Consider the following 72,089-nt stretch of genomic DNA (forward strand, 5'->3'; position numbering starts at 1 on the left):
ATGCCGTCCACCCATGGGAACCCTGTAACCAGGATCACCCCACCATCTTTTGCACGTATCCGCACACTTCTTTTTTGCATCGGTATCTCAATCAAGTTACCAGAACCGGAACATTGCCGTGGCACCATTTTCGTTATCGTCACCGTGGCACCCCTTTTGTTTCCGCCACGATGACAAATGCTTCATAATAAGTTCATATCAACATTTTCAAAAAATGCATAAAACTTGTTTATGTCATTCGCATCATGATAACAACATTTAAATGCTTAAAATTGTTGTTTGTTTCAAATTTGCTAAATATGCATATGGGGATTTACCGGAATTGTTGTTTGTTATTTTCGGCCTCATTTAAACTTGCTGAAATAGTTAGTTTATTTATGCCTCACCTCTTGCCATGTTAAAAAACATTTAATTTTGTTCAGTAGTTTAAACGGGAGAGAACTAAATAATTAAACGTGGTGTTTCTTCAATATGCAACTCGTTGCATATTGAACTTCACTTAGTTTGTACTATTGTTTGATGCTCTTTGCCATGCCATGCATCATACTTGATTGTGCATCATGCCATGATTATGCTTGGTTGTTTACCATGTTACTTGCTTCTTTTCGGTTTGCTTCTCTCGTTACCTTCGGTTTTCATTTCGGAGTTGTGAGGATTTGTTCGACTACGTCCGTTTGTTTTCTTTATGGACTCGTTCTTATTCCTTGCGGGATCTCAGGCAAGATGACCATACCCTCGAAATCACTTCTATCTTTGCTTACTAGTTGTTCGTTCTATCGCTATGTCGCACTACCTACCACTTGTTATATCATGCCTCCCATATTGCCATGTCAAGCCTCTAACCCACCTTCCTAGAAAACCGTTGTTTGGCTAAGTTACAGCTTTGCTCAACCCCTCTTATAGCATTGTTAGTTGCAGGTGAAGTTGAAGATTGTTCCATGTTGGAACCTGGATTTGTTGGGATATCACAATATCTCTTATTTAATTAATGCATCTATATACTTGGTAAAGGGTGGAAGGCTCGGCCTTATGCCTGGTGTTTTGTTCCACTCTTGCCGCCCTAGTTTCCGTCATATAGGTGTTATGTTCCTTGATTTTGCGTTTCTAACGCGGTTGGGGTTATGGGGCCCCCTTGATAGTTTGCTTTGAATAAAACTCCTCCAGCAAGGCCCAACCTTGGTTTTACATTTACCTAACAACCTATAACTTTCCCTTGGGTTTTCACGAGCCCGAGAGTCATCTTTATTTTAACCTCACCGGGCCAGTGCTCCTCTGAGTGTTGGTCCAACCTAGAGCCACTTGCAGCGCCACCTCGGGGAAACTCGAGGGCTGGTTTTAGCTGTACGTAGTGTTCATCCGGTGTGCCCTGAGAACGAGATATGTGCAGCTCCTATCGGGATTTGTCAGCACATCCGGGCGGTCTTGCTGGTCTTGTTTTACCATTGTCGAAATGTCTTGTAACCGGGATTCCGAGTCTGATCGGGTTGTTCCGGGAGAAGGAATATCATTCGTTGATCGTGAGAGCTTGTGATGGGCTAGGTTGGGACACCCCTGATGGTATAAACTTTCGAAAGCCATGCCCGTGGTTATGAGGCAGATGGGAATTTGTTAATATCCGGTTGTAGAGAACCTGACACTTAACTTAATTAAAATGAATCAACCGCGTGTGTAGCCGTGATGGTCTCTTTTCGGCGGAGTCCGGGAAGTGAACACGGTCTTGTGTTATGCTTGAACGTAAGTAGTTTCAGGATCACTTCTAGCTTCTCGGCCGTTGCGTTGCTTCTCTTCTCGCTCTTATTTGCTTAGGTTTGCCACCATATATGCTTAGTGCTTGCTGCAACTCCACCTCATTACCTTACCCTACCCATAAGCTTAAATAGTCTTGATCTCGCGGGTGTGAGATTGCTGAGTCCTCGTGACTCACGGGTACTTCCAAACAGTTGCAGGTGCCGATGATACAAGTGCAGGTGATGCTGCCGAACTCAAGTGGGAGTTCGACGAGGACTTGGGTCATTACTATGTTTCGTTTCCTGATGATCAGTAGTGGAGCCAGTTGGGACGATCGGGGATCTAGCATTTGGGGTTGTCTTCCTTTATTTTGGTTCTGTAGTTGGACCTTTGATTGTACTCTGTATGATGTATGTTTAACTTGTTATCTGTGTGAAGTGGCGATTGTAAGCCAACTCTTTATCCCTTTCTTATTCAGTACATGGGATTGTGTAAGATTACCCCTCTTACGGCAAAACCACCGTGCGGTTATGCCTCTAAGTCGTGCCTCGACACATGGGAGATATAGCCGCATCATGGGCGTTACAAGTACGTAGACACACTCTCCCCCTCGTTGCTATGCATCTCCATGGATAGATCATTGCGTGTGCATAGAATTTTTTTGTTTTCCATGCATCATTTCCCAACAGTTGGCGCTTGTTGGTTTTGTAAACTAGATTCAAGAATTGGATACCACTAGATCAGATTAGCTCTAGGGAAAGAGTGGAGGACTGCCTTCCAAACTCATAATGGCTATTTTGAGTTGCTTATCATGGCACTCGAATTAACTGGAGCACTATTAATTTTCAAGGGGCAATGAACAACGATTTGTCTTCAGTTCTAAGGAAGTCTGCTCTGGTTTGCTTAGATGATATTTTGGTTTATATTAAAATGTTAGAGGAACATTTATTGTGTGTGGAACAGGTTCTCCAATTGCTACTATCTCAAAAGTGGAAGGTTGCTTGCTCTCGTAAGAGTGGCTAGGATCCGCCAAGTGTAAGGGTTATGTAACCTAGCAGTAAGTATTTCCCTCGGCTAGAGAAACAAATTAATCGAACCAGTATGAGTCACCTAGCAGAACAAAGTGAGCGCTATCTACACACAATACACAAAACACTCTTGTCCCTGACACAACAAGAGGGTTGTCAAGCCCCTTGTCTGGCTAGGTACAAGATTAAACACAAGTGATAAAGATACTTGTAGCAAACTAAAATGAAAGGCAACATGGCAACGGAGAATATATTTGTTTACAGTAAAGGAGAATAGACCCGGGGGCATAGGTTCACTAGTGGCATCTCTCTCAAGCATAAAAGTGTGGTGTGGTGAACAAATTACAGTTGTGCATCGATTAAATTGCAATATTTATATTTATGACTATGATCAGTCACGGTATAATCGCATAGAGGAATTACGTCTGTGATAAGCAGACCGTTAATCCACTGTATCAACTACTAATGCCCCACCCAAAGATTGCTATCTAGCATGCATCCCAAAGTATTACCTCTGTCCCTAATTACTTGTCTTACATTTGTTTAGATATGAACGTATCTAGACACGTTTTAGTGTTAAATAAATTGGTATTTAGACGAACCTAAGACACGTAATTTGAAACAGAGGGGGTATTAAATTTACAAGAAACAGAGTGAGGGAGTCCTGGATTAGGGGGTCTCCGGACAGCCGGACTATATCCTTTGACCGGACTGTTAGACTAGGAAGATACAAGACTGAAGACTTAGTCCCGTGTCCGGATAGGACCCTACTTGGCATGGAAGGTGTCACATCCCTAGTTCTGACAATGCCTAGTGCATGCATTAGAGTGTTACATCATGTTTAAATTTCATTTAAACCTGAGATGGGGATTGACTAAGCCCTAGCACCAAATGAATTCAACTAGGGTCAAAATAAAACCTTTTTCATTGAACTCAAAATGTCCTCTAAAAATGTTCAACATTTCTGGTTTGAGGTGGAAGCATCTACCAAAAATGGTTTATATTTTTGCAGGACATATTTGGTCACTGAATTAAATCATATAGTACTTTCATTTGGGCATTTAAATGCTATTAAATATTTCAAATGCTCAAATAATCATAAACTAAATTGTTTACTGTTGGATATATTCTAAACAGTAGCCATGATTAGTTTCATGATTTTTGAAAGTGTCTGAGTATTTTTAATAAAGCCCTAAATTTACAGAATAATAGAAAGCTGAGATAATTAGAAAAAGAGAGATAGAGAAAGAAGTATCTGGCGCTCACCTCGCAGCCCACCCGGCCCAACTCTAGTGGCCCAGCCCACCATCGTAGCTTCTCCTGTCGTCTTCGTCCTCGGACAGAAGGACGAGCGTGTGGCCGCGGCGCGCGCGCACGCGCCCGAGCCACCTCCTGCTTGCCGCCCCGCCCCGGATCGGCTAAGGATGCCACGACACCCCCCTGGAACCCCCTCGTCCGCTCCCTTGCCTCCCTGCTCTCTCCCTCTCACTCCCCTGCTCTTTTCCCCTCATAGCCAAAGCCGCCATGGCCACTCCGCTGAGAAACACCGCGGCCAGCCACTCCCTCGCTCCCTCTCCGTGTTCCCGAGATCCGTATCGCCTCCAGCGTCATCCTCGCCAAACCAAGCATCACCGGAAGCCCTGCAATGCCGGCGCCATCATCTTCTTCTTCCTCGGGCACCGAAGGCCGTCATCGTCGATTCGTCGCCGTCGTCGCTTCCCCGAGCTCGTTGACCATCTCAACGCGACCACTGTGAGCTCATGATCCGTTTCCCCCTATTACCGCACTCGATAGCGCTCTATAGTCGCGTATGTCGCCGAGCCCGAAAGCTCACCGCCGCCGGCGATGTCGCCGCCGCCGCGCTAGTCGCTGGAGCTCGTGTCTGAGCACTCCATCGTGCTCAGCACGCTCCCAGTAGCACATATCACCCCACCACCGTCCTCCCCGTGCACCCTAACGCAATCCCATGCACAACCGAACTCCGGCCACCGCCTTTGAGCTCGTGGCCGTCCACTCCGGCCACCCCCGGCCCGGCTACTGCCACCAGCCGACGCGCTGCAACACCAGCTACCCGTAGAGATCAACCGCGGCTCAAACCGCTGTCTGTACGCGAAACCCGAGCAACTCCGGCGTGTTGCCGCCCCGGGTTTGGTCGCCGCCGGCTGAACTCCGGTGACGCCGACGTGGCGCACTTACTTAGTCACTAATGACCCTGCTAACAGCCCTATCTCTCACTGACATATGGGCCCCACGCCCTTAACTAACCACGGTTAACCCCTGTTTAGCTTAAGTTAACCACAGTGGCCCCACGCGTCGGAGTTGACCTAGCTGATGTGGCCGTTGACCGGTCCCACCTGTCAGTGAGTGAAACAGCCCTGTGTCACTGACGTGTGGCCCCCACACGTCAGGTTGACCAGCAGCAGCGTCTGTTGACCTGCTGACGTCACGGTGACGCACTGCTGACGCAGTAAATGTTTTCTGGAATTTAAATAATTCTTAAATGATTTATTAATTCTAGAAAATTGTATAAACTTCTAAAAATCATAGAAATTCAACCGTAACTCCAAATTAAATAATTTATATATGAAAAATTGTCAGAAAAATTCAAGGAATCCATCTGTACCATTTTCATGCATGTTAGAACAACTTATAGCTGCTGTTTAGCACAAATCAATTAAATGGCATTTGAATAATCACATATGGGGTTTAAATTTGAATCTTATATTCAAACCAACTTCATTTAATCTGTTGCTAGTTGCATTAGCTCAAAACACATTCATATTGACATGTCATGAGCATGCATCATATTGTGCATTGCATTGATTGTGTTCCTTTCTGTGTTGCCGGTATTTGTCCCCTCTCGATAGACGTGATACCAATGATGTGATCGTTGACACTGATGAAGACTCAATGTTATCTTCAGAAGTGCCAGGCAAGCAAAACCCCCTTGTTCATTCCGATACAATCCCACTCTCTCGCTCCTGCTCTCTTTTACTGCATTAGGACAACAACGATTCATCTGTTACTTGCTGCGGTAGCTGAACCCCTTTATCCTTTGCATGACCTGTCATTGCCACAGTAAATAGATGAAACCCTTTAGCATGAGTAGGAGTTGTTTGAGCCCTGTTGTGCCTACTCATTCATGCTTGTTTGTCATGCCTGCTACTGCTTAGAGTTGAGTCAGGACTGATTCATCGGGGATGAATCAGAGGTGTGTGAACATGTCCTACTGTGTGTGAGCTAAGTGTGTGAACACGATTTGGTAAAGGTAGCGGTGAGAGGCCATGTAGGAGTACATGGTGGGTTGTCTCATTGCAGCCGTCCTCAGGAACTGAGTTCTGTGCTTGTGATCCATGATTCAGCTACTACCACACATTGGGCCCGAAACCAATGGACCCTCTCGGCTTCTTGATCACCCTTGTCCTCTGTCCAGGAGTTGCAAGTAGTTTCTGGTGTTTGTAGTATGCTGGAGGCCGTGCGCAGCGCTGACCGTAGGGGTGGGCTGTGATGCGGTAGGCACGTGGCCGGGTAAACCGGGTGCCCGTTTGGTGTCACGGAACCCTGTTCACATCGTTTGGGGCTGTGAGCGAAACTCCGGCCGGATCTCCTCATGGATGGAACCCGAATAGGCGATAAACCTGGACTAGAGACTTGAGTGTTTAGGCAGGCCGTGGCCGACACCCACGTTGGGCTTCCGCTTGAAGGTTGCCGAGTACATGTCGTGTAAACGGCGGTAAGTGGTGAGAGCGTGTGTGAAGAAGTACACCCCTGCAGGGTTAATATGATCTATTCGAATAGCCGTGTCCACGGAAAAGGACTTCTGGGTTGCTTATATCAGTTCATAGACAAGTGAAAGTGGATACTCTAAAATACGCAAGATAAGCGTGAGTGCTATGGATGGCGTTCTCGTAGGGAGACGGGAGCGGATCCATAGTGGTGTATTGATATGGTGAATATGTGGACTCGTGTGCGCCACCTCAAAAGAGTTGCTTGCAGTCGTAGTTCAGGATAGCCACCGAGTCAAAGCTGGCTTGCCGCAGTTAAACTCCACCACCCCCTTGTTGATAATGATGCATATGTAGTTAGTTCTGATGTAAGTCTTGTTGGGTACATTTGTACTCACGTTTGCCTATTTTATGTTTTGCAGAGAGACTTCGGTCTCACTAGTAGTTCCGCGTGGACTTCGACGTTTAGCTTGTTACCTCAGCTACGATCTTGTGCCCCCGGCAGGATCTGGTAGATAGTCAGGCTTCTCAGCCTTTTTCATTTATAGATGTCTGTACTCAGACATGATAGCTTCCGCTTGTGCTTTGACTTGTATGCTCTGATTGTTGGGTCATGAGACCCATGTTTGTAATATCTCGCTCCTCGGAGCCTAATGAATAAATTACTTGAGTCGTAGAGTCATGTTGTGATGCCATGTTGTATTTGCACATATCGAGCATATTGTGTGTATGTTATTGAAATGCTTGGTATGTGTGGGATCTGACCATCTAGTTGTTTATCTTTAGTAGCCTCTCTTACGGGGAAATGTCTCCTAGTGTTTCCACTGAGCCATGGTAGCTTGCTACTGCTCCGGAACACTTAGGCTGGCCGGCATGTGTCCTTCTTCGTTCCTGTGTCTGTCCCTTCGGGGAAATGTCACGCGATGAATACCGGAGTCCTGTTAGCCCGCTACAGCCCGGTTCACCGGAGTCCTGCTAGCCCAGTGCTACAGCCTGGATTCACTCGCTGATGACCGACACGTTCGATGCTGGGTCATGGATGCCTGTCCCTGTAAGTCTGTGTCACTTTGGGTTTACGACTAGCCATGTCAGCCCGGGCTCCTTATCATATGGATGCTAGCGACACTGTCATATACGTGTGCCAAAAGGCGCAAACGGTCCCGGGCAAAGGTAAGGCGACACCCGTGGGAATACCGTGCGTGAGGCCGCAAAGTGATATGAGGTGTTACCGGCTAGATCAATGTGACATCGAGTCGGGGTCTTGACAATGTTGGTATCAGAGCTTGACTGCCTGTAGGATTACCAAGCCAAACTGGTCGAAGTTGAGTCTAGAAATTCTTTAGTTATATGTAGGGGAATTGATTGTGGGATGGAACGTAAGGCTCTTTTACTCCTTATACCTCATGCCCTTCTGATCTGAGTCATCTTATCTTTCCTGCGGGGATTAAGAACTAGGCTATCTCTTCTTTCTATTAGGATCACGTGTTACTAATCAGTAGACTTATAAGATTGTTGGATTTAAGTCTCAGTTCAGTTCCTACTACTTCCGTATGTTAATTGTTGATCTCGGAACCTTGATATTGTGCTTCTGAGTGGTTATGCCACCATTTTTGTGATTGTCTCAAATCTTTTTGAGCAATTATAGCCGTTATGCTGTCCGAGTCATCCCAGGTTTCTAAATAGTCCGATGCATTTGCAAATCCCTTCCTTCTGTTTCCGATGTTCCCATGGGCCAGATTAACCACACTAATCAGTGTGTTGAGGTAATTATTGCCTCGACATATATGTTGGAATTATTATTATGACCCTAAGTGCTTAGGGGATCATCTAGTGGTCTAGCCATGATTTGTGTCCTAGTGTGAAGATTCTGGCCTTTATTCTCGGAAGCATCCCGTGATGCTACTTAGTAGTAGGTATTCTACTCCTGGGTTCTGAACCTGAGATTCACTCTACCTACTTCATGTTGATAGTAATTGCTAGTGCCTTTAGGATATTAGTAACCTTTGCGATAGTCCTTGAAGTCCGTGGTATCTTCTTCTTCCAAATACCATGAACTACTTATGGCAGATGTTTATTGGATCAAAGAAAAAAATCACAATTAGAGTACTCTTGAGGAGTTCTCCATTCATAAATCGTGACTCTGCCAGTTCTACCTTTCTGCATGGGTTATCCGGAAGAAATATGTTGAACTTGGTTCGACATACTAATCTATGCATCCACAACTCAGAAAGTTATATGTTCCTTTGAGTTGTTCTCTTTAGTTGCATTCTGACCCTCGTCTATCAATTGATAGTCAAGAGTATGCGTGCGTTCGTTCATCGATGCCTATGACTCTTGTGGTCTGTCAAGCCATTCTATTCCGGAATGACTAGGAGAAACAAACTCCAGTACCTCTTCCATATCTAGGATTGGGTCAAAGTAGTTGTATTCCGCAGATCAAATGCCAATCCAGCTTTTGGTTCTGCTCTACCTTGGAGTATTACATATTTTATATCGAGATTGTTATAGGAATTGCACACCATCCTATGAACTCTTGGTACAGTGATACTTCTTGCCATCATTGTTCATTCCTCGGTTCCTGTGTTATTGTAACCGGAATGCCGACAAATGAATCATGGCGTGTGAAATCAATACTGCTAGCAACTCTGTTGCTTGGTAGTTAAAGGATAATAATTTCATTCTTAGTATGTTGGTTTTCGAATCATCCTTCTAAGACCGATCGTGCTACCTAGTCCTTATTTCGGTGCACCCTTCGATTGATGAGTTAGGATCTTGTCAAGTCCTCACTCATTTGATCATATCGTCTTGCCCTCAAAAGCAAGATTGTTCTCGAGCTTAGTAACATACCGGTGGTTCGTGACTTTCCAAATATCTTCTTGGAGGTGTTACCGGGTTGTCACCTGACTGTTATGTTGAGCTCGTGATCAAGTTGGGTTATCCTGTAAACCACCCTTCTCCAAGAATCCGTGTTGGATACCCCTGAGCTAGTTGGTTAAGCTAGACAACAACCTGGAGAATTGGAAGATAAAAGCTTGCCTGACTTAGTTCGTCCCAAAGGGATATTCTTGTGTAGTGTGTGTTGAAGAAAGATGATATCTTCATCGATTGGTCCCTGTGATCAGTTGCTGGACCTATTGTCTTATCAATCCTTTGATTTGAGTGTGGGCTATCGTCAAATCAAATCAGTACCAACGATGCTCGTAATGTTGTCTTATTCATGGTTGATCCCTCGAGCATACACCATTACATCTTTGGTCTGACCAATGCTATCACCGTGTTCACTTAACTATGGAATTCCTTTTAAAAGGAAACCTGGATGAGTTGTTGTTGAGCCCATTGACAACATCCTTATCTCCTCCATGATTTTGTTGAACATTAAGCTAGTGTTGGAAACTTTTGAAAGCATTTGTTCATGCTAGCTCATGAAGCATATGGTTGGATGAAGGTAGTGACTTCCTTTAATTCATGTGCATCTGTTGCAAGTTGCCGCCGTGGATTCGAGAAAGTCAATGTTGCTTTCTTTGGAATCATTCCAAATCAGTCATGCACACGTGCGAAGAATGCTGTGGTTTGAAGACTTGCAACCTTCAATCTATATGTATCCCTAGCACACCAAGCCACTGATTGATTTGTTCAAGGAGAAGAAGTTCCTTCATAAGAGCTAATCCGGACTTATGTAAGGACTTCGATACCCTCGTTGATGGTTCCCCCTCCTGAACTCGGTAGTGTTTTATTATAAGACTACCACGTGGTCATGCTTGTCTGGGACAACGTGTTCACATGTTTGTAGCAGAACCAGCTCATGTTTTGGAGCTTGCTATCGTAGTTCATCTCCCGAGAATCCCGCAACGTCATCTCGTCGATTTGTGTTGCAAACTTTCATTTTTCTTCCTAAGACTCGATGAGCCTGGAATATCCTAACACCAACCAGAGCTGAATCTCAGGCAGATATGATGGTTGGAACATTTCCCCAAGAACTATAATATGGGTCTCCCGATAACCGGTAAGGTGGATGTCGCGGCCAACACACCCATCCGGTAGACCTATTATTATAGTATCTTGTTTGAGGAAGTTGGCCACCCCCCCCATAGGGATTTCGTAGGATTTACTCCCTAGTTGCCCCTATGGATTTTTGTGTTCCCGAAGTACGACCTTTTACTTGATGTTTTAGATATCAAACCATATCTATGAATGGGTTATACTAGCACATCAAGGAGAACATTAGAAGCGGAGTGCTAAATGTCTCTCGGTCGATCATCCAGATTTTATTTGCTTGGCCTCGCTAAGGTGAAATCTGAGAAAGTGTTATCCTCCTTCGCATCTGCATCGTCCATCGCTATTTATCATGGTAGTATGTTGTGTTGTCAGCACCCTTGACGCGGTTGTTGATAAAACCTTGATGATTATGGAAATGCTCAAGTTCTTGAGAGCACGCACAAGCACTACGTGTTATCATCATCTCTAACTGGGATTCCTCTCAGTTTCCTCGGCAAATGCTATGACCTTTTCAAACAGTGAATTCACTCTCTTTTGTTGGGTTCTTCCCCAGTTACCAGAATCATTCCCAGCATTTGCATTTTGTTCCTAGCTTGCACCGCCAATGTGCCATTCTACCATGGGTCTCTTCCATTTCCGGTGATAAGCAAATTCATCCATTACGTTGTCTTCAACAAGGTAATCCACATCATCCAAGTCCGAGTATGCCATTCTACCGACCCCCGCCAATCGATTGCTGTGATTTGCCTTAGGCTGATATAGAGAGTCTCAATGATCTCTATATCAAAGGTAATTCTTTTTGCCACTTAAGGGGATATATCTTCGAGTCACCTTCCCTAAGGTGCATCATTATGGTGTCATGTCAACTTAACTCCTCGCTACGTTGACAATCGTTTACCACCTTTTTAAGCGTGAAATTGTGGTCTACCTAGTGAACCTTCGTCATCTGCTTCACTCCATTCCTATGGATGTGTGCTTCGCCTCTCAGCTCGAGCGATGTTGCTATGTCTCATTCCGCGAGTTAATCCTGAGTTGTTCGACCTTCGAGAAGAACCATTCTTTTAGGATCTTTCCTTTCCTCTCATTGTCATGTTAGTTGGAGTTCTCAGAGCAAGACTTCAAGACAATAGTGGTGAATGAATCAACGTTCAACTGAAGTGCACCCTGGATCGTGAAGATTATACTAGTTGCGTTTACCTTTCACCTTACCCTACGCTTGAATCTCGAGACGAGATTCTTGTTTAGTGGGGGTGAGTTGTCACATCCCTAGTTCTGACAATGCCTAGTGCATGCATTAGAGTGTTACATCATGTTTAAATTTCATTTAAACCTGAGATGGGGATTGACTAAGCCCTAGCACCAAATGAATTCAACTAGGGTCAAAATAAAACCTTTTTCATTGAACTCAAAATGTCCTCTAAAAATGTTCAACATTTCTGGTTTGAGGTGGAAGCATCTACCAAAAATGGTTTATATTTTTGCAGGACATATTTGGTCACTGAATTAAATCATATAGTATTTTCATTTGGGCATTTAAATGCTATTAAATATTTCAAATGCTCAAATAATCATAGACTAAAATGTTTACTGTTGGATATATTCTAAACAGTAGCCATGATTAGTTTCATGATTTTTGAAAGTGTCTGAGTATTTTTAATAAAGCCCTAAATTTACAGAATAATAGAAAACTGAGATAATTAGAAAAAGAGAGATAGAGAAAGAAGTATCTGGCGCTCACCTCGCAGCCCACCCGGCCCAACTCTAGTGGCCCAGCCCACCATCGTAGCTTCTCCTGTCGTCTTCGTCCTCGGACAGAAGGACGAGCGTGTGGCCGCGGCGCGCGCGCACGCGCCCGAGCCACCTCCTGCTTGCCGCCCCGCCCCGGATCGGCTAAGGATGCCACGACACCCCCCTGGAACCCCCTCGTCCGCTCCCTTGCCTCCCTGCTCTCTCCCTCTCACTCCCCTGCTCTTTTCCCCTCATGGCCGAAGCCGCCATGGCCACTCCGCTGAGAAACACCGCGGCCAGCCACTCCCTCGCTCCCTCTCCGTGTTCCCGAGATCCGTATCGCCTCCAGCGTCATCCTCGCCAAACCAAGCATCACCGGAAGCCCTGCAATGCCGGCGCCATCATCTTCTTCTTCCTCGGGCACCGAAGGCCGTCATCGTCGATTCGTCGCCGTCGTCGCTTCCCCGAGCTCGTTGACCATCTCGACGCGACCACTATGAGCTCATGATCCGTTTCCCCCTGTTACCGCACTCGATAGCGCTCTATAGTCGCGTATGTCGCCGAGCCCGAAAGCTCACCGCCGCCGGCGATGTCGCCGCCGCCGCGCTAGTCGCTGGAGCTCGTGTCCGAGCACTCCATCGTGCTCAGCACGCTCCCAGTAGCACATATCACCCCACCACCGTCCTCCCCGTGCACCCTAACGCAATCCCGTGCACAACCGAACTCCGGCCACCGCCTTTGAGCTCGTGGCCGTCCACTCCGGCCACCCCCGGCCCGGCTACTGCCACCAGCCGACGCGCTGCAACACCAGCTACCCATAGAGATCAACCGCGGCTCAAACCGCTGTCTGTACGCGAAACCCGAGCAACTCCGGCGTGTTGCCGCCCCGGGTTTGGTCGCCGCCGGCTGAACTCCGGTGACGCCGACGTGGCGCACTTACTTAGTCACTAATGACCCTGCTAACAGCCCTATCTCTCACTGACATATGGTCCCCACGCCCTTAACTAACCACGATTAACCCCTGTTTAGCTTAAGTTAACCACAGTGGCCCCACGCGTCGGAGTTGACCTAGCTGATGTGGCCGTTGACCGGTCCCACCTGTCAGTGAGTGAAACAGCCCTGTGTCACTGACGTGTGGCCCCCACACGTCAGGTTGACCAGCAGCAGCGTCTATTGACCTGCTGACGTCACGGTGACGCACTGCTGACGCAGTAAATGTTTTCTAGAATTTAAATAATTCTTAAATGATTTATTAATTCCAGAAAATTGTATAAACTTCTAAAAATCATAGAAATTCAACCGTAACTCCAAATTAAATAATTTATATATGAAAAATTATCAGAAAAATTCAAGGAATCCATCTGTACCATTTTCATGCATGTTAGAACAACTTATAGCTGCTGTTTAGCACAAATCAATTAAATGGCATTTGAATAATCACATATGGGGTTTAAATTTGAATCTTATATTCAAACCAACTTCATTTAATCTGTTGCTAGTTGCATTAGCTCAAAACACATTCATATTGCCATGTCATGAGCATGCATCATATTGTGCATTGCATTGATTGTGTTCCTTTCTGTGTTGCCGGTATTTGTCCCCTCTCGATAGACGTGATACCGATGATGTGATCGTTGACACTGATGAAGACTCAATGTTATCTTCAGAAGTGCCAGGCAAGCAAAACCCCCTTGTTCATTCCGATACAATCCCACTCTCTCGCTCCTGCTCTCTTTTACTGCATTAGGACAACAACGATTCATCTGTTACTTGCTGCGGTAGCTGAACCCCTTTATCCTTTGCATGACCTGTCATTGCCACAGTAAATAGATGAAACCCTTTAGCATGAGTAGGATTTGTTTGAGCCCTGTTGTGCCTACTCATTCATGCTTGTTTTTCATGCCTGCTACTGCTTAGAGTTGAGTCAGGACTGATTCATCGGGGATGAATCAGAGGTGTGTGAACATGTCCTACTGTGTGTGAGCTAAGTGTGTGAACACGATTTGGTAAAGGTAGCGGTGAGAGGCCATGTAGGAGTACATGGTGGGTTGTCTCATTGCAGCCGTCCTCAGGAACTGAGTTCTGTGTTTGTGATCCATGATTCAGCTACTACCACGCATTGGGCCCGAAACCAATGGACCCTCTCGGCTTCTTGATCACCCTTGTCCTCTGTCCAGGAGTTGCAAGTAGTTTTTGGTGTTTGTAGTATGCTGGAGGCCGTGCGCAGTGCTGACCGTAGGGGTGGGCTGTGATGCGGTAGGCACGTGGCCGGGTAAACCGGGCGCCCGTTTGGTGTCACGGAACCCTGTTCACATCGTTTGGGGCTGTGAGCGAAACTCCGGCAGGATCTCCTCATGGATGGAACCCGAATCGGCGATAAACCTGGACTAGAGACTTGAGTGTTTAGGCAGGCCGTGGCCGACACCCACGTTGGGCTTCCGCTTGAAGGTTGCCGAGTACATGTCGTGTAAACGGCGGTAAGTGGTGAGAGCGTGTGTGAAGAAGTACACCCCTGCAGGGTTAATATGATCTATTCGAATAGCCGTGTCCGCGGAAAAGGACTTCTGGGTTGCTTATATCAGTTCATAGACAAGTGAAAGTGGATACTCTAAAATACGCAAGATAAGCGTGAGTGCTATGGATGGCGTTCTCGTAGGGAGACGGGAGCGGATCCATAGTGGTGTATTGATATGGTGAGTATGTGGACTCGTGTGCGCCACCTCAAAAGAGTTATTCGCAGTCGTAGTTCAGGATAGCCACCGAGTCAAAGCTGGCTTGCTGCAGTTAAACCCCACCATCCCCTTTGTTGATAATGATGCATATGTAGATAGTTCTGATGTAAGTCTTGCTGGGTACATTTGTACTCACGTTTGCCTATTTATGTTTTTGCAGAGAGACTTCGGTCTCGCTAGTAGTTCCGCGTGGATTTCGACGTTTAGCTTGTTACCTCAGCTACGATCTTGTGCCCTCGGCAGGATCTGGTAGATAGTCAGGCTTCTCAGCCTTTTTCATTTATAGATGTCTGTACTCAGACATGATAGCTTCCGCTTGTGCTTTGATTTGTATGCTCTGATTGTTGGGTCATGAGACCCCTGTTTGTAATATCTCGCTCCTCGGAGCCTAATGAATAAATACTTGAGTCGTAGAGTCATGTTGTGATGCCATGTTGTATTTGCACATATCGAGCATATTGTGTGTATGTTATTGAAATGCTTGATATGTGTGGGATCTGGCTATCTAGTTGTTTATCCTTAGTAGCCTCTCTTACCGGGAAATGTCTCCTAGTGTTTCCACTGAGCCATGGTAGCTTGCTACTGCTCCGGAACACTTAGGCTGGCCGGCATGTGTCCTTCTTCGTTCCTGTGTCTGTCCCTTCGGGGAAATGTCACGCGATGAATACCGGAGTCCTGTTAGCCCGCTACAGCCCGGTTCACTGGAGTCCTGCTAGCCCAGTGCTACAGCCTGGATTCACTCGCTAATGACCGACACGTTCGATGCTGGGTCATGGATGCCTGTCCGTGTAAGTCTGTGTCACTTTGGGTTTACGACTAGCCATGTCAGCCCGGGCTCCTTATCATATGGATGCTAGCGACACTGTCATATACGTGTGCCAAAAGGCGCAAACGGTCCCGGGCAAAGGTAAGGCGACACCCGTGGGAATACCGTGCGTGAGGCCGCAAAGTGATATGAGGTGTTACCGGCTAGATCAATGTGACATCGAGTCGGGGTCCTGACAGAAGGCAAGCTAGGCAATACGGATATGGATATCTCCTCCTTTGTAACCGACCTTGTGTAACCCTAGCCCCCTCCGGTGTCTATATAAACCGGAGGGTTTTAGTCCGTAGGACAACATACAATCATACCATAGGCTAGCTTCTAGGGTTGAGCCTCTCCGATCTTGTGGTATATCAACTCTTGTAATACCCATATCATCAAGAATAAATCGAGCAGGACGTATGGTTTTACCTCCATCAAGAGGGCCCGAACCTGGGTAAAACATCGTGTCCCTTGCCTCCTGTTACCATCCGCCTTAGACACACTGTTCGGGGCCCCCTACCCGAGATCCGCCGGTTTTGACACCGACATTGGTGCTTTCATTGAGAGTTCCTCTGTGTCGTCGCTGTTAGGCTTGATGGCTCCTACTATCATCGATAGCGATGCAGTCCATGGTGAGACTTTTGTCCCCGGACAGATCTTTGAGTTCGGCGGCTTTGCACTACGGGCCAACTCGCTTGGACATCTGGAGCAGATCGAAAGTTACGCCCCTGGCCACCAGGTCAGGTTTGGAAGCTTAAACTACATGGCCGATAATCCGATATCCGCGGAGACTTGATCTTCGACGGATTCGAGCCCCTGCCTTGTGCGCCACGCGGTCACGATGAGTACGATTTAGCTCTACCATCAGACAATGTTCAAGAAATCACACCGGTAGCCGCTCTGACCCTTAATTCGGAGCCAGTTGCACCATCCATGGAAGGGTGGATAGACCCCGCCACGGAGGCCATATCCTCAGCGGCGATCGATCCGAATATCGACCTTACCCTTCACGAGAGCCGTGTTGCCAAACTGCCGGATCCTTCTCCGACCACGGACTCCGAACCGCCTGCGCCCGTTCCTGTCGAATCCGATTGGGCGCTGATCATGGAGTTTACCTCCGTGGATATTTTTCAGCACTCGCCCTTCGGCGACATACTGAACTCATTAAGGCCTCTCTCCTTGTCAGGAGGGTCCTGGCCGAACTATGTTCGGCAGGATTGGGATGCGGATGACGAAGAAATTCGTCGCCCACCCACCACCCACTTAGTAGCCACTGTCGATGACTTAACCGACATGCTCGACTTCGACTCCGAAGACATCGACGGTATGGACGACAATGCGGGAGGCGAAGAGGATCCACTGCCCACAGGGCACTGGACAGCCACCTCATCATATGACATATACATGGTGGACACACCCAAAGAAGGCAATAGCGACGAGACAGCGGAGGATGACCCCTCCAAGAAGCAACCCAAGCGCTGGCGTCAGCGGCGCCGCTCTAAGTCCCGCCAAGTCAAAAGCGGTGATACTGGCACCAGAGATAATAGCACTCCGGACAGCGCCGAAGACAACAACAATCCCCTCCAGCAAGATTTAGAGCAGGAGGTTGGAGAAGCCAGCCCTCCTGAGAGAGCGGTAGATGGAGAGGCGGAGGATGATAACTACATGTCTGCCTCCGAAGACGAGGCAAGCCTCGACGATGACGAATTCTTCGTGCCAGAGGATCCCGTCGAACAAGAGCGCTTCAAGGGCCGTCTCATAGCCACGGCAAATGGCCTTAAGAAAAAGCAACAGCAGCTTCAAGCTGATCAAGATTTGCTAGCTGAAAGATGGATTGAAGTCCTGGCGGCCGAGGAATATAAACTCGAGCACCCCTCCAAGAGTTACCCAAAGTGCAGGTTGCTACCCCGACTGGAGGCGGAAGCACCGAAACCTACATCCCCGGCGTACGACGCGGCTGATCGGCCACCTCGTGGCCGCGATAGAGAGGCATTACAGCCAAAAGCTCAGCCCGCACCCTGACGCCATTCAAATAAAAAGGCATGGGGAAATACGCCAGACCTGCGAGACGCATTGGAGGACAAAGCAAAACACACAAGATTGATCTACGGATCATGAGGGCGCGCTACTACGTGAGACGATAATCGTCACGCCGGATACAGTAAAAGTAAGTCCGGCCGGGCCGAACACAGCGGACAAAACTCGTTTGAGCCGCGTCACGATATAGCCCAGTACAGAGGCGCCGCACACCCCTTATGCTTCACATACGAAGTAATGGATCATCAAATCCAAGAGGGTTTCAAACTCGTAAATATAGAATTATATGACGACACAACAGATCATGCGGTATGGATCGAGGATTTCCTCCTACACATCCACATGGCCCGCGGTGATGACCTACACGCCATCAAATACCTCCCATTCAAACTCAAAGGACCAGCTCGGCATTGGCTCAACAGCTTGCCAGCAGAGTCCATTGGTTGTTGGGAAGATCTGGAAGCCGCATTCCTCGACAACTTTCAGGGCACTTATGTGCGACCAGCAGATGCCGATGACTTGAACCACATAATTCAGCAGCCAGAGGAATCGGCCAGGCAATCCTGGACACGGTTCCTAACAAAGAAAAATCAAATCGTCGACTGTTCGGATGCAGAGGCCCTAGCAGCTTTTAAGCACAACATCCGCGACGAATGGCTCGCCCGGCACCTTGGCCAGGAAAAGCCGAAATCTATGGCAGCCCTCACGACACTCATGACCCGCTTTTGTGCGGGAGAGGACAGCTTGTTGGCTCACATCAATAACATATCAAAGAACCATGGTACTTCGGATACCAAGGACGGCAATCGCAGGTCACATCGCAACAAACATAAGCACCGCATTAACAATGACAATACCGAGCATACGGCAGTGAATGCCGGATTCAAAGGCTCTAAACCCGGTCAGCGAAAAAAACCATTCAAAAGAAGCACTCCGGGCCCGTCCAGTTTGGACCGTATACTCGATCGCTCGTGCCAAATACATGGCACCCCCGACAAGCCAGCCAACCACACCAACAGGGATTGTTGGATGTTCAAGCAGGCCGGCAAGTTAAATGCCGAAAACAAAGATAAGGGGTCACATAGAGTTGACGAGGAGGAGCCCCGGCAGCCGAACACCGGAGGACAGAATAGGTTCCCCCCACAAGTGCGGACGGTGAACATGATATACGCAACCCACATCCCCAAGAGGGAGCGGAAGCGTGCACTCAGGGACGTATATCCGTTGGAGCCAGTCGCCCCAAAGTTCAACCCATGGTCCACTTGTTCGATCACCTTCGACCGCAGGGACAACCCCACTAGTATCCGTCATGGCGGATTTGCCGCATTGGTCCTAGACCCAATCATTGACGGATTTCACCTCACTCGAGTCCTTATGGATGGCGGCAGCAGCCCGAACCTGCTTCATCAGGACACAATGTGCAAAACGGGTATAGACCCCTCAATGATCAAACCCACAAAAATGACCTTTAAAGGCGTCATACCAGGTGTAGAGGCCCATTGCACAAGCTCAGTCACACTGGAAGTAGTCTTCGGATCTCCGGATATCTTCCGAAGCGAAGAGTTAATCTTCGACATAGTGTCGTTCCGCAGTGGCTACCATGCACTGCTCGGTCGAACCGCATTTGCGAGATTCAATGCGGTACCGCATTATGCATATCTCAAGCTCAAGATTCCAGGACCTCGGGGGGTCATCACAGTCAATGGAAACACAGAGCGCTCTCTCCGCACGGAGGAGCACACTGCGGCCCTCGCAGCAGAAGCGCAAAGCAGCCTCTTAAGGCAATCCACTAGTTCGGCGATTAAAGACCCGGACACCTTCAAGCGCGCCTGGAGTAATCGGCAACAGGACCGCCTGGCACGTTCCGAGCTCACATAGCAATGCGGCCCCCACCCCGGTCCCAGCCAAATGACGAAGTTCGTGCCACGCGTACATAATTACGCATTAAAATACCATGGGCACAGGAGGGAAGTGGGCATGACTACGACACGCTCCAAGATGCGGCTTAAACCGCACTAGGGGCTTCCGCTTTGTTATTTTTCTCTTTCAGGACGTTAATCTCTGGAAACCCTGTCCGACAGCATGATTGCCAAACACATGATGCAGCAACCAAGGAGGCAGAAAGCTACGTCACACCACGGAACCCCCAGGTGGATTATGATAACGAGTGAAATACTTGCTTTAATACCATTCCTCAGCTTGCCCTTGGAAGGGACATGTCAAATAGTCCTACTTTTTGCTTATCGCACTTCTTGTATCATTCTGCTCTAATGCACCTTTTTGAATAAACAATGCATAACATTAAGACTATTATTGCATTCTTGCTTTATATATATATATATGTTCATCCATGACATCTAGCACCCATACACTCTGGTACGGCCAATACGCTAGGGGCTTAAGCATACCCCATAATACGGCGTGAGAAGTCTGAACACTTTCGACAGTGCGGCACCGCGAACTTATAACCTTATATGCATCAGCTCCGAATCATGTCTTGGGTCAATAGTTGGGTTTGCCCGGCTCCCATGTTTTGGTACCTTACATTCCGCTATATCGGCTAAGGCAGCACTGGGAGAACTACTGCGATTTTGCCCCGGTTCTGCTGGGCTAAGCACCTTAGTAGAGAAAGCTAAAACTGACTGTCATGATAAGGTGAGAGATTGGTCGCTGTTCGAGAGGTCTCAAGTCCCTAAAGACTTATGCCGCTTAGAGCGAGGAGTCGGCCCTGTCCGGCTTAAGGCGTGTATAGCGCCCCGAATTCGGCCTTCCGAATACTAGGGGCTTCACCGAAATTTAAAATTATGGAATTCTATGGCTAAGTGAGAGTGATAACACATTATAGTCCGATTGCCTTGTTCGTTGTGCTGAGCACCTCCCTCGAAGGACCCAAAAATGGGAACAAGAGTGCTCAGGTTTTATCCCGAACACCCCAGCACTCGTGGCGTGGGGGCAGAAGCCGACGACTAGCCATCTCTCAGATTCGTTAAACACCCGAACACAAGGCAATATTTTAAATTCAAATCAACATTGCATAGCGCATATGAACAAGTTTTCATAATACAGGATTACACGAGCAAGTTTATTCAAATATTACATCTTTCACACACTCGTCCGCTACAAGACGGGCACCCTTCAGGACACCCCCATAGTACATCTCGGGGTGGCGATGCTCCTTGCCTTGCGGCGGCCCTTCCTTCACCAGCTTCACGGCGTCCATCTTGGCCCAGTGCACCTTCGCACGGGCGAAAGCCCGACGTGCACCTTCGATGCAGACGGACCGCTTAATGACTTCCAGCCGTGGGCAGGCATCCACAAGCCGCCTCACCAGGCCGAAGTAGCTGTTGGGAAGGGCATCGCCAGGCCACATCCGGACTATAAAGCCCTTCATGGACTGTTCGGCCGCCTTGTGCAGCTCGACCAGTTGCTTTAGCTGGTCGCTCAGAGGCATCGGGTGTTCGGTCCCAGTATACTGAGACCAGAATAGCTTCTCCGTTGAGCTTCCCTCATCGGCCTGGTAAAACTGTGCGGCATCCGACACGCTGCGGGGCAAATCTGCGAATGCTCCTGGAGAGCTCCGGACTCGGGTAGGTAACAAGTAATTTACTTTCACATGCTTGCTTTGCATATTGAATGACTTACCCGTCGCTATCTTCTTCATCGCATCAATCTCCTGGAGGGCCTTTTGGGCTTCAGCCTTGGCACTCTTTGCACTCTCAAGGACCGCAGCAAGCTCGGACTCTCACGTCTTCAAGTCAAGCTCCAACGCCTCGTGCTTCGTCACGAGAGCATGGAGCTCTTGCTGCACCTCGCCCACCCGTGCCTCTTGTTTTTCCCGCTCGGTGCACTCCTGGGCCGCTTTGTTTTCGGCCTCGGATAGCGCTTGCTTTAGGGTTGCCACCTTGGTCGTGGCCCTTGGCAAATTAAAGAAGATCATGTCATTTTGCAATCGCATCCTTTTTGTATATATACATATCTATAGACTAGGTATTACTTACCTTTGTTCTCCTCGAGCTGCCTCTTGGCAAGGCTGAGCCTTTTCTTGAACCCTTCGAGGTCTTGCTTCAGTACGGCGACCTCCGCAGTCAGTGCGGCAGAGATCAGCCGCGAAGCCTGCATACGCATATAGACATACTTATATTAGACTCCTGCAGATATTAGTTGATCCTCTATTCAGCTTTTCTTTTTTGAACACCAAACAGAGCATCAGGGGCTACTGTCTATGCGGTAATATTTTTCCTATATTTCAAATACTTACCTCAAAGTCTGTTAGAACGCTGGCACAGGCTTCAGTCAGTCCGCTCTTGGCAGACTGAACCTTCTGGATCACCGCACTCATAATAGTGCGGTGCTCTTCGTCGATGGAAGCGTTGCGAAGCGCTCCTAGCAGATTGTCCGGTGCCTTTGGATGGACAGAGGTCACCGGTACAGGCGTCTTGCCCCTTTTGGAAGGAGGCCGCCTGCCTGAGCCTGGAACCACTGGAGGTTCCGGCGCGGTGTTCGGCTGAGGGCCGAACTCGGAGCCCTCGGGAGCCTTACTCCCTCTGCTCCCGGAGTCCGGAAGGTCGCCTCGAGGTGCCTCCGGGATTGTCTCCCCTCGACCCGATGCCTCTTGAGGCAATACCTCGGCATTTTTCATAGGGTAAGGGGAGGTGGCGGTCAGAAGTGGATCGCTATCCATATCCGACGAGTCCAAGGAGCCGCCCGACGAAGATACGTCGATACGGGCTTGGGGCGGTCTGCATAATCATATTCGGTGTTAGGAGAAGCAGTGCGACAAAGGTATGCTATGAGTTACTCTGGTATCCGAATACTTACGACTTCGCCAGGGGCTTGGCCCTGAGCAGCCACTCGTCTTCGCCTTCGGCGGTGGTGGTGGAGTAGTCCGGAAGGAGGGTCCTCCCCTTCTTGGACCCTTTGGCCCCACCGGTCGGGGAGTCCTTCCTTTTCTTGTCTCCCCCGACTGAAGGGGGAGCATCTTCATCTTCCTCCTCGCCTTCGGGGGAGGAGTGCGTCGCGGAGTCATCGGACAATGAGTCCGATATCACCTGGCGCCGGGAACTCTTTCGGCTTCCCTTGGCCTTCTTCTTGGTGTTCTCCGGCACCTTGTAAGGAGCCGGAGTCAGCATCTCCGTCAGGAGAGCATCCGCAGTGTCTTCGGGCAGAGGGGCCGGACAGTCGATATTCTTCGATGCCCCCACCCAGTCCTGTCAAAGGCATGGGAGCTCAGACCCCGCGCGTGGTTAAGCTATGGGAAGTAAAAATCCTACCAGATGTACAAAACTTACCGGATTCGCAGGGCGCTTCACGCTTAGCCCGCAGTCCTCGGTGAGAGAGGGTGGGACCTCGGCACCCTTGAACAGCACCCTCCAGACGTCCTTGTGCATCGTGTTGAAGAGCTCGCTCAGAGTCTGGTGCTGGGCCGGGTCGAACTCCCACAAGTTGAAATCCCGTTGTTGACACGGGAGGATCCGGCGGAAGAGCATGACCTGGACTATGTTGACAAGCTTGAGCTTCTTGCTTGCCATATTCCGGATACATTTCTGGAGTCCATCCAACTCAACCGATGAACCCCAGGATAGGCCCTTCTCTTTCCAGGAGGTGAGCCGCGTGGGGATTCCGGATCGAAACTCGGGGGCCGCCACCCAGTTGGTGTCGCGCGGCTCGGGGACGTAGAACCACGCCGATTGCCACCCCTTTATGGTCTCCACGAAGGAGCCTTCAAGCCATATAACATTGGGCATCTTGCCCACCATGGCTCCGCCGCATTCTACTTGTTGGCCTCCCACCACCTTCGGCTTGATATTGAAGGTCTTCAGCCATAGGCCGAAGTGGGGCCGGATGCGGAGAAAAGCCTCACACACGACGATGAACGCCGAAATGTTGAGGATGAAGTTCGGGGCTATATCATGAAAGTCCAGCCCGTAGTAGAACATAAGACCACGGACGAATGGATGGAGGGGAAACCCCAGTCCGCAGAGGAAGTGGTGGAGGAAGACTACCCTCTCGTGAGGTTTCGGGGTAGGGACGATCTGCCCCGCAGCGGGCAGCCGATGCGTGATATTCGCGGATAAGTATCTGGCTCCGTGCAGCTTTTTGATGTGTCCCTCCGTGACGGAGGAAGCCATCCACTTGCCTCCCGCTCCGGACATGTTTGGAGAAGGTTGAGGAGAAGGATGTGGACTTGGGCGTTGGAGCTCGAGTGCGCGAGAATGGATGAGCAAGGAGGAAGAAGGCGTGGGTAGAAAAAGGATAAACCTTGTCCCTTTATAAGGGCGGTCGAAACAATGCGCCCCCACTAGCCTGGTCAAACTCGCTTATCCCCCAAGTGTCGTGATTGATGGCGCAGTTGGGTTACCCACGCCCGTATTGATGAGAATCCCGTAATAAGGGGGACATGATCTCTGCTTTGACAAGACGTGTCAAGAAACTGCCTCGCATTATGTGCGGGGCTAGTTAAAGAAAAACGGTTCGAATGATCACCGCGCCATGGCATGATGTCATGTTGCCAAAACGTGTCAGCAGATTAGATTTGTGGAAATATTATTCTCTCTACGGTGGTATGTGGAACTTATTTTGCAGGGTCGGACACTATCCTTTTATTCGAACTCTTCTGTGATGTATCCGGAGGAGGAACCCGCCTTGCAATGCCGAAGACAACACTGCGCACCGGACTCATCGTCATTGAAGCCTGGTTCAGGGGCTACTGAGGGAGTCCTGGATTAGGGGGTCTCCGGACAGCCGGACTATATCCTTTGACCGGACTGTTGGACTATGAAGATACAAGACTGAAGACTTCGTCCCGTGTCCGGATAGGACCCTACTTGGCGTGGAAGGCAAGCTAGGCAGTACGGATATGGATATATCCTCCTTTGTAACCGACCTTGTGTAACCCTAGCCCCCTCCGGTGTCTATATAAACCGGAGGGTTTTAGTCCGTAGGACAACATACAGTCATACCATAGGCTAGCTTCTAGGGTTTAGCCTCTCCGATCTCGTGGTAGATCAACTCTTGTAATACCCATATCATCAAGAATAAATCGAGCAGGACGTAGGGTTTTACCTCCATCAAGAGGGCCCGAACCGGGGTAAAACATCATGTCCCCTGCCTCCTGTTACCATCCGCCTTAGATGCAATGATCTATTGGTATTTAGACAAATATAAGACACATAATTTGAAATGGAGGGGGTATTAAATTTACAAGAAACAGAGCATTGCAATAAGCATGATATGGAAAACAAAACATCAAATAATATGATGAGACACCATCGTTTTATCATTTGTCACAACAATACAATACGTGTTCGGACCCCTTTTATTGTCACTAGGTTAGAGCACCGCATATTGAACCCACTGCGAAACACCACTCCCTCTGAAGAAAAACACATCAAACTTGGCCAGAGTAGACAAATAGATCGGAGAGCATGCAAAGTTTTTTTAATTATACAGCAAGAGATTCAATTGTATTCAAGGCATAAACTAATCGTAAAGTGACAATTCATCATATCCCAACAAACACACCGCCGGTTACACTGAATCGATCATGATCACGTGAGGCAGCTCACAGGAACATGGTATTGAAGATCCAAAATGAAGAGAACCATCTAGCTACTACTATGGACCTAAGGTCCGAAGGGGACTACTCACACATGGTCACAGAGGCAACAAGGTTGATGAAGAAGCCTTCGGCAATGGATTCCCCCTCCGGTAGTGTTGGGAAACGATGCATGGAAAACAAAAAAAAATCTACACACCCTGAATGATCTATCCATGGAGATGCATAGCAATGAAGGGGAGAGTGTGTCCACGTACCCTCGTAGACCATAAGGGGAAGCATTTCACAACGCGGTTGATGTAGTCGTACTTTCTTCGTCATCCAACCGATCTAGTACCGAACGTACATCACCTCCGTGTTCAGCACACGTTCAGGTCGGTGACGTCCCTCGCCTTCTTGATCCAGCAACACGCCAGCATGGTGGCGTGGTGACGGTGATGGTGAACTGATCTCTGCAGGGCTTCGCCTAAGCACTACGAAAATATGGCCGGTGGTTGATGTCTACTACACAACCTTCTTCTTGTAGACATTGTTGGGCCTCCAAGTGCAGAGGTTTGTAGGATAGTAGCAAATTTCCCTCAAGTAGATGACCTAAAGTTTATCAATCCGTAGGAGGCGTAGGATGAAGATGGTCTCTCTCAAGCAACCCTGCAACCAAATAACAAAGAGTCTCTTGTGTCCCCAACACACCCAATACAATGGTAAATTGTATAGGTGCACTAGTTCAGCGAAGAGTTGTTGATACAAGTCGTATATGGATAGTAGATAAAGGTTTTTGTAATCTGAAAATATAAAAACAGCAAGGTAACTAATGATAAAAGTGAGCGTAAATGGTATTACAATACGTTGAAACAAGGCCTAGGGTTCATACTTTCACTAGTGCAAGTTCTCTCAACAATAATAGCATAATTGGATCACATAACTATCCCTCAACATGCAACAAAGAGTCACTCCAAAGTCACTAATAGCGGAGAACAAACGAAGAGATTATGGTAGGGTACGAAACCACCTCAAAGTTATTCTTTCCAATCAATCTGTTGGGCTATTCCTATAAGTGTCACAGACAGCCCTAGAGTTCGTACTAGAATAACACCTTAAGACACAACTCAACCAAAACCCTAATGTCACCTAGATACTCCAATGTCACCTCAAGTATCCGTGGGTATGATTATACGATATGCATCACACAATCTCAGATTCATCTATTTAACCAACACATAGAACCTCAAAGAGTGCCCCAAAGTTTCTACCGGAAAATCACGACGAAAACGTGTGCCAACCCCTATGCATAGGTTCATGGGCGAAACTCGCAAGTTGATCACCAAAACATACATCAAGTGAATCACGTGATATCCCATTGTCACCACAGATACGCACGGCAAGACATACATCAAGTGTTCTCAAATGTTTAAAGACTCAATTCGATAAGATAACTTCAAAGGGGAAACTCAATCCATTACAAGAGAGTAGAGGGGGAGGAGAAACATAAGATCCAACTATAATAGCAAATCTCGCGATACATCAAGATCGTGCCAAATCAAGAACACGCGAGAGATATCAAACACATAGCTACTGGTACATACCCTCAGCCCCGAGGGAGAACTACTCCCTCCTCATCATGGAGAGCACCAGAATGATGAAGATAGCCACCGGAGAGGGATTCCCCCTCCGGCAGGGTGCTGGAACGGGTCTAGATTGGCTTTCGGTGGCTACAGAGGCTTTTGGTGGCGGAACGCCCGATCTATTTTGTTCCCCGATGTTTTTAGGGTATATGGGTATATATGGGAGGAAGAAGTACGCCAGGGGAGCCACGAGGGGCCCACGAGGGTGGAGGGCGCGCCCAGGGGGGTGGGCGCGCCCCTGCCTCGTGCCTTCCTCGTTGCTTCCCTTATGTACACCCCAAGTCTTCTGGATTGCTTCCGTTCCAAAAATAAGTTCCATGAAGTTTCAGGTCAATTGGACTCCGTTTGATTTTCCTTTTCTGCGATACTCTAAAACAAGGAAAAAACAGAAACTGGCACTAGGCTCTGGGTTAATATGTTAGTCCCAAAAATAATATAAAATAGCATATAGAACATCCAAAGTTGATAATATAATAGCATGGAACAATCAAAAATTACAGATACGTTGGAGACGTATCATCATCCCCAAGCCTAATTCCTGCTCGTCCTCGAGTAGGTAAATGATAAAAACAAATTTTTTGATGTCGAATGCTACCTAACATATTTACCCATGTAATCTTCTTTATTGTGGCAAGAATATTCAGATCCATAAGATTCAAGACAAAAGTTTAATATTGGCATAAAGATAGTAATACTTCAAGCATACTAACTAAGCAATCATGTCTTCTCAAAATAATATGGCCAAAGAAAGTTATCCCTACAAAATCATATAGTCTGGCTATGCTCTATCTTCACCACACAACGTATTTAAATCATGCACAACCCCGATGACAAGCCAAGAAATTGTTTCATACTTTTAGTGTTCTAAACTTTTTCAATCTTCACGCAATACATGAGCGTGAGCCATGGACATAGCACTATAGATGGAATAGAATGGTGGTTGTGGAGAAGACAAAAAGGAAAAGATAGTCTCACATCAACTAGGCATATCAACAGGCTATGAAGATGCCCATCAATAGATATCAATATGAGTGAGTAGGGATTGCCATGCAACGGATGCACTAGAGCTATAAGTGTATGAAAGCTCAACAAAATAAACTAGTGGGTGTGCATCCAACTCGCTTGCTCACGAAGACCTAGGGCATTTTGAGGAAGCCCATCATTGGAATATACAAGCCAAGTTCTATAATGAAACATTCCCACTAGTATATGAAAGTGATAACATAGGAGACTCTCTATCATGAAGATCATGGTGCTACTTTGAAGCACAAGTGTGGTAAAAGGATAGTAGCATTGCCCCTTCTCTCTTTTCCTCTCATTTTTTATTTGGCCTTTCTTTTCTTTTTTTATTTGGCCTTTTTTGGGGACAATGCTCTATTAATGATGATCATCACACTTCTATTTATTTACAACTCAAAGATTACAACTTGATACTAGAACAAAGTATGACTCTATATGAATGCCTCCGGCAGTTTACCGGGATGTGCAATGAATCAAGAGTGACATGTATGGAAGAATTATGAACGGTGGCTTTGCTACAAATACGATGTCAACTACATGATCATGCAAAGCAATATGACAATGATGGAGCGTGTCATAATAAACGAAACGGCGGAAATTTGCATGGCAATATATCTCGGAATGGCTATGGAAATGCCATAATAGGTAGGTATGGTGGCTGTTTTGAGGAAGGTATATGGTGGGTGTATGATACCGGCAAAAGGTGCGCGGTATTAGAGAGGCTAGCAATGGTGGAAGGGTGAGAGTGCGTATAATCCATGGACTCAAGATTAGTCATAAAGAACCTATTTACTTATTGCAAAAATCTATTAGTTATCGAAACAAAGTACTACACGCATGCTCCTAGGGGGATAGATTGGTAGGAAAAGACCATCACTCGTCCCCGACCGCCACTCATAAGGAAGACAATCAATAAATAAATCATGCTCCGACTTCATCACATAACGGTTCACCATACGTGCATGCTACGGGAATCACAAACTTTAACACAAGTATCTCTCAAATTCACAACTACTCACTAGCATGACTCTAATATTACTATCCTCATATCTCAAAACAATCATCAAGTATCAAACTTCTCATAGTATTCAATGCACTCTATATGAAAGTTTTTATTATACCCCTCTTGGATGCCCATCATATTAGGACTAAATTCATAACCAAAGCAAATTACCATGCTGTTTAGGACTCTCAAAATAATATAAGTGAAGCATGAGAGATCAATTATTTCTATAAAATAAAACGACCACCGTGCTCTAAAAAGATATAAGTGAAGCACTAGAGCAAATGACAAACTACTCCAAAAGATATAAGTGAAGATCAATGAGTAGTCGAATAATTATGCAACAATGTGAAGACTCTCTAACATTTAAGAATTTCAGATCTTGGTATTTTATTCAAACAGCGCTGTAACTAAATAAAATAAAATGACGCTCCAAGCAAAACACATATCATGTGGTGAATAAAAATATAGCTCCAAGTAAAGTTACCGATGAACGAAGATGAAAGAGGGGATGCCTTCCGGGGCATCCCCAAGCTTAGGATTTTGGTTGTGCTTGAATATTACCTTGGGGTGCCTTGGGCATCCCCAAGCTTAGGCTCTTTACACTCCTTGTTCCATAGTCCATCGAATCTTTACCCAAAACTTGAAAACTTCACAACACAAAACTTAACAGAAAACTCGTAAGCTCCGTTAGCGAAAGAAAACAAAACACCAATTCAAGGTACTGTAATGCACTCATTCTTTATTTATATTGGTGTTAAAACTATTGTATTCCAACTTCTCTATGTTTTATAAACTATTTTACTAGCCATAGATTCATCAAATAAGCAAACAACACACGAAAAACAGAATCTGTCAAAAACAGAACAGTCTGTAGTAATCTGTAACTAACGCAAACTTCTGGAACTCATAAAATTCTAAAATAAATTGCTGTACGTGAGGAATTTATCTATTAATCATCTTCAAAAATAATTAACTAAATAGCACTCTCTAAATAAAATTGGCAGCAATTCTCGTGAGCGCTAAAGTTTCTGTTTTTTACAGCATGATCAACAAGACTTTCCCCAAGTCTTCCCAAAGGTTCTACTTGGCACAAACACTAATTAAAAGCATAAAACCACATCTAAACAGAGGCTATATGAATTATTTATTACTAAACAGGAGCAAAAAGCAAGGAACCAAAATAAAGTTGGGTTGCCTCCCAACAAGCGCTATCGTTTAGCACCCCTAGCTAGGCATGATGATTTCAATGATGCTCACATAAAAGATAAGAATTGTAACATAAAGAGGGCATCATGAAGAATATGACTAGCACATTTAAGCCTAACCCACTTCCTATGAATAGGGATTTTGTGAGCAAACAACTCGTGGGAATAAGAATCAACTTGCATATGAAGGTAAAACAAGCTTAGCTTTAAAACTTGAAGCACATAGAGAGGAAACTTGATATTATTGCAATTCCTACAAGCATATGTTCCTCCCTCATAATAATTTTCAGTGGCATCACGAATGAATTCAACAATATAACCATCACATAAAGCATTCTTTTCATGATCTACAACCATAGAAATTTTATTACTCTCCACATAAGCAAAATTCTTCTCATTCGGAATAGTGGGAGTATCATAAGAAACTCGAATACTATAAATTGTTTCCACATTAAAAGAGTAATGTTCAGAAAAGGAGTAACCATAATCATGACAAGTTTTATAAATATAATCACTACTTTTTATAGCATAGTATCATCACAATAATCATCATAAGTAGGAGGCATGCTATCATCATTATAAATTTGCATATCAAAACTTGGGAGACTAAAAATATCATCTTCATTAAACGTAGCATCCCCAAGCTTGGGACAAACATTAATTGCAGCAAATATATTCTCAAAAACATCATCTTCATGAAACATAGCATCCCCAAGCTTGGGCTTTTTCATATCATAAGCATAATCACTCTCATCATTAATAGTATGGATAGCACCAATAGTATAGCAATTATCATATTCTTCCAAGCAAGTGCCAAAAAGTTTTTCAAGATCATAAGAAGTATCATTATCTTCCACAATTATATTTTCATGAGGCACAATAGTAATAGGAGCAGCATTATTTGGGGGAGATATCTTTTTACCTCTCTTCCTTTTTCTTTTCTTCTTATTCACCACATCATGTGTGGGTTCAATCCTCTTTTTGGAGCTCCTTATTAATGAGATTGGTTGAATAGGAGGCTCCTCCTCGTTACTTGATTCATCATAAGAAAAAATAGGAGGATATTGGGAAGTCTCTTCCCTTTCGTTAGTATTCTCTTCATCTTCTATTTGTTTTCTTTTCTTTATGTAATTGGCAATATAAGGATTTTCAATGCAATTCACCGCACAATACATATAAATTTCTTCTAGATCAAAACCAAGAAGTTTATAACGGGCAAATTCTGGAAGATGCCTAGTTATATGTTTCATTTGTTCGCAACCCATAAGCAAGCTGAGTTCATTATAATGTGCAAGGGAAATCAACTCATCACAATTTTTGGACACGATTAGATCATGAAACAATTTGCATCAGATAGCTAAATGACCACTTTCATTGCAAAGTCCACAAGTACGGCCAAGAAAATTTAAATCTTCAGCACAAACATCTAGCCTTTCTTGCAACATTTTAGTTTCTAAGTACTTATACCTCTTGCAATATCTATCTTCCCTATTTGGTGTGTACTTGCAAACCCAATGCACTCCACAAAAATTGACATGTTTATAGGAGAAATTTTCATCATAACTAGTGCAATCATCATTACTACCATGGATATTCAAGGAGTTCATACCAACAACATTGCAATCATGCGCATCATTCAAAGAAGTGCCAAACATTTTAATGCATTCTTTTCTTTTCCATCATACTCACAAAAGATATTAAAAAGATGAAGCATATGAGGCAAACTCAATTCCATATTTTTTGTAGTTTTCTTTTATAAACTAAACTAGTGCTAAAATAAGAAACAAAAAGATCCGATTGCAAGATCTAAAGATATACCTTCAAGCGCTAACCTCCCCGGCAACGGCGCCAGAAACGAGCTTGATGTCTACTACACAACCTTCTTCTTGTAGACGTTGCTGGGCCACCAAGTGGAGAGGTTTGTAGGACAGTAGCAAATTTCCCTCAAGTAGATGACCTAAGGTTTATCAATCCGTAGGAGCGTAGGATGAAGATGGTCTCTCTCAAGCAACCCTGCAACCAAATAACAAAGAGTCTCTTGTGTCCCCAACACACCCAATACAATGGTAAATTGTATAGGTGCACTAGTTCGGCGAAGAGATGATGATACAAGTCGTATATGGATAGTAGATAAAGGTTTTTGTAATCTGAAAATATAAAAACCGCAAGGTAACTAATGATAAAAGTGAGCGTAAACGGTATTGCAATGCGTTGAAACAGGGCCTAGGGTTCATACTTTCACTAGTGCAAGTTCTCTCAACAATAATAGCATAATTGGATCACATAACTATCCCTCAACATGCAACAAAGAGTCACTCCAAAGTCACTAATAGAGGAGAACAAATGAAGAGATTATGGTAGGGTACGAAACCACCTCAAAGTTATTCTTTCCAATCAATCCGTTGGGCTATTCCTATAAGTGTCACAAACAGCCCTAGAGTTCGTACTAGAATAACACCTTAAGACACAAATCAACCAAAACCCTAATTTCACCTAGATACTCCAATGTCACCTCAAGTATCCGTGGGTATGATTATACGATATGCATCACACAATCTCAGATTCATCTATTTAACCAACACATAGAACCTCAAAGAGTGCCCCAAAGTTTCGACCGGAGAATCACGACGAAAACATGTGCCAACCCCTATGCATAGGTTCATGGGCGGAACTCGCAAGTCGATCACCAAACATACATCAAGTGAATCACGTGATATCCCATTGTCACCACAGATACGCACGGCAAGACATACATCAAGTGCTCTCAAATCTTTAAAGACTCAATCCGATAAGATAATTTCAAAGGGGAAACTCAATCCATTACAAGAGATTAGCAGGGGAGGAGAAACATAAGATCCAACTATAATAGCAAAGCTCGTGATACATCAAGATCACGCCAAATCAAGAACACGAGAGAGAGAGAGAGAGATCAAACACATAGCTACTGGTACATACCTTCAGCCCCGAGGGAGAACTACTCCCTCCTCATCATGGAGAGCACCGGGATGATGAAGATAGCCACCGGAGAGGGATTCCCCCTCCGGTAGGGTGCCGGAACGGGTCTAGATTGGCTTTCGGTGGCTACGGAGGCTTCTGGCAGCGGAACTCCCGATCTATTGTGTTCCCCGATGTTTTTAGGGTATATGGGTATATATGGGAGGAAGAAGTACGTCAGGGGAGCCACGAGGGGCCCACGAGGGTGGAGGGCACGCCCTCCTGCCTCGTGCCTTCCTTGTTGCTTCCCTTACGTACATCCCAAGTCCTCTGGATTGCTTCCGTTCCAAAAATAAGTTCTGTGAAGTTTCAGGTCAATTGGACTCCATTTGATTTTCCTTTTCTGCGATACTCTAAAACAAGGAAAAAACAGAAAGTGGCACTGGGCTCTGGGTTAATAGGTTAGTCCCAAAAATAATATAAAATAGCAAATAAATGCATATAAAACATCCAAAGTTGATAATATAATAGCATGGAACAATAAAAAATTATAGATACGTTGGAGACGTATCAGGGGTGTAAACGATGGAGGAGGGCGCCGCACACGGCTAACAATTGATCTCGGGTGTGCTAGGCACCCCCTCCCACATATATATAGGTGGGAGGGAGGGAGGAGCAGCCATAGGAGGCACCAAAGTAGGAGGAATCCTACTTGGAGTCCCTCCCAAGGCACGCTCCCCTGCCATATATAACCGAGGGGGAAGGAAAGAGGGTGGGAGAGGGAAGGAAGTGGGAATCCTAATCCACACTTACCTTTCGCTTCCCCCCTTTCCTTCTCCTCCTAGGCCGGCCCATATGGGTGTGAGGGAGTCCTGGATTAGGGGGTCCTCGGATAGCCGGACTATATACTTTGGCCGGACTATTGGACTATGAAGATACAAGATTGAAGACGTCGTCCAGTGTCTGGGTGGGACTCTCCTTTGTGTGGAAGGCAAGCTTGGCAATTCGGATATGTATATCTCCTCCCTTGTAACCGACTCTGTGTAACCCTAGACCCCTCCGGTGTCTATATAAACCGGAGGGTTTAGTCCGTAGGACAACAACAATCATAATCATAGGCTAGCTTCTAGGGTTTAGCCTCTACGATCTCGTGGTAGATCAACTCTTGTAATACTCATATCATCAAGATCAATCAAGCAGGAAGCAGGGTATCACCTCCATCGAGAGGGCCCGAACCTGGGTAAACATTGTGTTCCCCGCCTCCTGTTACCATCAGCCTTAGACGCACAGTTCGGGACCCCCTACCCGAGATACGCCGGTTTTGACACCGACATTGGTGCTTTCATTGGGAGTTCCACTGTGCCGTCACGATAAGGCTTGATGGCTCGTCTTGTTTTCAAGGACAACATTACCTCTGGGGGAGCCCTGGCTATAGGCCAAACTCTCCGACTAGGCGGCTTCGTCATGACTGCCCGTTTGGCCGTCACGCCGACGATGACTTCTCGGGTCATAAAAAACAGCCTCCACGTCGGTTCGGCATTCACCGAGCAGATGGATCCAATGGAGCTCTCTTCCTTGAACGAGCTCTTGGATCACATCGCCGCCTTGGGAGTCGCTATGGACTATGATCGGATCGGGCTTAAACCCGACTAAAGGGAGATTAACTCTCCGCCGGTCACCCATCAGATAGCGGTGGTGGAGGAGCAATGCAGCGATTCTTCCTCTATTTTGAGGACAAACTATGTCCGGATTCCTGATCTCTCTGAGCTGGATACCCGTCTACGGGAGGACATGGCCCAAGCTTCGAACCTAGAATCGTACAACGGGCCAGAACTATTGGGCAACGTCCCGGAGCCCGAACTGCCAAGCTCGGAAACTCCTTTGCCCCTGGTTCTCAGATCGGGTCAGGGTTTGGACCTAAATCTACCCACCCACCCTCACATAAGTGATCTTTCCCACATTAGACAAGAGCCCCAAGAGACAGTACATCACTATTGGGCCAGATTCCTCCTTGTAATGAGCAATGTCATGGACTATCGTGAGGAAGACGCAATTTCATTCTTTCGCAAAAATTGCACGGACAAGGGAATCCTCAACGTCATAAGTCGCCGTGACATAGCACACTTCGCTGACTTGGCGGCCATAGTACAGAAGTACTATGCGCTGGAAAGCACCTGGAAAACCCAAACAAAATTCTGGGATCCTCCGGCTCTCACTAAAACCTCCGTCTGAACTAAAAGGGTGTACTCTCATAAGTCACCCGATCCAATTACAAAGAAACCAAAGCCCACTACAAGGCATGGAACCATATTGGAGGGATGGCTCAATGGGCCATGCAAAATTCACAGCAAAACGGATACCATGCCAACACATAGCCTTAGAGCATGTTGGATACTCCGGCAGGTGGCCAAGAGCGGCGAGGATCTCCTCATCAACAATACCACAGAGCGCCATCCCGTGGAAAATAACAATACAGTACTGACAGTCTTCGAGACTTTCGCCTCAAATAATAGGTGCAAGCGAGCACTCCGCAGCCTCGCCGAAGTCTGCCACATTGCAACAATAAATCCATGGAATGATACGGCTATAACCTTCAATGCCAGCGACGAACCTCAATTCCGAACAGCCCGAGCACCAGCCGCTTTGGTCCTTAGTCCAATTGTGGACGGCTTCCGGCTTACTAAAGTGCTCATGGACGGTGGCAGCGGATTATACCTCATCTACGAGGAGACTCTTAGCAAAATGGAAATAGACAAGAGCCGCATTGAGCAAAGTAGCACGACCTTCAGAGGAATCATCCCTAGTCGGGAGGCACGATGTGCGGGAAAAATCACACTAGATGTGGTATTCGGCACGCCGGAGAATTATTGGTCCGAAGAAATCACATTCCAAGTGGCCCCGTTTAGTAGCGGATACCATGCCCTTTTAGGGCGGAAGGCATTCACGATCTTCCAAGCTATACCCCATTACAGGTACATGAAGCTCAAGATGCCCTGGCCCAATGGAATTATCACTCTAGCTAGTGATCCGGACATAGCACTCCGTGCCAAAAATAAAACTGCCGCACAGGCCCTCGAGGCGTTATCCGAAGCCCTCGCGGCCGAAGAACTAACTACGCTGCGCTCCATAGTGGACAGGGACGACGTGATACTCGACAAAAAACCCAAGTCCACCACTTTTAAACTAGCAGAAGAAATAGTCAAATTCCATGTCCACCCAACGAACCCAACAAAAACAGCATCCATCGGGGCACAGCTGAACCCCACAATAGACGCCGCACTGCGGGAGTTCTTGCGCGAGAATTGGGACATCTTCGCCTGGAATCCTTCAGACATGCCAGGAATCCCACATAGGCTGGCCGAGCATAGCCTAAACATTCTAAAGGGATACAAGCCGGTCAAGCAGACTCTTCGGCGTGTCTCAAAGCCTAAGCGACAAGCCATGGGAGAAGAGCTAGCCAAGTTACTCGAGGCCGGATTCATTAGATAAATATAACATCCAAACTGGCTAGCAAACCTGGTGATGGTACCAAAGAAGGACAAATCCTGGCGCCTATGTGTCAATTTCAAGGACCTTAACAAGGCTTGCCCCAAGGATCCCTTCCCCCTCCCCCGCATCGATCAAATTATCGACGCTACCGCAGGACACGACTCACTGTGTTTCCTCGACGCATACTGTTGATACCATCAAATCAAGATGGCGGAGTACGATCAAACCACAATGGCATTCATCACTCCATACGGCCCCTTATGTTTTAACACCGTGCCTTTCGGTCTCAAAAATGCCGGTGCAACCTATCAACGCATGCTTGGAAACACAAATCGGCAAAAGGGTGGAGGCATACGTAGACGATGTGGTCATTAAAACCAGACATGTCGAATCTTTAATAGACGACTTGAGGCTTACGTTCGACAATCTCCGAACATATGACATCAAGCTCAATCCGGAAAAATGTGTTTTCGGCGTGCCCGCTGGAAAGATCTTGGGCTTCATCATTTCCAATAGAGGAATTGAAGCAAATCCGGCTAAAATCCGAGCTCTGTCATAGTTGGCTATCCCAACAGACCTCAAGCAAATCCAGAAATTAACCGGATGTGTGGCTGCCTTAACCCGCTTTATCTCCTGATTGGGAGAAAAGGCATTACCTCTTTATCGCCTTCTTCGACGCACCGAACACTTCGAGTGGACGGATGCGGCCACGGCCGGATTGGAAGAAATAAAAGCCCTCTTGGCCGCGCCAAATATCGGCGAACCAATGCTGTTATATATAGCGGCAACACACCATGTTGTCAGTGCAGTACTCGTCGTTGAACGAGATACGGACGGACATAAGTTTCCGCTTCAAAATCCGGTATACTAGTATCCACTATCCTCACTCCATGCAAATCACGGTACCCACATTATCAAAAGATAGCATACGCGGTCTTAATGGCATCCCGGAAACTACGACACTACTTTCAAGAATGTTCAATTACGGTGGCCTCTGAAGTACCACTCAACGATATAATAAATAACCGCGATGCCATGGGCCGGATTGCTAAATGGGCTATTGAGCTCCTCCCGTTCGACATAACATAAAAACCACGGCGTGCCATTAAGTCGCAAGTACTGGCTGATTTCGTCGTCGAATGGACAGAAGCCGAACTCCCTAAAGAGTATGGCGCGTACTCCAATTGGATCATGCACTTCGACGGCTCTAAGATGCTAGCTGGTCTGGGGGCAGGCGTCGTCCTGACATCCCCCACCGGAGATACAGTCCAATACGTACTCCAAATATTATGCACAGACTCCAACAATGCAGCAGAATATGAGGCCCTATTGCATGGTCTCCGGATGGCAGTCTCCATGGGCATTCAATGCCTAGAGGTGCGTGGGGATTCGAACCTTGCAATATCTCAAATAAATGGAGACTTTGACGCCAAGGACCCAAAAATGGCGGCTTACCGCAATGCCGTCCTCAAAATGTCAGCTCGGTTCGAGGGGCTCGAATTCCAGCATGTGGTCCGAGAAAACAATCAAGCGGCAGATATCCTCGCCCGCATCGGCGCTAAGCGCAACCCTGTCCCACCTAATATCTTCTTGGAAAGGCTGTTTAAGCCATTCATGGTGTGGGAAGGGGAGACCGGCAACAACATTCCGGATCCGGCCACAACACCAGACCACGAACACTCTGACGTAATCGGAGGCTCCGCCACCGAAATAACACCTTCAGCCCACGTGATTATGGCTGTCATCGCCCCGTGGATAGAACCCTCCTTGGCTTACCTAAATAGGCAAGAACTCCCTGAGGACCCAAACGAGGCACGTTGCATTGTGCCGCGGTCTAAAGCCTACAAGGTCCACGATGCTTTATAAGAAAAGCACTACCGGAGTACTTCAAAGGTGCATCTCCGAAGAGGAAGGACGGCAACTTTTGGCAGAAATTCATGCGGGACTCGGCGGCCATCACGCCGTAGCTCGGGCCCTTGTAAGCAAGGCCTTCCATACAGGTTTCTACTAGCCGATAGCCCGAGCAGACGCACAGGACCTCATCCAACATTGCGTTGGTTGCCAGCTTTTTGCAAACCAAAGCCATATGCCACCTGCTGCTCTACAAACAATCCCCATTGCTTGGCCCTTTGCGGTATGGGGGCTTGATATGGTCGGACCCCTTAAAGGAGGAAGCCATAAGAAAAACTACCTATTGGTCATGGTGGATAAATTCATCAAATGGATAGAAGCCAAACCAGTTAAAACGGTAGAGTCCGGACCAGTGATAGACTTCATATCCAGTGTTGTACACCGTTATGGTGTCCCCCACAGCATCATCACCGATAACGGCTCGAACTTTACAGCTGACGAGGTAAAAACTTGGTGCAACAATATGGGCATTAAGCTCGATTATGCCTCCGTCTATCACCCCAAAACAAACGGTCAAGTTAAACGAGCAAATGGTCTCATTATGAGCGGCATTAAACCCAGATTAGTGCGATCCTTGAAGGAATCAGATACCCACTGGGTTGAGGAGCTCGACTCTGTACTATGGGGGCTGTAGACCACGCCGAATCGCACTACCAGATACACACCGTTTTTATGGTGTATGGCGCAGAGGCAGTACTGCCCTACGACATCATTCATGACTCTCCTCGAGTGCGCATGTACGAAGAGAAAGAAGCCGAGCTTGATCGACATGACAGTTTAGAAGCCCTCGAGGAGGAGCGTGATGTTGCAAAAGCCCGCTCCGCATTCTATCAGCAATAGGCTCGATGGTATCAAAGCAGAGAAGTACGGGCCAAAACTTATAATGTTGGCGAACTTGTTCTACGCCTACCCGAGAAGAAAAAGGACAAGCTCAAGCCCGAATGGGAAGGTCCCTTCATCATTGACAAAGTTCTAACCGGTGGAGCGTACCGTCTGCATGATGCATCGGACAATCGACTCGAGCCAAACCAATGGAACGCGGCCAGACTCCGAAGGTTCTATGCCTAGTGCCGGACTCTGTGTTCATCTCCTTACCTCCGCATTTTTTTATATATATCCACTATCTGTCTTTCTTTCTTCCATTTTTCTTCACGGCTTTAAAAGGTTAAAATGTATCTTGACTACACAATCTTGACGCGCCATGCGTGATCATTATACCTGGGGGCTTCTTATACAGAAGCTTAATATAATTATGTTCCGGGCTCTATGCCCCCTGCACATATGTTACTTTTCCACATGTACCTTTTCTTCACCATTATATGCATCGACATGACTTAAGTTTTGGCCAAGCTGGGTTGCCTGGCACTTGTGTTTATGCCCTACGTTCCCGTTAATTCGGCTAGGGCATAAGGGGAGCACCTCTGCGATTGTTACTGCCGGGTCAGCCGAATGTGTACCTCAGACTGGGTGAAGCCGAAAGCTAGCATTCTTAAGGGAATATTTGGTTGGTGAACAAAAGATGACTTTTACTTATTGCAATACATGCCCCCAGATGTTTATATCATGCGTCTCCTTTCGCAGTTCGGACATGCACATTAATGCATGCGTACCCAGGGAAAGGAACCCTTAACAGAACTATTCTCCCTGGAAGATGTTTCTTACTATCCATGTAATGTAACATAGCTAGTTGGGTACTTGTCTATTCAAGCACTTATGACCCCTACGCCTGGTTTCCACGCGTACCCCGGTTTTTACATAACTGAGCGGGTATTCGGATACACTCCGGACTGTCGGGTCCGGAGATAGAAGCGAAACGGTTCACCATGACAAATGATTTACAATCCGGCTAGGGACAAAATATGTCTCTTGAAGTACACAGTCACTTAGACTGACTAAATTCTTCTTCTATACCATCCAACAGGCTGTCTAGCCTACAATCCTATTGGGAATACTTTGCAGCTAATTTTACCTAGTAATATACCAGACTAACGGGGATCTCTTTCCCATCAGACCCTACATGTCCAACCTCGGCCATGTGGTTCGGATCAGCCTTGGTATATCGCGTCTTCACCATGGACCAGGCTTCCCTTGCACCTTGTCGGCAGGCAGATATCTTCCATAATCAGAAGCGCCACCGCGCTCCCTTGAGCATCTCTACAAGGTCCCCCATGCCTCCTGGCAGGGAGGCGGATGGCCACAAGGCCTGGGCAATGCCCTGCATCACTTGCCAAACTTGTTCGTGCAGTTGTGAGAGCTCTGGCAGAAGATCGCCCGCAGATCCGGGCATCTCCTCTTCGGGATGACCCGTTAGTATACCTACATATATAACTTTGTTAGCCGATTTCTTTGCCGAACTCTATAAAAGTTTGTTCAAGCACTTACTAAAAGTGCCGCGTCGAAGCCTCTTATTCTCCTTTACGGAGTCAGCTAGCTGGGCCCGAACATCTTTCAGTTCAACGCCCAGCCGTGTATTGGCATCTTGGAGATCGTATTTCTCCCGCCTAACCCGCGTAAGCACGCGCTCGCCAGCCTCTAGCTGTCGTTGAGCATGTTGCTCATCCCCTCGCACGATCTTCGGATTCACTCCGGGATCATCTGCAGAATCTATTGTTAGATTTGCATGCATGCCGAATACTAACTGGTACATGTCATTTCATTCTTTTCGATCAGGACAAGTATTACCAGATGGGGCCTTCTTGGACTCCTCCATTCCGGCAACTGCTGCCCGTAGCTGGGCTTTGCACTCCTCCAGCTCTTGAGACAACTGGGTATTCTTCTCCGTAAGAACCTACACATATAATGATCCTTAAATCAGTTGTGCCAACTTGTTCGTGCAGTTGTGAGAGCTCTGGCAGAAGATCGCCCGCAGATCCGGGCATCTCCTCTTCGGGATGACCCGTTAGTATACCTACAGATATAACTCTGTTAGCCGGTTTCTTCGCCGAACTCTATAAAAGTTTGCTCAAGCACTTACTAAAAGTGCCGCGTCGAAGCCTCTTATTCTCCTTTACGGAGTCAGCTAGCTGGGCCCGAACATCTTTCAGTTCAACGCCCAGCCGTGTATTGGCATCTTGGAGATCGTTTTTCTCCCGCCTAACCCGCGTAAGCACGCGCTCGCCAGCCTCTAGCTGTCGTTGAGCATGTTGCTCATCCCCTCGCACGATCTTCGGATTCACTCTGGGATCATCTGCAGAATCTATTGTTAGATTTGCATGCATGCCGAATACTAACTGGTACATGTCATTTCATTCTTTTTGATCAGGACAAGTATTACCAGATGGGGCCTTCTTGGACTCCTCCATTCCGGCAACTGCTGCCCATAGCTGGGCTTTGCACTCCTCCAGCTCCTGAGACAACTGGGTATTCTTCTCCGCAAGAACCTACACATATAATGATCCTTAAATCAGTTGTGCCAACTGTTTCAAGTCTCAAGGGCTACTGATATACATAATTATCAGATTTTCTTACCCGTATATCCTTTACATACTGGTCCGTGGCTCTGGCAAGGCCATTTTGAGCAGCTCGGATGTACGCGTCTCCCGAGTTGAAGGCATCAAACGCCTCTTCGAAGAAACCAGGGTCGCAGAGTACGGCCCGGCGATGCCTGTGATTCATGGCACTCTCCACTTCGGAATTTGTAGCGGACAACCTATCCGCATCCTCTGTAGGAGGAACATCCGGTGTTGTCCCCACGTTAGCATCTGCCCCTAAGTCCGGCTCTGGAGTCCGGCTGGTGGAGGCGTGGCCGGCAGGCTCTCCGGACACGGTCCGGCGAGCGTTTTTTCTGCCAGGAACCATGGACGTTATTATATTTTAAAGACGACAACCACGCAGTAGGGTTTTTTTCATACCTCTGCGACAGCGTCTCAGTCCTGACCACCTTCCTTTTAAGCCTACCCGGCTTCGGTGCCCCTTGTTGATGAGTCACCGCGGGTTCGGCATGGCGCCCCGAGGGCCTTCCCTGTAAGACGCAATATGTGTGCGGTGGGTGAAGTGCAAAAAAGGGATCCTTCTCGGAAGTTGGGACTCCAGTTTTACTTACATGTGATGCAGGGAGCAGACCAGGATAATCGGCTATGATGGCCACCAAGGCGCCATCGTAGCTTAACTGATAGAACGTCCTGTCGATGAGCTCCACAAATATGTCCGGATCTTCTTCGAGTCCGGGGTAGAGAGCCCGGTCAGGGTCCTCTGGCTGTACAGACGGGCTGTGGACCTCCCTTGCAGTTTTTCGCAGTTCCTGCTATGAAATAGCAAGGTAAATATTTATGATGTGCGGGATGGTCTGGAGTAAAAGGCAGCTGTCGGTGTCAAAACCGGCGGATCTCGGGTAGGGGGTCCCGAACTGTGCGTCTAGGCCGGATGGTAATAGGAGGCAAGGGACACGAAGTTTTACCCAGGTTCGGGCCCTCTCGATGGAGGTAAAACCCTACGTCCTGCTTGATTAATATTGACGATATGGGTAGTACAAGAGTAGATCTACCACGAGATCGAGGAGGCTAAACCCTAGAAGCTAGCCTATGGTATGATTGTTGATGTGTATGTTGTCCTACGGACTAAAACCCTCTGTTTATATAGACACCAGATAGGGTTAGGGTTACATAGAGTCAGTTACAATGGTAGGAGATCTGAATATCCGTATCGCCAAGCTTGCCTTCCACGCCAAGGAAAGTCCCTTCCGGACACGAGACGAAGTCTTCAATCTTGTATCTTCATAGTCCTGGAGTCCGACTGAAGGTATAGTCCGGCCATCCAGACACCCCCTAATCCAGGACTCCCTCAGTAGCCCCTGAACCAGGCTTCAATGACGACGAGTCCGGCGCGCAGATTGTCTTCGGCATTGCAAGGCGGGTTCCTCCTCCAAGTACTTCATAGAAGATTTTGAACACAAAGGTAGTGTCCGGCTCTGAAAATAAGTTTCCACATATTGCCATAGAGAGAATAATATTTACACCAATCTAATCTGCTGACGTATTCGGTAGTATGTCACACTACGGCCAAGCTTTTATTCAAACCGTTTTACTATCCCATCTCAGTGTGTTATGCGAGGTGGTTTCCTTGGCACGTCTTGTTAAAGCAGAGATCGTGTCCCCTTATTCCGGGATTCTCATTAATACGGGCGTGGGTAACCCAACCGCGCCTTTGATTACGGCGCTTGGGAGATAAGCGAGTTTTACCAGGCTGGTGGGGACATGTAGTTGCGTCCACCCATATAAGGGGATAAGGATCCACCTTTACACCTACGCCTTCTTCCTCCTTCGCCTATCCATTCTTGCGCACTCGAGCACCAGCGCCCAAGTCCGCACTCCTCACCTCAACCTTCTCCAGCCATGTCCGGAGCAGGAGGCAAGTAGATGGTCTCCTCCATCACGGAGGGACATATCAAAAAGCAGAGGAAGGCCGGATACCTGTCTAATGACATCGCGTACTGGCTCCCCGAAAAGGGGCAGCTCATCCCCACCCCTAGGCCCCATGAGAGGGTGGTGTTCCTCTCCCATTTCCTCCGCGGACTGGGCTTCCCTCTCCACCCATTTGTCCGGGGGATCATGTTCTACTACGGCCTGGATTTCCACGATCTGGCCCCGAATTTTTTCCTCAACATCTCGGCGTTTATCATCGTCTGCGAGGCTTTCCTCCGCATCCGCCCCCATTTCGGCCTATGGCTCAAGACCTTCAACGTCAAGCCAAAGGTGGTGCGTGGCAACCAAGCGGAGTGCGGAGGCGCCATGGTGGGAAAGGTGGCCAACATCCTATGGCTCGAGGGCTCCTTTGTGGAGACCCTGAAGGGGTGGCAGTCGGGGTGGTTTTACATCACCGAGCCGCGTGACGCCGAATGGGTCGCACCCCCTGAGTTCCGGTCCGGACCCCCAACGCGGCTCACGTCTTGGAAAGAGATGGGCCTGTCGTGGGGTAGCAAAAAGGAGGTGACCAGACTACAAACATGCATCCAAGCCCTGGTGAACAAGCAGCTCAGGCTTGTCAATGTAGTCCAGGTTATGCTCATCCGCTTGATCCTCCCGTGCCAACAACGGGCTTTCAACCTGTGGGAGTTTGATCCGACCCGGCACCAAACTCTGAGCAGGCTCTTCGACATGATGTACGAAGATGCCTGGAAGGTGCTCTTCAAAGGCGTCAAGGCTCCCGCATCTGCTATCGAGGATCGCGGATACAGCGCGTAGCGTCACGCTAGCGCGGTAAGTTTTTTGTACCTTTTACAGGGCACTAGTTTTTCATAGTTCAACTCTGTGCGGGATCTAAGCTCCCTTACCTTTGACAGGATTGGCAGGCGAAGTCCGGACAGATCAACTGTCCGGCTCCTTTGCCTGAAGACCCAGCCGATGCCCTCTTGGCGAAGCTGCTGGTTCCAGCACCCTATGTGGTGCCGGAGAAGAAGGCCACGAAAGAGGCCGCAGGGACTCAAAAGAGTGCCCGGCGCCAGGAGGCGTCGGATCCATTATCCGACGGTCCCGAGGCGCATTCCTCCCGTTAAGACGAGGAGGAGGAAGAACAAACCCCTACCCCTCTAGTGGGGGAAGGGAAGAAAAGGAAGGCCGCCCCAACTGGGGAGGCCGAAGGGTCCAAGAAGGGGAGAACCCTTCCTCTGGACTACTCCACCAACGCCGACGATGGTGAAGAGGAGTGGCTGCCCAGGGCCAAGCCCCTGGTGAAATCGTAAGTATCATGATACCAGAGTGATTTCATAGTATTCGTTTATTGCACATCTTTCCCTTATGTCGAATATGTTTATGCAGACCACCCAAAGACCGGCTCGACGCGTCGTCGAGCGGCTCGCTGGACTCGTCGGACGTGAACTCGCTGCCGACGGCTTCCTCTCCCCTTCCTACGGACGGCACCGAAGTGTTGTCCCAACAGGTTCCAATCCGGGAGGAGGTGGTCCTGGAGGCGCCGCAAGGTGACCTCCCGGACTCCGGGAGTAAAGGGGATGAAACCCCCCAGGGCTCCAAGTCCGGCCCTAGGCCGGACACCGCTCCGGAACCTTCAAAGGTTCCAGAGTCCGGCGGGGGACCTCCTTCCAAGAGGAGCAAGCCCACCGCGCCGGCGACCGCCGTCTAACTGGAGGCGCCGGACAATCTATTGGAGGCGCTCCAAGGCGCCTCCATCGACGAGGGGCACTGCACCATTATGAGTGCGGTGGTCCAGAATGTTCAGTCCGCCAAGAGCGGACTGACTGAAGCTTGTACAAGCCTTTTAACAGGCTTTGAGGTAAGTAAAGAATGTGTAAATAACATTACTGCATAGACAGTAGACCCTGATGCTCTGTTTGGCATTCGGAAAGAAAAGCCGAATAGAGGATCAAATAAAAATCACAGAAGTCTAAAAAGAGTCAATATGCGTGTGCAGGCTTCCTTGCTGGCGTCCGCCGCACTGACTGCGGAAGTGGACGTGCTAAAGCAGAACCTCGAGCAGTCCGAGCAAGAGCTCGGACGTGCCAAGAAGCAGCTCGAGGACAATGAAGGTAAGAAATACATTGTTTAAATTAAATATATGTATATATAAAAAGGTGCAATTGCAAAAAATGACAGGATTATCGTGGCTATTGTAGGGGCCACGTCTGAGGTGGTGACCCTGAAGCAAGCGCTGCTCGAGGCCGGGAAGAGGTCGGCCGCGGAGCGCTCTGAGCGAGAAAAGTATGAGGCCGAGGTTGGCAAGGTGCGGTAAGAGCTCCAGGCTCTCATGGAAAAACATGAGAGTTTGGAGCGTGACTCAAGGACGCGAGCGTCCGAGCTCGCGGCGGCTACTAGAAGTGCCAAGTCTGCCAAGGCCGAATCCCAGAAGACCCTGTAGGAGTTGGATGAGGTTAAGAAGATAGCGGCAGGTAAGGCATTCTTTATGCAAAGTAAACACATAAGCGTGAGTTACTTGTTACTTACCCGAATCCAGAGTTCTCCAGGTGCGTTCACAGATCTTCCCCGGAGTATATCTGATGCCGCCGCATTCTATCGAGTCGAAGAGGGCAGCTCGACGGAGAAGGTGTTCTAGTCTCAGTACGCTGAGGCCGGACACCCTGTGCCCCTGAGCGACTAGTTGAAGCAACTGGTCAAGCTCCACAAGGCGGCCGAACAGGCCATGAAGGGCCTCATAGTTCGGCTGTGGCCTAGAGAGGCTCAGCCTGGGAGCTATTTCGGGCTGGTGCGGCGGCTGGTGGAGGCCTGTCCAAGGCTCGAAGTCATCAAGCACTCCGTCTGCATTGAAGGTGCCCGTAGGGCCCTTGCCCGTGCAAAGGTGCACTGGGGCAAGCTGGATGCGGAGAAGCTTGTGAAGGACGGGCCACCGCCGGGGAAAGAGCATCGCAAGCCCGAAAATTATTATAAGGATGTTCTGAAGGGTCCCCGCCTTGTGGCGGATGAATGTTCTATGGATGTAATTTTTGAGTAAAAATCGCTCGTTTTGTCCTGTGCGCTGAAAACTTGTTCATATGCGCTAAGCAATGCTGTTTGAATTTAAAATATTACCTTCTGTGCGGCTGTTTATCAATACTGAGAGATGGCGAGTCGTCTGCTTCTGCCCCTTGCCGCTAGTGCTGGGGTGTTCGGGGATAAACCTGGGCGCTCTTTTTCCCATATTTGGGTCCTTCGAGGGAGGCGCTCAGCCCGACGAACGAGGCAATCGGACTATAATGCGTGAACACTCTCACTTAGCCATAGAATTCTATAATTTTAAATTTCGGCGAAGCCCCTAGTATTCGGAAGACCGAGTTCGGGGCGCTATCCACGCCTTGGCCGGACAGAGCCGGCTCCTCGCCCTTAGCGGCATAAGTCTTTAGGGACTCGAAAAAACCTCTCGAACAACGACCAGCTCTCGCCTCATCATGGCGGTCAGTTTTAGCTTTCTCCACTGAGGTGCTCGAGCCAGCTCAACCGGGGCACAGTCGCAGTGGTTCTCCTAGTGCTACCTTAGCCGATATAGCGGAACTTAAGGCACCAAAACATAGGAGCCGGGCAAACCCAACTATTGACCCAAGACATGATTCGGAGCCGATGCATATAATGCTATAAGTTCGGGGTGCCGCACTTGTTAAAGTGTTCGGACTTCTCACACCATGTTGAGGGGTACTGAAGACCTTGGCGTATTTTGGCCGTACCAAAGTGTACGGGTGCAATATGTCGTTAAGGAGCATATATAAAAAAGAGTAATGCAAAAATAGACAGAAGCTATGCATTGTTTATTAAAAAGAGCTGCGATCAAAGCAGAACGATACAAATAATGCGATAAGCAAAAGGTTGGACTATGTAACATGTCCGCTCCAGGGGCAAGCTGCGGAATAATATGCAAAACAGATATACTGCTCATGAGAGAGACCACCAAGGAGTTCCGTAATGCGGCGTGGCTTGTCTGCTTCCCTGGTTCTTGCATTGTTTGTGCGGCAATTGAACTGCCGAATAGGCCGTCCGAAGAATGGAGTCCTGAAAGTAAGAGAAAATTAACATATCGGCAGCCCCTGGTACGGTTAAAGCCGTGTTTTGGGCATGCCGTGATGGTGCCCCTCCCCCTGTGCCCATGGTATCTCTAGAGCGTAGTTATGTACGCGAAGTACTGACGTCGCCTTTTTGCAAGGGTTGGGGTTGGGGCCACATTGCTACGCCTGCTCGGATCATGCCAGGCGGTCTTGTTTTAGGTTACTCCGGGCGCGCTTGATGGTGTCCGGTCGTTTAGTGGCCGGACTGGAGAAATGCCTGGAGAGGCTGCTTTGTACTTCCGCTGCAAGGGCCGCCGTGTGCTCCTCCGTTCGGAGGGAGCGTTCGGTGTTTCCATTGACCGTAATTACTCCTCGAGGGCCTGGCATCTTGAGCTTAAGGTATGCGTAATGTGGTACCGCATTGAACTTAGCGAATGCGGTTCGCCCGAGCAGTGCGTGATAACCACTGCGAAACGGAACTATGTCGAAGATTAACTCCTCGCTTCGGAAATTATCCGCAGATCCGAAGACCACTTCAAGTGTGGCTGAGCCTGTACAGTTGGCCTCTACACCTGGTATTACGCGTTTAAACGTCGTTTTGGTGGGCTTAATCCTTGAGGGATCTATGCCCATTTTCCGCACTGTATCCTGGTAAAGCAGGTTCAGACTCTAGTGAGATGAAATCCGCCAATAATTGGGTCTAGAACCAATGCGGTGAAGCCGCTATGACGGGTGCTAGTGGGGTGGTCCCTTCGATCAAAGGTGATCAGGCAGGAGGACCATGGGTTGAACTTTGGGGCGACTGGCTCTATCGCGTATACGTCCCTTAACGCGTGCTTCTGCTCCCTCTTGGGGATGTGGGTTGCGTATATCATGTTCACCGTCCACACTTGTGGGGGAAAACCCTTCTGTCCCCTGTTGTTCGGCGGCCGGGGCTCCTCGTCGTCATCGCTATGCAGCCCCTTGTCTTCGTTTTCGGCGTTTAGCTTGCCTGCCTGCTTGAACACCCAACAATCCCTGTTGGTGTGATTGGCCGGCGTTTCGGGGGTGCCATGTATCTGGCATAAGCGGTCGAGTATTCGGTCAAAACTAGGAATCCTCTAGGAATCCTTTTGAATGACTTTTTCCGCTGACCGGATTTAGAGCCTCTGAATCCGGCATTAACTGCCGTATCCTCAGCATTGTCGCTGTTAATGCGGCGCTTCTGCTTGGTTCGACGCGACCTGCCACTACTGTCCCTGGTGTTCGAATTACTAGGGTTCTTGGTTATATTGTTGCTACGAGCAAGCCAGCTGTCTTCTCCCGCGCAAAAGCGGGTCATGAGTGTCGTGAGTGCTGCCATAGATTTCGGCTTTTCCTGTCCAAGGTGCCGGGCCAGCCACTCATCACAGATATTGTGCTTGAAGGCTGCTAGGGCCTCAACGTCCAGACAGTCGACTATTTGATTTTTCTTTGTGAGGAACCGTGTCCAGAATTGCCTGGCCGATTCATCTGGCTGCTGAATTACGTGGCTTAGGTCATCGGCATCTGGGGGTCGCACATAAGTTCCCTGGAAATTTTCGAGGAATGCGGCTTCCAGGTCCTCCCAACAGCTGATTGATCCTGTTGGCAAGCTGTTAAGCCAATGCCGATCTGGTCCTTTAAGCTTGAGTGGGAGGTATTTGATGGCGTGGAAATCATCGCCGCGGGCCATGTGGATATGAAGGAGATAGTCCTTGATCCATACCGCAAGATCTGTTGTGCCATCATATGATTTGATGTTTACGGGTTTGAAACCCTCGGGGATTTGATGATCCATTATTTCGTCGGTAAAGCAGAGTGGGTGTGCGGCGCCTCTGTACTGGGCTATATCATGACGTAGCTCCAATGAGCTTTGTCTACTGTGTTCGGCCCTGCCGAATTTGTGGCTGGCGTGACGGTTTCCGTCTCGAGCCGTGGGGCGCCCACGCGATCCGTAGATCGATCTTGTTTGCCTTGCCTTATACTCCAACATATCTCGTAAGTCCAGCGCATAGTCCTGTGCCTTGGTACGGGGTGCAGCTTGAGTGGAGGGCCGAGAGGCCTCTCTGTCGCGGCCACGAGGTGGCCGGTCGGCTGCATCAAGTGCTTCCTCCTCTAATTGGGGTAGCAACCTCCGCTTTGGGTAGCTCTTGGAGGGGCGTTCGAGTTTATGCTCTTGGGCCGCAAGGACTTCAGTCCATCTGTCAACTAGCAAATCTTGATCAGCTCTAAGCTGTTGCTCTTTTTTCTTGAGGCTTCTTGCCGTGGCCATAAGCCTGCGTTGAAAAGGCTCTTGCTCGACGGGATCCTCTGGCACGACAAATTCGTCGTCGTCCAGGCTTGCCTCGTCTTCGAAGGGAGGCATATAATTATCGTCCTCGACCTCTCTGTCTGTCGCTCTCTCATGAGGGCTGGTTTCTCCATCCTCCTATGCTAAATCTTGCTGGAGGGGGTTTTCTTCGGCGCTTTCCGGAGTATTATTGTCTCCCGTGCTGGAATCACCGTGTTTGTTTTGGCGGGATTTTGAGTGGCGCCGCTGACGTCGGCGCTTAGGCTGTTTCTTGGAGGGGTCATCCTCCGCTGTTCCATCGCCATCTCCCTCTTTTGGGGTGTCCACCATGTATATGTCATACAACAAGGTGGCTTTCCAGGGCCTAGTAGGCGCTGGTTCTTCATCATCTCCTTCATCGGCGTCCATACCGTCGATGTCTTCGTAGTCGAAGTCGAGCATGTCGGTTAAGTCGTCGACAGTGGCTACAAAGTGGGTGGTGGGTGGGCTTTGAATTTCTTCATCGTCCGAATCCCAACCTTGCTGGCCATAGTCCGGCCAGGGCTCTCCTGATAAATAGAGAGATTTCAGTGTCTTCAGAATATCGCCAAAAGGCGAGTGCTGAAAGATATCCGCGGCAGTGAATTCCATGATCGGCGCCCAATCGGATTCGATTGGCAGGGGCGCAGAGTGTTCGGAGTCCGGAGAGGAGTCCGGCTCCTTGGAGTCACGAGTCTCGCAGAGTACGGGGCTGGTGTTCAGCTCAATCGCCATTGGGATCGCAGCCCCCGAGGCGGTGTCCAACCGCCCATCCTTGATCAGCGCAGTTGGCTCCGAATTAAGGACTAGAGCCGATGCGGGTGCGGCCTCCAAGGCACTGTTCGGCGGCAGAGCTAGATCATGCTCGTCGGGACAGTGCGGCGCGCTCGGCAGTGGCTCGAATTCGTCGAAGATCAGGTCCCCGCGGATGTCAGCCGTGTAGTTTAAACTTCCGAATCTGACCTGATGGCCAGGGGCGTAGCTTTCGATCTGCTCTAGATGGCCAAGTGAATTGGCCCGCAGTGCGAAGCCGCCGAAGACGAAGATCTGTCCGGGGAGGAAGGTCTCACCCTGGACTGCATCGCCATTGATGATCGTAGGAGCCATCGAGCCTGACAGCGACGACATAGAGAAACTCTCAATGAAAGCACCAATGTCGGTGTCAAAACCGGCGGATCTCAGGTAGCGGGTCCCGAACTATGCGTCTAGGCCGGATGGTAACAGGAGGCAAGGGACACGAAGTTTTATCCAGATTTGGGCCCTCTCGATGGAGGTAAAACCCTACGTCCTGCTTGATTAATATTGATGATATGGGTAGTACAAGAGTAGATCTACCACGAGATCGAGGAGGCTAAACCCTAGAAGCTAGCCTATGGTATGATTGTTGATGTGTATGTTGTCCTACGGACTAAAACCCTCCGGTTTATATAGACACCGGATAGGGTTAGGGTTACATAGAGTCGGTTACAATGGTAGGAGATCTGAATATCCGTATCGCCAAGCTTGCCTTCCACGCCAAGGAAAGTCCCTTCCGGACACGGGACGAAGTCTTCAATCTTGTATCTTCATAGTCCTGGAGTCCGGCTGAAGGTATAGTCCGGCCATCCGGACACCCCCTAATCCAGGACTCCCTCAGTAGCGGCTCACCCAGTTTGGGGGTTGTACATGGAGAATCCATCCCGTGGCTTAATGCGGATGAACTCCTCTTCCTCTCCTTTGTACAAATCGGACAGTATTTTCGCTAGAGCAGCGGCGGAGTCTGGACCTTTACGACTGCACCCCCCGCATTGTCTTCTCCATTGAAGTGCCACATGGGTTTCCCCCGATACTGAAGTGGCTGCACCCCCCGCATTATACATATTGACATAACCTCGATTATTGTCAGTCCTGATTTGGCCAGCGTTTTTATCCTGCCCATCAGGTGAAGGACCTCTCTGTTAACTTCCTCCTGGGGCTCCGAGGGTGCCAGCCGCGACGTTTCTTTAAAGGGGCATTATTAAACTCATGAAGGCCCATCCGAATAGGGTTCGGAAGGGGGACGTCCTCCATATAAAACCACTCCGAAGGCCAGTCTTCGGATGTCTTCTTCGAAGTATTGGACAGGTATCCGGTCCCGGCGATGCGCCATATTTAGGCTCCGCCCACTTGATATATTGACCCCTCCCGTGTACGGGGTACGAGGCAGTATAGCCTTTTCCATAGCTCGGAATGAGCTTCGCAGCCCAGAAACAGCTCACAAAAGGTGACGTAGCCGGTGATGTGTAATATGGAGGTGGGAGTAAAGTTATGTAGCTGGAGGCCATAGAACTCTAGGAGCCCACGGAGGAACGGATGGATTGGAAATTCGAGTCCCCTCAATAAGTAAGGGACAAGGCATACCCGCTCCCCCCTGGATGGGTTGGGAAGGCTCTCCGCTTGCTCCCCGCCATTATAAGTGGCTAGTCCAGCTCAGACGGGGACCATATACGCAGGAGGGAGAAACCCCTGGGTCTGCAACTCTACTAATTGGCCGTGGGGGATGCAACACTTCTCCCAATTGCCTGGCTTAGTGCTACGGGAGCGAGAGGAGGAGCTGCGATGGCCGACCATGATGGGATGGACTTTTCCGGGCGCGCTCCGATGGATACTTGTTGTGGGAGAATGGTGTGATCTGGATCTGAGGATCCCTGACTCTTTAAATAGACGATTTACTTACATGGTTAGGGTGGCAAATGTAAAAATGCTCTGACTTCTCGCATTCACTCGACACATGGAAGACGGCCATTACTAAAGCATAGAAGCCGAGGAGTGCAACATTCATGGGAATCCGGACACTACTCGTTATGATAGGTACTCGGGATTTGGAGAAGAACCCACCTTGCAATGCCGAAGACAATCTGCGCACCGGACTCATCGTCATTGAAGCCTGGTTTAGGGGGTCCACGGACAGCCGGACTATATACTTTGGCCGGATTGTTGGACTATGAAGATACAAGATTGAATACTTCGTCCCGTGTCCGGGTGGGACTCTCCTTTGCGTGGAAGGCAAGCTTGGCAATTCGGATATGTAGATCTCCTCCCTTGTAACTGACTCTGTGTAACCCTAGACCCCTCCGATGTCTATATAAATCGGAGGGTTTAGTCTGTAGGACAACAACAATCATAATCATAGGCTAGCTTCTAGGGTTTAGCCTCTACGATCTCGTGGTAGATCAACTCTTGTAATACTCATATCATCAAGATCAATCAAGCAGGAAGTAGGGTATTAGCTCCATCGAGAGGGCCCGAACCTGGGTAAACATTGTGTCCCCCGCCTCCTGTTACCATCAGCCTTAGACGCACAGTTCGGTACCCCCTACCCGAGATCCGCCGGTTTTGACACCGATAGGGGGTGCACTAGCCCCTTGTGGCTGTTGTGTTTCCCCTATTGGCCCATAAAGCCCATATCTTTTGCCGGGCATGCCCGGAACCCCTTCCAGTGACCCGATAAGTACCCGGTACCCCCTGAAACACATCTGGTGTCCGAATACCATCGTCCTATATATCAATATTTACCCCTCGACTGTTTCAAGACTCCTTGTCATGTCTGTGATCTCATCTAGGACTCCGAACAACATTCGGTCACCAAATCACATAACTCATATAATAATATATCATGATTGAACGTTAAACGTGCGGACCCTACGGGTTCGAGAACTATGTAGACATGACCAAGACACCTCTCTGGTCAATAACCAATAGCGGAACCTGGATGCCCATATTGGCTCCTACATATTCTACGAAGATCTTTATCAGTCGAACCGTTATGACAACAAACGTAATTCCCTTTGTCCATCGGTATGTTAGTTGCCCGAGATTTGATCGTCGGTATCTTCATACCTAGTTCAATCTCATTACCGGCAAGTCTCTTTACTCGTTCCATAATACATCACCTCGTGACTAACTCCTGAGTCATTTGCTTGCAAGCTTATGATGTGTATTACCGAGAGGGCCTAGAGATACCTCTCCGATACTCAGAGTGACAAATCCTAATCTCGATCTATGCCAACTCAACAAACACCTTCGGAGATACCTGTAGAATGCTACCTCTTGAGCTTGCGTTCGGTTTTCCCTTGAAGAGGAAAGGGTGATGCAGCGAAGTAGAGTAAGTATTTCCCTCGGTTTTGAGAACCGAGGTATCAATCCAGTAGGAGACAACGCACAAGCCACTGAATGCCTGCACAAACAAACAACAACTTGCACCCAATGCGATAAAGGGGTTGTCAATCCCTTTACGGTTATTTGCAAAGTGATATCTGATATAGATGGATAAATGGTAAAGTAATACTTTTGGTATTTTTGGTTTATGGAATAGAAAGTAAAAGATTGCAAAGAAAGTAATAGGAAACTAAAATTGTAGATCAGAAACTTATATGATGGAAAATAGACCTGGGGGCCATAGGTTTCACTAGAGGCTTCTGTGAAGATAGAAAATATTACGGTGGGTGAACAAATTACCGCGGAGCAATTGGTAGAAAAGCGCAAAGTTATGACGATATCTATGGCGATGGTCATGAATATAGGCATCACGTCTGTATCAAGTAGACCGACTCCTACCTGCATCTACTACTATTACTCCACACATCGACCAACTCCTGCCTGCATCTAGAGTATTAAGTTCATAGAACGGAGTAACGTACTAAATAAGATGACATGATGTAATGGGATAAACTCAAGTAATATGATGAAAATCCCATCTTGTTATCCTCGATGGCAACAATACAATGCGTGTCTGTTCCCCTTCTGTCACTAGGATCGAGCACCGCAATATTGAACCCAAAGCTAAGCACTCCTCCCATTGCAAGAAAAACCAATCTAGGTGGCCAAACCAAATTGATAGTGTGAAGAGACTTGCAAAGATATCTAATCATGCATATAAGAATTCAAAGGAGATTCAAATAATGTTCATAGATAAGTTGATCATAAATCCACAATTCATCGGATCTCGACAAACACATCGCAAAAGAGTATTACATCTGATAGATCTCCAAGAACATCGAGGAGAACATGGTATTGAGAATCAAAGAGAGAGGAGAATCCATCTAGCTACTAGCTATGGACCCGTAGGTATGTGGTAAACTACTCACGCTTCATCGGAGAGGCAATGGTGTTGATGTAGAAGCCCTCCATGATGGAATCCCCCTCCGGTAGGACGCCAGAAAAGGCCCCTAGATGGGATCTCACGGGTACATAAGGTTGCGGTGGTGGAAAAGTGTTTTTTTTGCTCCCTTGGAAGGTTTTGGGATATTTGAGAATATATAGGCGGAAGAAATAGGTCGGTGGAGTCATGAGGGGCCCACAAGGGTGGGTGTGTGCCCTACCCCCTGGGCGCGCCACTCGACCTTGTCGCCGCCTGCTGGCTTTCCTGACGTGCACTCCAAGCCCTCTAGATGTCTTCTGGTCCAAGAAAAATCATCGCAAAAGTTTCATTCCGTTTGAACTCTGTTTGGTATTGCTTTTCTACGAAACTCTAAAACAAGGAAAAAAGAGGAACTGACACTAGGCTCTAGGTTAATAGGTTAGTCCCAAAAATAATATAAAATAGCACATTAATTCATATAAGACATCCAAAACAGATAATATAATAGCATGGAACAATCAAAAATTATAGATATGTGGGAGACGTATCATAGAGCATCTTTATGATGACCTAGTTACGTTGTAACGTTTGATAGCACACAAGGTATTCCTCCGGTATTCGGGAGTTGCATAATCTCATAGTCGAAGGAATAAGTATTCGACATGCAGAAAGATAAACTGAACGATCATTATGCTAAGCTAGAGGATGGGTGTTGTCCATCACATCATTCTCCTAATGATGTGATCCCGTTATCAAATGACAACACATGTCTATGGTTAGGAAACCTTAACCATCTTTGATCATCGAGCTAGTCTAGTAGAGGCATACTAGGGACACAGTATTTGATTATGTACTCACACATGTATTTAAGTTTCCGATCAATACAATTCTAGCATGAATAATAAACCTTTATCATGAATAAGGGAACATAAAATAACAACTTTATTATTGCCTCTAAGGCATATTTCCTTCAGTCTCCCACTTGCACTAGAGTCAATAATCTAGTTGACATCACCGTGTGATTTAACACCCATAGTTCACATCACCATGTGACCAACACTCAAAGAGTTTAATAGAGTCAATAATCTAGTTCACATCGCCATGTGATTAACACCCAAAGAGACTAAGATGTGATCATCTTTTGCTTGTCAGAGAATTTTAGTCAACGGGTCTGCCACATTCAGATCTGTATGTATTTTGCAAATTTCTATGTCTACAATGCTCTGCATGGAGCTACTCTAGATAATTGCTCCCATGTTCAATACATATCTAGATTGAGACTTAGAGTCATCTAGATCAGTGTCGAAGCTTGCATCGACATAACTCTTTACGACGAACTCTTTATCACCTCCATAACCGAGAAAGATTTCCTTAGTCCTTTTTAAGGTAACTAAGGATAATTTTTGACCGATGTCCAGTGATCTACTCCTGGATCATTATTGTACCCCCTTGCCAAACTCATGGCAAGGTACACAAAAGGTTTGGTACACAACATGGCATACTTAATAGAACCAATGGTTGAGGCATAGGGAATGACTTTCATTCTCTCTTTATCTTCTGCCGTGGTCGGGTTTTGAGTCTTTGCTAAACTTCACACCTTACAATATAGGCAAGAACTCCTTCTTTGACTGATCCATTTTGAACTCCTCCTAAATCTAGTCAAGGTATGTACTCATTGAAAGTCTTATAAAGCATCTTGATCTATCTCTATAGATCTTGATGCCCAATATGTAAGCAGCTTCACCGAGGTCTTTCATTGAAAAATCCTTATTCAAGTATCCTTTTATGCTATTTGGAAATTCTATATCATTTCCAATCAACAACATGCCATCCACATATAATATCAGAAATGCAACAGAGCTCCCAGTCACTTTCTTGTAAATACAAGCTTCACCGTAAGTCTGTATAAAACCATATGCTTCGATCACCTCATAAAAGTGTATATTCCAACTCCGAGATGCTTGCACCAGTCCATAGATGGATCGCTGGAGCTTGCACACTTTATCAGCACCTTTAGGATTGAAAAAACCTTCTGGTTGCATCATATGCAACTCTTCTTTAAGATATCTATTAAGGAATGCGGTTTTGATGTCCATTTGCCAGATTTCATAATCATAAAATGTGGCAATTGCTAAGATGATTCAGATAGACTTAAGCATCTCTATGGGTGAGAATGTCTCCTCGTAGCAAACTCCTTGAACTTGTCAAAAACCTTTTGCGACAAGTCGAGCTTTGTAAATAGTGACATTACTATCAGTGTTAGTCTTCTTCTTGAAGATCCATTTATTCTCAATGGTTTGCCGATCAGGCAAGTCCACCAAAGTCCACACTTTGTTCTCATACATGGATCCTATCTCATATTTCATGGCCTCAAGCCATCTGTCAGAATCTGGGCTCATCATAGCTTCTTCATAGTTCATAGGTTCGCCATGGTCTAATAACATGACTTCTAGGATAGGATTACCGTACCACTCTAGTGTGGATCGTGCTCTGATTGACCTACGAGGTTCAGTAGTAACTTGATCTAAAGTTTCATTATCATGATCATTTGCTTCCTCTCTAGTTGGTGTAGGCATCACGGGAACGGTTTTCTCTAATGTGCTACTTTCCAATTCGAGAGAAGGTAGAATTACCTCATCAAGTTCTACTTTCCTCCCACTCACTTCTTTCGAGAGAAACTCCTGTTGGGGATCGTAGCATGCAATTTCAAAAAAAATCCTGTGATCACGCAAGATCTATCTGGGAGATGCATAGCAACAAGACGGGGAGTGTGTCCACGTACCCTCATAGACCGAAAGTGGAAGCATTAGGTTAACGCGGTTAATGTAGTCAAACGTCTTCACGATCCAACCGATCCAAGTACCAAACATACGACACCTCCGTGTTCCGCACACGTTCAGCTTGATGACGTCCCTCGAACTCTTGATCTAGTAGAGGGTCGAGGGAGAGTTTCGTTAGCACGAGAGCCTAGCGACGGTGGTGGTGATGTGATCCATGCAGGGTTTCACCTAAGCACTACGACTCTATGACGGGAGGAGTAAACTGTGGAGGGGGGCACCGCACACGGCTAAGAAACAACTGCTGTGACTTTGGAGTGCCCCCTACCCACGTATATAAAGGAGGGGGAGGAGGAGGCCATCCCCAGGGGCGCGCCAAGAGAGGGGAGTCCTACTAGGACTCCGTTCCTAGTAGGATTCGGCCCCCCTCCTTCCTTCCATCGGAGAGGGGAAAGGGGAAAGGGGGGAGAGGGAGAATGAAAGGGGGGTCACGCCCCCACCCCTTGACCAATTCGGATTGGGCTTGGTGGCGCCACCTCCTGTGGCAGCCTCCCTCTCACCTCTATGTACCAATAGGCCCATTAACTTTCCCAGGGGGTTCCGGTAACCTCCCGGTACTCCGAAAAAAACCCGATCTTCTTCGGAACCATTCCGGCGTCCGTATATAACCTTACAATATATCAATCTTTACCTCTTGACCATTTCGAGACTCCTCGTCATGTCCGTGATCTCATCCAGGACTCCGAACAAACTTCGGTCACCAAAACACATAACTCATATATAATACAAATCGTCATCGAATGTTAAGTGTGCAGACCCTACGGGTTCGAGAACTATGCAGACATGTGATACGTCTCCAATGTATCTATAGTTTTTGATTGTTCCATGCTATATTGTATTATGTTTTGGACATAATTGGGCTTTATTATACCCTTTTATATTATTTTTGGGAAAAACCTATTAACCGGAGGCCCAGCCCAGAATTGTTGTTTTTGCCTATTTTAGGGTTTCGCAGAAAAAGAATATCAAATGGATTCCAAACGGAATGAAACCTTCGGGAATGTGATTTTCGAAATGAACATGATCCAGAGGACTTGGACCCTACGTCAAGACATCAACCAGGAGGCCACGAGGTAGGGGGCGCGCCTACCCCCCTGGGCGCGCCCTCCACCCTCATGGGCCGCCTGTTGCTCCACCAATGTACTCCTTCCTCCTATATATACCTACGTACCCCCAAACTACTAGATACGGAGCCAAAATCCTAATTTCACCACCGTAACTTTCTGTATCCACGAGATCCCATCTTGGGGCCTTTTCCGGAGCTCCACCGGAGGGGGCATCGATCATGGAGGGCTTCTACATCAACACCATAGCCTCTCCGATGAAGTGTGAGTAGTTTACTTCAAACCTTCGGGTCCATAGTTATTAGCTAGATGGCTTCTTCTCTCTTTTTAGATCTCAATACAAAGTTCTCCCCCTCTCTTGTGTAGATCTATTCGATGTAATCTTCTTTTGCGGTGTGTTTGTTGAGGCCGATGAATTGTGGGTTTATGATCAAGTTTATCTATGAACAATATTTGAATCTTCTCTGAATTCTCTTATGTATGATTGGTTATCTTCGCAAGTCTCTTTGAATTATCGGTTTGGTTTGGCCTACTAGATTGATCTTTCTTGCAATGGGAGAAGTGCTTAACTTTGGGTTCAATCTTGCCGTGTCCTTTCCCAGTGACAGTAGGGGAAGCAAGGCACGTATTGTATTGTTGACATCGAGGATAACAAGATGGGGTTTATATCATATTGCATGAGTTTATCCCTCTACATCATGTCATCTTGCTTAAAGCGTTACTCCGTTCTCTTGAACTTAATACTCTAGATGCATGCTGGATAGCGATTGATGTGTGGAGTAATAGTAGTAGATGCAGGCAGGAGTCGGTCTACTTGTCTCGGACGTGATGCCTATATACATGATCATACCTAGATATTCTCATAACTATGCTCAATTCTCTCAATTGATCAACAGTAATTTGTTTACCCACCGTGAATACTTATGCTCTTGAGAGAAGCCACTAGTGAAACCTATGGCCCCCGTGTCTATCTTTCATCATATTAATCTTCCAATACTTAGTTATTTCCTTTGCCATTTATTTTACTTTGCATCTTTATCATACAAAATACCAAAACTGTTATCTTATCATATCTATCAGATCTCACTCTCGTAAGTGACCGTGTAGGGATTGGCAACCCCTTATCGCGTTGGTTGCAAGGATTTATTTGTTTGTGTAGGTGCGAGGGACTCGTGCGTGGCCTCCTACTGGATTGATACCTTGGTTCTCAAAAACTGAGGGAAATACTTATGCTACTTTGCTGCATCCCCCTTTCCTCTTCAAGGGAAAACCAATGCAAGTGCTCAAGAGGTAGCAAGAAGGATTTCTGGCGCCGTTGCCGAGGAGGTTCGCGCAAGACAAGTCAAGATTTGACTCCCGACAATGAGTCACTTTTGGCGCCGTTGACGGGGAGGTCTACGCAAAAGTCAACATACCAAGTACCCATCACAAACCCTTATCTCCGCATTACATTATTTGCCATTTGCCTCTCATTTTCCTCTCCCCCACTTCACCCTTGCCATTTTATTTGCCCTCTCTCTCTCTCTCTCCATCCTACCTCTCTTTCTCTACTAGCCTCTTTTTGCTCGTTTCTTGTGTGCTTGTGTGTTGGATTTATTGCTTGTCATTATGGCTAGTCCCCTATTTTCTCCGTTGTCTCCCTAAAATGAAGTTCTTAATTTTAAGCAAAGGGAAGGAGAAAACCTAAAAGATGCTTGGTATAGAATTTGCAATGCTCAAAATAGATCTACCAGGAAGCAATCTACTTCTATTCTTCTTCGCAATTTTTATGTAGGTGCTATTCCTTGGCACAGATATGTCCTTGATACCATTACCGGAGGGAACTTCTTGGGTAGCCACACTTTTGATTCGTATAATGCTATGATAGATTTATTTGGCTCACCCCCTCTTTTGGTTAATGGAACTATGTTAACTTTGGAGCATGTAATGCAAAAACTTGAAATTATTGAAAATAAAGTTGCTACTATTGAGTTAATTGAAAATTTCGATAAAAAGATCCACAACCAAATTACCCAATATGGATCTAAAGTAGGAGTAACTTTGAAAAATATTAAAGAGAAGGAGCCTATAGTTAATGAAAGAATAAATCATGATTCACTAGAATCGATAAACTTGAGGGTATCATTACCAACTTGGGAACCACTTTTTCTTTCGTAAAGAATACTCCAAGTCCTCCAACTAAAATTGCCAAGCTTATGTATGTTCCTAAAAATAAGGGTGAATCCTCTAGCAAAGAAACTGCGGATCTCAAATCTATAAGTATTCATCCTAATCTTTTTACTATCATTAAGGAACCATTTGCTACTAATGATTTTTTTGATCTTGTGCATAGAAGTTTGATTATTGATAAAAGGAAAGAAACTCCTAAAGGTGATAAATGTCTCATTACAGAATTACCAACTAAAGACACCTAGATCTATCCTTGCTTTTTATGCCTAGCTAGGGGCGTTAAACGATAGCGCTTGTTGGGAGGCAACCGAATTTTATTTTTATTCCTTGATTTTTTTATCCAGTTTAGTAATAAATAATTTATCTAGCCTATGTTTTGGTTGTGTTTTTGTGTTTAATTAGTGTTTGTGCCAAGTAGAACCGTTGGGAAGACTTGGGTAAAGTCTTTTTAATCATGCTGTAAAAAACAGAAACTTTAGCGCTCACGAGAACTGCTGCCATTTTTATTTGGAAAGTGATATTTAGTTAATTATTTTTGAAGATGATTAATATATAAATTCCTCACGTCCATCAATTTAGTTTAGAATTTTTGGGGTTCCATATATTGCGTTAGCTACAGATTACTACAGACTGTTCTGTTTTTGACAGATTCTGTTTTTCGTGTGTTGTTTGCTTATTTTGATGAATCTATGGCTAGTAAAATAGTTTATAAACCATAGAGAAGTTGTAATACAGTAGTTTTAACACCAATATAAATAAATAATGAGTTGATTATAGTACCTTGAAGTGGTGTTTTGTTTTCTTTCGCTAACGGATCTCACGAGATTTTCTACTTTAAGTTTTGTGTTGTGAAGTTTTCAAGTTTTGGGTAAAAGATTTGATGGATTATGGAACAAGGAGTGGAAAGAGACTAAGCTTGGGTATGCCCATGGAACCCCAAGATAATCTAAGGACACCAAAAATCCAAAGCTTGGGGATGCCCCGAAAAGCATCCCCTCTTTCGTCTACTTCCATCGGTAACTTTACTTGGAGCTATATTTTTATTCACCACATGATATGTGTTTTGTTTGGAGCGTCTTGTATTATTTGAGTCTTTATTTGTTATTTTTCCATAATAATACTTGCTGTACACACCTTTTGAGAGAGACACACATGATTCGGAAATTGTTAGAATACTTTATGTGCTTCACTTATATCTTTTGAGTTATATAGTTTTTTCTCTAGTGCTTAACTTATATCTTTTAGAGCACGTCGGTGGATTTGTTTTATAGAAACTATTGTTCTCTCAAGCTTCACTTAGATTATTTTGAGAGTCCTACAAAACAGCATGGTAATTTTATTTAATTGTGTTAGGCATTCAAGATTAATAAAAATATTTCTTATGAGTGTGTTGAATACTATGAGAAGTTTGATACTTGATAATTGTTTTGAGATATGGAGATGGTGATATTAGAGTCATGCTAGTTGAGTAGTTGTGAATTTGAGAAATACTTGTGTTCAAGTTTGTGATTCCTGTAGCATGCACGTACGGTGAACCGTTATGTGATGAAGTTGGAGCATGATTTATTTATTGATTGTCTTCCTTATGAGTGGCGGTCGGGGACGAGCGATGGTCTTTTCCTACCAATCTATCCCCCTAGGAGCATGCGCATAATACTTTGCTTTGATAACTTGTAGATTTTTGCAATAAGTATATGAGTTCTTTATGACTAAGGTTGAGTCCATGGATCATACGCACTTTTCCTCCTTCCACCATTGCTAGCCTCTCTAATACCGCGCACCTTTCGCCGATATCATACACCCACCATATACCTTCCTTAAAAAAGCCACCATACCTACCTATCATGGCATTTCCATAGCCATTCTGAGATATATTGCCATGCAACTTTCCACCGTTCCGTGTACTAGGACACGCTTCATCATTGTCATATTGCTTTGCATGATCATGTAGTTGACATTGTATTTGTGGCAAAGCCACCATTCATAATTCTTTCATACATGTCACTCTTGATTCATTGCATATCCCGGTACACCCCCGGAGGCATTCACATAGAGTCATATTTTGTTCTAAGTATCGAGTTGTAATTGTTGAGTTGTAAGTAAATAAAAGTGTGATGATCATCATTTTTAGAGCATTGTCCCAGTGAGGAAAGGATGATGGAGACTATGATTCCCCCACAAGTCGGGATGAGACTCCAGACGAAAAAAACGAAAAAAGGCCATAAAAAGGCCCAAATAAAAAAATATGAAAGAAAAAGAGAGAAGGGACAATGCTACTATCCTTTTACCACACTTGTGCTTCAAAGTAGCACGATGATCTTCATAATAAAGAGTCTCCTATGCTATCACTTTCATATACTAGTGGGAATTTTTCATTATAGAACTTGGCTTGTATATTCCAATGATGGGCTTCCTCAAAATGCCCTAGGTCTTCGTGAGCAAGCGAGTTGGATGCACACCCACTTAGTTCCTTTTGTTGAGCTTTCATATACTTATAGCTCTAGTGCATCCGTTGCATGGCAATCCCTACTCACTCACATTGATATCTATCGATGGGCATCTCCATAACCCGTTGATACGCCTAGTTGATGTGAGAATATCTTCCCTTTTTTGTCTCCTCCACAACCACCATTCTATTCCACCTAAAGTGCTATGTCCATGGCTCACGCTCATGTATTGCGTGAAGATTGAAAAAGTTTGAGAACATCAAAAGTATGAAACAATTGCTTGGCTTGTCATCGGGGTTGTGCATGATTTAAATACTTTGTGTGGTGAAGATAGAGCATAGCCAGACTATATGATTTTGTAGGGATAACTTTCTTTGGCCATGTTATTTTGAAGAGACATAATTGCTTAGTTAGTATGCTTGAAGTATTATTATTTCTATGTCAATATTGAACTTTTGTCTTGAATCTTTCGGATCTGAATATTCATACCACAATTGAGAAGAATTACATCGAAATTATGCCAAGTAGCATTCCACATCAAAAACTATGTTTTTATCATTTACCTACTCGAGGACGAGCAGGAATTAAGCTTGGGGATGCTTGATACGTCTCCAACGTATCTATAATTTTTTATTGTTCCATGCTCTATTATATTCTGTTTTGGATATTATTGGGATTTATTATACACTTTTATATTATTTTTGGGACTAACCTATTAATTGGATGCCCAACCCAGAATTGCTGTTTTTGCCTATTTTAGGGTTTCACAGAAAAAGAATATCAAACGGAGTCCAAATGGAATGAAACCTTCGGGAACGTGATTTTCGGAATGAACATGATCCAGAGGACTTGGACCCTACATCAATACATCAACCAGGAGGCCACGAGGTAGGGGGCGCGCCTACCCCCTGGGCGCGCCCTCCACCCTCGTGGGCCCCCTTGTTGCTCCACCGACGTACTCCTTCCTCCTATATGTACCTATGTACCCCCAAACTACCAGATACGGAACCAAAACTCTAATTCCACCGTCGTAACTTTATATATCCACGAGATCCCATCTTGGGGCCTTTTCAGGAGCTCCGCCGGAGGGGGCATCGATCACGGAGGGATTCTACATCAACACCATAGCCTCTCCGATAAAGTGTGAGTTGTTTACTTCAAACCTTCGGGTCCATAGTTATTAGCTAGATGGCTTCGATCTTCTCTCTTTTTGGATCTCAATACAAAGTTCTCCCCCTCTCTTGTGGAGATCTATTCGATATAATCTTCTTTTGCGGTGTGTTTGTTGTGACCGATGAATTGTGGGTTTATGATCAAGTTTATCTATGAACAATATTTGAATCTTCACTAAATACTCTTATGTATGATTGGTTATCTTTGCAAGTCTCTTCGAATTATCAGTTTGGTTTGGCCTACTAGATTGATCTTTCTTGCAATGGGAGAAGTGCTTAGCTTTGGGTTCAATCTTGCGGCGTCCTTTCCCAGTGACAGTAGGGGCATCAAGGCACATGTTGTATTGCTGCCATCGAGGATAACAAGATGGGGTTTATATCATATTGCATGAGTTTATCCCCCTACATCATGTCATCTTGCTTAAAGTGTTACTCTGTTCTCTTGAACTTAATACTCTAGATGCATGCTGGATAGCGGTCGATGTGTGGAGTAATAGTAGTAGATGCAGGCAGGAGTCGGTCTACTTGTCTCGGACGTTGATGCCTATATACATGATCATACCTAAATATTCTCATAACTATGCTCAATTCTGTCAATTGCTCAACAGTAATTTGTTTACCCACCATGAATAATTATGCTCTTGAGAGAAGCCACTAGTGAAACCTATGCCCTCCGGGACTATCTTTCATCATATTAATCTTCCAATACTTAGTTATTTACTTTGTCATTTATTTTACTTTGCATCTTTATCATACAAAATACCAAAAATATTATCTTATCATATCTATCAGATCTCACTCTCGTAAGTGACCGTGTAGGGATTGACAACCCCTTATCGCGTTGGTTGCGAGGATTTATTTGTTTGTGTAGGTGCGAGGGACTCGTGCATGGCCTCCTACTGGATTGATACCTTGGTTCTCAAAAACTGAGGGAAATACTTATGCTACTTTGCTGCATCACCCTTTCCTCTTCAATGGAAAACCAACGCAAGTGTTGAAGAGGTAGCAACATGGTGAGACACATCTTCGCTCAATAACCAATAGCGGAACCTTGGTTCTCATATTGGCTCATACCTATTCTACGAAGATCTTAACGGTCAAAGCAACATACGTCATTCCCTTTGTCATCGGTATGTTACTCGGCCGAGATTCGATCGTTGGTATCATCATACCTAGTGCAATCTCGTTACCGGCAAGTCTCTTTACTCGTTCCGTAAGGCATCATCCCGCAACTAACTCATTAGTCACATTGCTTGCAAGGCTTATAGTGATGTGCATTACCGAGAGGGCCCAGAGATACCCCTCCAATACACGGAGTGATAAATCCTAATCTCGATCTATGCCAAATCAACAAACACCTTCGGAAACACCTGTAGAGCATCTTTATAATCATACAAGGTGTTCTTCCAGTATTCGGGAGTTGCATAATCTCATAGTCAGAGGAATATATATATAAGTCATGAATTTAAGCAATGGCCATAAAACTAAACGATCATTATGCTAAGCTAACGGATGGGTCTTGTCCAACATATCATTCTCTAATGATGTGATCCGGTTCATCAAATGACAAAACATGTCTATGGTTAGGAAACTTAACCATCTTTGATTAACGAGCTAGTCAAGTAGAGTCATACTAAGGACACTCTATTTGTCTATGTATTCACACATGTACTAAGTTTCCGGTTAATACAACTCTAGCATGAATAATAAACATTTATCATGGTATAAGGAAATATAAATAACAACTTTGTTATTGCCTCTAGGGAATATTTCCTTCAGTCTCCCACTTGCACTAGAGTCAATAATCTAGATTATTACACAGTAATGATTCTAACACCCATGGAGTCTTGGTGCTGATCATGTTTTGCTCGTGAGAGAGGCTTAGTCAATGGGTCTGCAACATTCAGATCCGTATGTATCTTGCAAATCTCAATGTCTCCCTCCTTGACTTGATCGTGGATGGAATTGAAGCATCTCTTGATGTGTTTGGTTCTCTTGTGAAATCTGGATTCCTTCGCCAAGGCAATTGCTCTAGTATTGTCACAAAAAAAATCATTGGACCCGATGCACTAGGTATTACACCTAGATCGTATATGAACTCCTTCATCCAGACTCCTTCATTTGTTGCTTCCGAAGCAGCTATGTACTCTGCTTCACACGTAGATCCCGCCACGACGCTCTGCTTGGAACTGCACCAACTAAAAGCTCCACCATTCAATATAAATACGTGTCCGGTTTGTGACTTAGAGTCATCCGGATCAGTGTCAAAGCTTGCATCGACATAACCATTTACGACAAGCTCTTTGTCACCTCCATAAACGAGAAACATATCCTTAGTCCTTTTCAGGTATTTTAGTACGTTCTTGACCGCCGTCCAGTGATCCACTCCTGGATTACTTTGGTACCTCCCTGCTAAACTTATAGCAAGGCACACATCAGGTCTAGTACACAGCATTGCATAGATGATAGAACCTATGGCTGAGGCATAGGGAATGACTTTCATTTTCTCTCTATCTTCTGCAGTGGTCGGGCATTGAGTCTGACTCAACTTCACCCCTTGTAGTACAGGCAAGAATCCTTTCTTAGACTGATCCATTCTGAAATTCTTCAAAACTTTATCAAGGTATGTGCGTTGTGAAAGTCCAATTAAGCGTCTTGATCTATCTCTATAGATCTTGATGCCTAATATATAAGTAGCTTCACTGAGGTCTTTCATTGAAAAATTCTTATTGAAGTATCCTTTTATGCTATCCAAAAATTATGTATTATTTCCAATCAACAATATGTCATCCACATATAATATTAGAAATTCCACATAGCACCCACTCACTTTCTTGTAAATACTAGCTTCTCCAAAAGTCTGTATAAAACCATATGCTTTGATCACACTATCAAAGCGTATATTCCAACTCCGAGAGGCTTGCACCAGTCCATAAATGGATCGCTGGAGCTTGCACACTTTGTTAGCACCTTTAGGATCGACCAAACCTTCTGGTTGCATCATATACAACTCCTATTTAAGATATCCATTAAGGAATGTAGTTTTGACATCCATTTGCCAAATTTCATAATCATAAAATGCGGCAATTGCTAACATGATTCGGAAAGACTTAAGCATCGCTACGGGTGAGAAGGTCTCATTGTAGTCAACTCCTTGAACTTGTCGAAAACCTTTCGCAACAAGTCGAGCTTTGTAGACAGTAACATTACTGTTAGCGTCAGTCTTCTTCTTGAAGATCCATTTATTCTCTATGGCTTGCCGATCATCGGGCAAGTCAACCAAAGTCCACACTTTGTTCTCATACATGGATCCCGTCTCAGATTTCATGGCCTCAAGTCATTTTTCGGAATCTAGGCTCATCATCGCTTCCTCATAATTCGTAGGTTCGTCATGGTCAAGTAACATGACCTCCAAAACAGGATTACCGTACCACTCTGGTGCGGACCGTACTCTGGTTGACCTACGAGGTTCGGTAGTAATTTGATCTGAAGTTTCATGACTATCATCAGTAGCTTCCTCACTAATTGGAGTAGGAATCACTAGAACTGATTTCTGTGATGAACTACTTTCCAATTCGGGAGAAGGTACAATTACCTCATCAAGTTGTACTTTCCTCCCACTCACTTCTTCAAGATAAACTCCTTCTCTAGAAAGGATCCATTCTTGGCAATGAATATCTTGCCTTCAGATCTGTGATAGAAGGTGTACCCACCAGTCTCCTTTGGGTATCCTATGAAAACACATTTCTCCGATTTGGGTTCGAGCTTATCAGGTTGAAGCTTTTTCACATAAGCATCATAGCGCCAAACTTTAAGAAACGACAACTTAGGTTTCTTGCTATACCACAGTTCATATGGTGTCGTCTCAGCGGATTTAGATGGTGCCCTATTTAACGTGAATGCAATCGTCTCTAAAGCATAACCCCAAAACGATAGTGGTAAATCGGTAAGAGACATCATAGATCGCACCATATCTAATAAAGTACGGTTACGACATTCGGACACACCATTACGATGTGGTGTTCCAGGTGGCGTGAGTTGCGAAACTATTCCACATTGTATCAAATGAAGACCAAACTCGTAACTCAAATATTTGCCTCCATCAGATTGTAGAAACTTTATTTTCTTGTTACGATGATTTTCTACTTAACTCCGAAATTCTTTTAACTTTTCAAATGTTTGAGACTTATATTTCATTAAGTAGATATACCCATATATGATCAAATCATCTGTGAAGGTCAAAAAATAAGGATACCCACCGCGAGTCTCAACACTCATCGAACTGCATACATTAGTATGTATTATTTCCAATAAGGAAGTGGCTCGCTCCATTGTTCCAAAGAACCGAGTCTTAGTCATCTTGCCCATGAGGCATGGTTCGCAAGCATCAAGTGATTCCAAAAGCCCATCACCATGGAGTTTCTTCATGCGCTTTACACCAATATGACCTAAACGGCAGTGCCATAAATAAGTTGCACTATCATTATTAACTTTGCATCTTTTGGCTTCAATATTATGAATATGTGTATGACTACAATCGAGAATCAACAAAAATAGACCACTCATCAAGGGTGCATGACCATAAAAGATATTACTCATATAAATAGAACAACCATTATTCTCTAATTTAAATGAATAAATGTTTCACATCAAACAAGATCCAGATATAATGTTCATGCTCAACGTTGGCACCAAATAACAATTATTTAGGTCTAAAACTAATCCTGACGGTAGATGTAGAGGTAGCGTGCTGACGGGTATCACACTAACTTTGGAACCATTTCCCACGCGCATCGTCACCTCGTCCTTAGCCAATCTTTGTTTAATCCGTAGCCCTGTTCGAGTTGCAAATGTGATCAACAAAACCAGTATCAAATACCCAGGCGCTACTACGAGCATTAGTAAGGTAGACATCAATAACATGTATATCAAATATACCTTTCACTTTGCCACCCTTCTTATCCGCCAAATATTTGTGGCAGTTCCGCTTCCAGTGACCAGTCCCTTTGTAGTAGAAACACTCAGTCTCAGGCTTAGGTCCAAACTGGGGTTTCTTCCCTTGAGCAGCAACTGGCTTGCTGTTCTTCTTGAAGTTCCCCTTCTTCCATTTTCCCTTTTTCTTGAAACTAGTGGTCTTGTTAACCATCAACACTTGATACTCCTTCTTGATTTCTACCTCCGTAGCCTTTAGCATCGTGTAGAGCTCGGGAATTGTCTTTTCCATCCCTTGCATATTATAGTTCATCATGAAGCCTTTATAGCTTGGTGGTAGTGATTGAAGAACTCTGTCAATGACACTATCATCAGGAAGATTAACTCCCAGCTGAGTCAATTGGTTATGGTACCCAGACATTCTGAGTATGTTCACTGACAGAACTATTCTCCTCCATCTTTCAGCTATAGAACTTGTTGGAAACTTCATATCTCTCAACTCGGGCATTTGCTTGAAATATTAACTTCAACTCCTGGAACATCTCATATGTTCCATGACGTTCAAAACATCTTTGAAGTCCCGATTCTAAGCCGTAAAGCATGGCACACTGAACTATCGAGTAGTCATCAGCTTTGGTCTGCCAGGCGTTCATAACGTCCGGAGTTGCTCCTGTAACGGGTCTTGCACCTAGCGGTGCTTCCAGGACGTAATTCTTCTACGCAGCAATGAGGATAATCCTCAAGTTACGGACCTAGTCCGTGTAGTTGCTACCATCATCTTTCAACTTAGCTTTCTCTAGGAACACATTAAAATTCAAGGGAACGATAGCATGGGGCATTGATCTACAACAACTTTAATATGCAAAAAACTATGAGGTACTAAGTTCATGATAAATTAAAGTTCAATTAGTCATATTACTTAAGAACTCCCACTTAGATAGACATCTCTCTAGTCATCTAAATGATCACGTGATCCATATCAACTAAACCATGTCCGATCATCACGTGAGATGGAGTATTTTTCAATGGTGAACATCACTATGTTGATCATATCTACTATATGATTAACGTTCGACCTTTCGGTCTCAATGTTCCGAGGCCATATCTACATATGCTAGGCTCGTCGAGTTTAACCTGAGTATTCTGCACGTGCAAAACTGGCTTGCATCTGTTGTATGTGAACGTAGAGCTTCTCACACCCGATCATCACGTGGTGTCTCAGCACGACGAACTGTAGCAATGGTGCATACTCAGGAAGAACACTTATACCTTGAAATTCAGTGAGGGCCATCTTATAGTGCTACCACCATACTAAGAAAATAAGATGCATAAAGGATAAACATCACATGCACAAAATATGTGACATGATATGGCCAACATCATCTTGTGCCTTTGATCTCCATCTCCAAAGCACCGTCATGATCTCCATCGTCACTGGCTAAACACCTTGATCTCCATCGTAGCGTCGTTGTCCTCTCGCCAACTGTTGCTTCTACGACTATCACTACCGCTTAGTGATAAAGTAAAGCAATAACATGGCGATTGCATTTCACACAATAAAACGACAACCAGAAGGCTCCTGCCAGTTGCTGATAACTTTTACAAAACATGATCATCTCATACAATAGTTTATATCTCATCATGTCTTCACCAGATCATATCACAACATGCCCCGCAAAAACAAGTTAGATGTCCTCTACTTTGTTGTTGCAAGTTTTACGTGGCTGCTACGGGCTTCTAGAAAGAACCTGATGAGGACATGACTACCTTGGATATGACCAAAAATATTGCATACATGTATATTTGTGAGGTGATTTCTAATGCAAACTGTGCAATAATTTATTTATGTCATCCAGGACAAAATTACATCACAAACTTTTGTGCCATGTCTAATTGCAGGTGTATGGGTCTTTTGAACCAATTCCTATAATTATGAAACCCATCTGAGATAGAGAGGAATAAACTATTTTTTTTTTGAAATTTCGTTGACCAAGAGAAGTTTAAGCTGCATAGATTATTTGGATCGCTCCTATTATTACTAACCAGGGCGAAAATAGATAATGAGCATGAGGTAACAATTCCATGTTGATCCGAATCAATCCATATGCTCCCATCTTTAATAA

The sequence above is a fragment of the Triticum dicoccoides genome, chromosome 7A (assembly GCF_002162155.2).
Source record: "Triticum dicoccoides isolate Atlit2015 ecotype Zavitan chromosome 7A, WEW_v2.0, whole genome shotgun sequence".
In the NCBI taxonomy this organism is placed as follows: domain Eukaryota; kingdom Viridiplantae; phylum Streptophyta; class Magnoliopsida; order Poales; family Poaceae; genus Triticum; species Triticum dicoccoides.